Source organism: Rutidosis leptorrhynchoides, chromosome 3, assembly GCF_046630445.1.
Source record: "Rutidosis leptorrhynchoides isolate AG116_Rl617_1_P2 chromosome 3, CSIRO_AGI_Rlap_v1, whole genome shotgun sequence".
Lineage (NCBI taxonomy): Eukaryota > Viridiplantae > Streptophyta > Magnoliopsida > Asterales > Asteraceae > Rutidosis > Rutidosis leptorrhynchoides.
In genome coordinates, this window is record NC_092335.1 from 208,785,342 (window position 1) to 208,857,430 (window position 72,089).

The following is a 72,089-nucleotide window of genomic DNA, read 5'->3' on the forward strand; positions in this document are numbered from 1 at the left end:
ATTGTCCCTGAATATCCTCCGGATTCTCATTTGTGAGGTCGGGTTCAAAAAATGGATTATCGGAAATTTGAATTGGAGTACTTGGTTGACTTGATGACGATTCTAAAGAAAAATCAACGGCGACAATATTGGCTAGATGTCTTGATCGAGTTACAGGTGGTGAACGTATGAAAGGTGGTGAACGTTTTGCTCGGTGCATTCACTGAATATCCTATTAGTTATAAAAGATATAAATTATATAAGCTATCAAATTAATAGACTTTTCTACTTTTGCCCACGTTTCGAATAGCCAAAAGATGTAGCAGGGAGCGAGAACCCTTTAAATCGGAAGCTCACAACTCAGCCACTAACAAATCCAACTATTACTACGAAGCAGAAAATTTGGATGTCTATCAATTTAACCACTTAAAATAATTTTTCGTTGAAGTTTAAAGAAATTTTAGAGAAGAAATAGAAAATTCTATATACTAAAAATTAGAGCGTCGAGAAATAAGAAAGAAAAATAGCGCGTCGGAAAACGTCGAAAAATAAATGGTCGAAAAATAATAAAAAGAACGTAGCTCGTCGAAACTTAAAAGGAACTAAAATTTATAAACAGCGTTGCAAAATTCTAAAGCACCTAAATCTTAATCTAAAGAAAAAGCACTTAAGGGAATTTACGGCAAAGCCTAAAAATCTAGAGATAAAAATAACTACGACAAAACTATGTCTTAAAACTAATTACGAGCGAAAAATATAAAAACTATGAATTAAACGACTAAAAAGATATGAAAATATAAAAATAAGCTTAAAACTTATAAAAATACAATTTTTATAAAAATATTATTTTTATACTCTTTATATATAAAAGTATTAATTTTATATATTAATAAAACTTATTAAAACTAAAAAAAACAAACTAAATAATAAAACTAAACTAAATAATTAAATAATTATAACCTAATTAGGGTTTTAATATTAATAATAATTATTAATTAAAAACCCTAATCGTACAGACTAAGGTACCAGGCCAGTCAAATCACTCCATGCGATCGCATGGAGTGTATGTTATATATTCATGCGATCGCATGACCTGCGGATCCGGGCCAAATGCTGGGCTGCTACAGTACCAGGCCCGAATAGTTTTACTTTTACTTTTTTTTTTATATAAAATATTTAAATAACTTAAATAAAACTTAAAAATAAAAATAGAAATAAAAATACTTTATAATTTTATATATTTTGAACAACTCTTAAAAATATATATATTTTGTTTTTCTTTTTATATTTTTGTATTTTTAATATTTAAAACGTATTTTTTACAAAAGTAAATTAAAAATCTTTTATATATATATATATATATATATATAGCGTTTCGTCTCCTGCGTTTAAGCAGTCCCCGGCAGCGGCGCCAAAAATACTTGATGTTAAAGTGAAGGGGTACAAAATAGTAGTATTTTTACTGCGAAATACTATTAAATACGATACAATTTTACACAAGTTATTTATTTATTTATAGAGTGGAAATACCTAAACCTTGCTACAACACTTATAGGCAGTGTAGCTATTCGTACAGTAGTGTAGTTTTTAGTAAGTCCGGTTCGTCCATAGCGAACTAGCCAAGTTTAACGCTATATTTTTAGAACTATATTTGTAAATATATAAATATATATATAAGTAGAATTATTATTATAAAAGGGGGTTTTTTACCGTTTAATGACCAGTTTGTCGATTTTAAAACTTAAGTCGCAGTTAAATTCTAATGTAAAATATAAAAAATATAACTTAATTTTAAGCGTAAAGTAAATAACGATAATGAAATTGCGATAAATAAAAGTGCGATAAATAAAATGACGATAAATAAAATTGCGATAATTAAAAGTGCAATTATATATGAAATAAAGGAATTATGCTTATTTAAACTTCCGTAATCATGATGTTTAACGAGTTTATTTTAGTTTATTACCATGGGTTAATTGTCCTTTGTCCTGGATTATTCAATATGTCCGTCTAGTTTTTGTCCATAACAGTCCATCAGTCATAAATATAAAGTGCGAGTGTCCTCGTCAAATTATCCTTATACCCGAATTCAAATATTAGAACTAATTGGGGACTTAAACTATAATTACACCAATTTTCCTTGTATATAATTCACCCCTGTTTTAATAAGTCCATTGACTATTAATCCATTCCCGTGTCGGTTAAATGAACGATTATTAGTACTTATAAATATCCCGCCCATCGTGTCCGATTGAGTGTATGTGGTTATTTATAGGTACGTCCAATTGTAAATCTTTATATTAAATTAACAAACTATCATTTAATTAAACAAATATAAAGCCCATTAATAGTCCATATTCTAATTTTCACAAGTGTCGTTCTTTTGTCCAAACCCCAATTATGGTACAAAGCCCAATTACCCCGTCTTAATATTTTAGCCCAACATCATGATTAGTTCGGCTTAAATAAGCATAATAATAACTTAGCTACGAGACATTAATTTACAAAGGTTGAACATAACTTACAATGATTAATAATAGCGTAGCATTACACGGATAGAATTTCGACTTACACCCTTATAACATTCGCTAACATACCCTTATTAATGTTAAAATTAAAATTATAATTATAATTATAATATATATATATATATATATATATATATATATATATATATATATATATATATATATATATATATATATATATATATATATATATATACGTGAGATAGAGAGATAGAGAAAAGATGTGTTAATTTCAGCCAAAACACGCGAAATTTATAGATGTGGCCTGACAATTGGGGTCATGCGACCACATGATTTTTCTACTTCCTGGCCATGCGATCGCATGGCCTGGGATTCCAGCTCACATACTTTTGTTTGCTTTATTGCCGACGGTTTTATTAAATAATATAATATATAAATAATTTTAAGAATTAATTATATATTATATTATATTCATGTGCATAGTTGACTTGTAATTTTTAGTCCGTTGCGTCGAGCGTTGAGAGTTGACTCTGGTCCCGGTTCCGGATTTTTGAACATCCTTGCGTACTATTTAATATCTTTTACTTTGCGTTTTACGTCTTGTACTCTTGTAATTTTGAGACGTTTCTCATCAATAATTTGAACCACTTTGATTTTAGCTTTTTGGTCATTTGCGTCTTCAATTCGTCGAATCTGTCTTTTGTCTTCACCTTTTATTTTTTAAACGAATATCACTTGTAAATAGAACAACTGCAACTAAAAGCTTGTCTTTCTTGAGGGATAATGCTATGAAATATATGTCCGTTTTTAGCATTATCAGGATCCGATTCATCAGAAAATTGGTAATTTTCCCAATATTTTGCTTCCTTGGCGGAAACACCATTGACCATTTTTAACTTTGGTCCATTGGTTGAGGATCTTCTTTTATTTAATCGTTTTAATGTAGGTATTAATATTTCATCCTCCGAAACCTCTTCTTCTTCCGGTTCCTCTTCTTTCGGTTCCTCTTCTTTCGGTTCCTCCTCTTCCGGTTCCTCCTCTTCTGGTTCTTCCTCTTCCGGTTCTTCCTCAGGAATTTGTGAATCTTCCCAAAATATATTCGACTCTTCATTATTATTAGGTGAGTCGATGGAATTTGTACTAGAGGTAGACATCTATCACATAATATCAAACACGTTAAGAGATTAATATATCACATAATATTTACATGTTAATAATATATAGTTTCCAACAAAAAGTGTTAAGCAATCGTTTTTAAAGAAAACACGGTCGAAGTCCAGACTCACTAATGCATCCTAACAAACTCGGTAAGACACACTAATGCAATTTTCTGGTTCTTTAAGACCAACGCTCTGATACCAATTGAAATGTCCCATTCATATTGATTATAAACGTTCCATATTAATTTATTCCGTTGCGAAGTTTTGACCTCTATATGAGACGTTTTTCAAAGACTGCATTCGATTTCAAAACAAACCATAACCTTTATTTTATCGATAAAGGTTTAAAATGATAATAAAAAATATAGCGTTTTCACACGACCATTACATAATGGTTTACAATAATATTACACAACAATATATGTCTTCGAATGCAGTTTTCAAACAATATTATACAAATATGGACTCCAAATCTTGTCCTTAATTTAGTATGCAATAGAGGAAGCTCTTAACAATTACCTGAGAATAAACATGCTTAAAACGTCAACAAAAATATTGGTGAGTTATAGGTTTAACCTATATATTTATCAATCGTAATAATAGACCATAAGATTTCATATTTTCCATTTTCATAAACATCATCCCATACATAGAGATAAAAATCATTCATATGGTGAACACCTGGTAACCGACATTAACAAGATGCATATAAGAATATCCCCATCATTCCGGGACATCCATCGGACATGATACAAAAACTCAAAGTACTAAAGCATCCGGTACTTTGGATGAGGTTTGTTAGGCCCAATAGATCTATCTTTAGGATTCGCGTCAATTAGTAGACTGGTTTACTAATTCTTAGGCTACCAAGCAAAAGGGACATAATTGGCTTCGATCATTCAACCATATAATGTAGTTTCGATTACTTGTGTCTATTTCATAAAACATTTATAAGACTGCATGTATTCTCATCCCAAAAATATTAAATTTTTAAAAGTGGGTCTATAACTCACTTTTACAGATTTTTACTTCGTCGGGAAGTAAAACTTGGCCACTGGTCGATCCACGAACCTATAACAAATATGTACATATATATCAAAGTATGTTCAAAATATATTTACAACATTTTTATTACGTTTTAATGATTTGAGTTTGTTAAGTCACCAGTCCTCGTTAGTAACCTACAACTAGTTGTCCAAAGTTAGATGTATAGAAATAAAGCAATATATAATATCTCGAATCAATCCACGACCCAGTGTCTACAAGTCTCAGGCTAGATCATAACTCAAAGTATATATATTATTTTGGAATCAACCTCAACCCTGTATAGCTAACTCAAGCATTACTGCATATAGAGTGTCTATGGTTGTTCCGAAATATATTATATGGATGGGTCGATATGATATGTCAAAACATTCTATACGTTTCTATGGTATCCCAAGATTACATAATATATGTTAGAATACATGTGTAATACAATATAAGTTAGTTAAGTTATGATTTGTATAGATTTGTTACAAATTTCACGTAGCTACAACAAGCAAAATTATCCAATCTTGTTTTACCCATAACTTCTTCGTTTTAAATCCGTTTTGAGTGATTCAAGTTGCTATGGTTTCATAATGAACTGAAATTTATGAAACTAAACAGAAAACATATAAGTTTATAGTCGTAAATACAAGTTACAAGTCATTTTTGTAGAGGTAGTCATTTCAGTCGAAAGAATGACGTCTTGATGACCATTTTGAAAAACATACTTCTACTTTGAGTTTAACCATGATTTTTGGATATAGTTTCATGTTCATAAGAAAAATCATTTTCCCAGAATTATAGCTTTTAAATCAAAGTTTATCATAGTTTGTAATTATCCAAACCAAAACAGCCCACGGTTTCGCTACGACGGCGAATGTCCGGTTTTACGGTGTTCTTCGTGTTTCCAGGTTTTAAATCATTAAGTTAGCATATCATATAGATAAAGAACATGTGTTTAGTTGATTTTAAAAGTTAAGTTAGAAGGATTAACTTTGTTTGCAAACAAGTTTAGAATTAACTAAACTATGTTCTAGTGATTACAGGTTTAAATCTTCGAATAAGATAGTTATATATATATGAATCGAATGATGTTATGAACATCATTACTACCTCAAGTTTAGTAGGTAAACCCACTGGAAGTGACAATAAATGATCTAGCTTCAAAGGATCCTTGGATGGCTTGAAAGTTCTTGAAGTAGAATCATGACAAGAAAACAAGTTCAAGTAAGATTTCTACTCGAATTAAGATAGTTATAGTTATAGAAATTGAATCAAAGTTTGGATAAGAGTTTTACCTTGAATAATAAAGATAACCTACTGTAAATAAAAAAGGTTTCTTGATCTTAGATGATTATTTGGAATGGATTAGGAAGCTTGGAAGTAAACTAGTAAACTTGAAAGGATTTTCGAAGTGTTCTTGAAGTGTTCTTCCTAAGATGATTATAGCTTGAATCTTGAAGTAATTTTTGATGAAGATGATGATCAATTACTGGAAAAATTCGTTCATAAGTGTGTGTGTGTGTGTGTGTTGAGAGAGAATTAGAAAGAGAATTGGAAGTGAAATGGAGTGAATGATGAGTGGTGAGTGGTGAGTGAGGTTAAAAGGAGTTCTAGTTAGTTGACTAGTTCATGGTAGAAGTTAAAATTGATTAGTCATGCATGACATAATCAAGAGTCGAATCCCATGCTAGTTCCTATTAGTATAAACCCATAGTAAGTACGTCTAGAAGTTGTGTATAATACGGGTATGAATACAACTAGAATTCTTGATAAAAAAAGAGAATGGGAATGTAACTGTAACCATTTTCGTTAAGTATGAGTGTTTTGATATGTGTCTTGAAGTCTTCAAAAATGTATTAATATATCTTAATACACTACATGTATATACATTTTAACTGAGTCGTTATGTCATCGTTAGTCGTTACATGTAAGTGTTGTTTTGAAACTTTTAAGTTAACGATCGCATTTAATGTTGTTAACCCATTGTTTATTATATCTAATGAGATGTTAAATTATTACATTATCATGATATTATGATGTATGAATATATCTTAATATGATATATATATACATTAAAATGTCGTTACAACGATAATCGTTACCTATATGTCTCGTTTCGAATTCCTTAAGTTAGTAGTCTTATTTTTACATATGTAGTTCATTGTTAATACACTTAATGATATGTTTAATTATCATTTTATCATGTTAAACATAGTGTATCAATATCTTAATATGATTCATATGTATTTAGTAAGACATTGTTATAACGATAATCGTTATATATTTCATTTCGGGTTTCTTAACTTAGAAATCTCATTTTTATGTATATAACTCATTGTTAATACACATAGTGAGATATATATATATATATATATATATATATATATATATATATATATATATATATATATATATATATATATATATATATATATATATATATATCCATATATATATATATCATCATGTAGTTGTTACAAGTTTAAACGTTCGTGAATCGCCGGTCAACTTAGGTGATCAATTGACTACATAAACTCATTTCAATTAAATATCAATTACATTTAATATATATAAATATATATAAATATGGAAAAGTTCGGGTCACTACAAAAATCTGCCCATTGCATGCAGGCACTTCTAACACAGCAGAAGCACCAAACAAACTCAAGTACCTGTGAAAATATGCGAGTAAACTGTCAACAAAAAAATGTTGAGTGAATTATAGGTTTAAATAAACGAATAAGCTTTAGACCACAAGATTTAAAATGTTAGAAAACATAAAATATTATTCCATTATCAATGAGCCACCTGGTGTAGTGACCCGAACTTTTCCATGTTTATATATATTAATTGAGATTGATATTTACATGATTAAATGTTTCCAACATGTTAAGCAATCAAACTTGTTAAGACTTGATTAATTGAAATATGTTTCATATAGACAATTGACCACCCAAGTTGACCGGCGATTCACGAACGTTAAAACTTGTAAAAACGATATGACGATATATATATGGATATACATATGGTTAACATGAGATTATGATAAGTAAGTATCTCCATAAGTATATTAATAATGAGTTATATACATATAAACAAGACTACTAACTTAAGGATTTCGAAACGAGACATATAAGTAACGATTATCGTTGTAACGACATTTAAATGTATATATATCATATTAAGATATATTAATATATCATAATATCATGATAATATAATAATTTAACATCTCATTAGATATAATAAACAATGGGTTAACAACATTAATTGAGATCGTTAACTTAAAGGTTTCAAAACAACACTTACATGTAGCGACTAACGATGACTTAACGACTCAGTTAAAATGTATATACATGTAGTGTATTTAGATGTATTAAAATACTTTTGGAAGACTTCAAGACATATATCAAAACACTCATACTTAACGAAAATGGTTACAGTTACTTTTCCATTCTTTTCTTTCATCAAGAATTCTAGTCGTATTCTTACCCGTATTATACACAGCTTCAAAACGTACTTACTATGAGTATATACCAATAGGAACTAGCATGGGATTCCACTCTTGATTATTTCATGTATGACTAATCAATTTTAACTTCTACCATGAGCTAGTCAACTAACTAGAACTCCTTTTAACCCCACTCACCACTCATCAATTACCACTCATCATTCACTCCATTTCACTTCCAATTCTCTTTCTAATTCTCTCTCAACACACCCACACTATTATGAACGTATTTTTCCAGTAGTTAATCATCATCTTCATCAAAAATTACTTCAAGAATCAAGCTATAATCATCATAGGAAGAACACTTCAAGAACACTTCAAAAATCCCTTCAAGTTTACTAATTTACTTCCAAGCTTTCTAATCCATTCCAAGTAATCATCTAAGATCAAGAAACCTTTGTTATATACAGTAGGTTATCTTTCTTATTCAAGGTAATATTCATATTCAAACTTTGATTCAATTTCTATAACTATAAACTATCTTAATTCGAGTAAAAATCTTACTTGAACTTGTTTTTGTGTCATGATCCTACTTCAAGAACTTTCAAGCCATCCAAGATCCTTTGAAGCTAGATCATTTCTTGTCACTTCCAGTAGGTTTACCTACTAAACTTGAGGTACTAATGATCTTCATAACATCATTCGATTCATATATATAAAACTATCTTATTCGAAGGTTTAAACTCGTAATCACTAGAACATAGTTTAGTTAATTCTAAACTTGTTCGCAAATAAAAGTTAATCCTTCTAACTTGACTTTTAAAATTAACTAAACACATGTTCTATATCTATATGATATGCTAACTTAATGATTTAAAACCTGGAAACACGAAAAACACCGTAAAACCGGATTTACGCCGTCGTAGTAACACCGCGGGCTGTTTTGGGTTAGTTAATTAAAAACTATGATAAACTTTGATTTAAAAGTTGTTATTCTGAGAAAATGATTTTTATTATGAACATGAAACTATATCCAAAAATTATGGTTAAACTCAAAGTGGAAGTATGTTTTCTAAAATGGTCATCTAGACGTCGTTCTTTCGACTGAAATGACTACCTTTACAAAAACGACTTGTAACTTATTTTTCCGACTATAAACCTATACTTTTCTGTTTAGATTCATAAAATAGAGTTCAATATGAAACCATAGCAATTTGATTCACTCAAAACGGATTTAAAATGAAGAAGTTATGGGTAAAACAAGATTGGATAATTTTTCTCATTTTAGCTACGTGAAAATTGGAAACAAATCTATTCCAACCATAACTTAATCAACTTGTATTGTATATTATGTAATATTGAGATACCATAGACACGTATACAATGTTTCGACCTATCATGTCGACACATCTATATATTTTTCGGAACAACCATAGACACTCTATATGTGAATGTTGGAGTTAGCTATACAGGGTTGAGGTTGATTCCAAAATATATATAGTTTGAGTTGTGATCAATACTGAGATACGTATACACTGGGTCGTGGATTGATTCAAGATAATATTTATCGATTTATTTATGTACATCTAACTGTGGACAAATAGTTGTAGGTTACTAACGAGGACAGCTGACTTAATAAACTTAAAACATCAAAATATATTAAAAGTGTTGTAAATATATTTTAAACATACTTTGATATATATGTATATATTGTTATAGGTTCGTGAATCAACCAGTGGCCAAGTCTTACTTCCCGACGAAGTAAAAATCTGTGAAAGTGAGTTATAGTCCCACTTTTAAAATCTAATATTTTTGGGATGAGAATACATGCAGGTTTTATAAATGATTTACAAAATAGACACAAGTACGTGAAACTACATTCTATGGTTGAATTATCGAAATCGAATATGCCCTTTTTATTAAGTCTGGTAATCTAAGAATTAGGGAACAGACACCCTAATTGACGCGAATCCTAAAGATAGATCTATTGGGCCTAACAAACCCCATCCAAAGTACCGGATGCTTTAGTACTTCGAAATTTATATCATATCCGAAGGGTGTCCCGGAATGATAGGGATATTCTTATATATGCATCTTGTTAATGTTGGTTACCAGGTGTTCACCATATGAATGATTTTTATCTCTATGTATGGGATGTGTATTGAAATATGAAATCTTGTGGTCTATTGTTACGATTTGATATATATAGGTTAAACCTATAACTCACCAACATTTTTTGTTGACGTTTAAAGCATGTTTATTCTCAGGTGAATATTAAGAGCTTCCGCTGTTGCATACTAAAATAAGGACAAGATTTGGAGTCCATGTTTATACGATATTGTGTAAAAACTGCATTCAAGAAACTGATTTCGATGTAACATATTTGTATTGTAAACCATTATGTAATGGTCGTGTGTAAACAGGATATTTTAGATTATCATTATTTGATAATCTACGTAAAACTTTTTAAACCTTTATTTATGAAATAAAGGTTATGGTTTGTTTTAAAAATGAATGCAGTATTTGAAAAACGTCTCATATAGAGGTCAAAACCTCACAACGAAATCAATTAATATGGAACGTTTTTAATCAATAAGAACGGGACATTTCAGTTGGTATCAGAGCGTTGGTCTTAGAGAACTAGAATTTTGCATTAGTGTGTCTTATCTAGTTTGTTAGGATGCATTAGTGAGTCTGGACTTCGACCGTGTTTACTTGAAAAATGATTGCTTAACAAATTTTGTTGGAAACTATATATTTTTAACATGTGAATATTATGTGATATATTAATCTCTTAACGCGTTTGATATTATGTGATAGATGTCTACCTCTAGAACAAGTCCCATTGACTCACCTAATAATAATGAAGAGTCAAATGTAAATTGGAATGATTCGTGGACTGATTCACAAGTTCCCGAAGAGGAACCGGAAGAAGAGTCGGAACCAGAAGAAGAATCGGAACCGGAAGAAGAATCGGAACCGGATGAAGAAATAGAACCGGTGGGGGAAATAATAAAACGGTTAAGTAAAAGAAAATCCTCAACCAACCGACCAAGGTTAATTATGGTCAATGGTGTTTCCGCTAAGGAAGCAAAATATTGGGAGGATTACCAATTCTCCGATGAATCGGATTCCGACGAGAATTCCGATGATGTTATAGAAATTACCCCAACTGAATTTAAAAAGGCATAAGAAAATAATAAGGAAAAGGGCATAAAAATAGAGAAATCTAATTCCAACCCCGATGAACTTTATATGTATCGTCAACCCCCGAAGTCCTTAAGTTGTAACAATGACCCGGGAACCTCTAAACCACCAGGTTTTTCTAAACCAATGTGGAAAATAACGGCTCGTATTAGGGGAACATCATATATCCCTAGAAACTTGGGAAAACGAGCCAAAACCAAAGAAGAAGAAACAAGCGAGTCGGAATAAGATAGTTGTATTCGTGTGGTGTAATATATGTAATATAGTGTGCTTATGCTTTATGATATATGTAAAAATTGCTTGTATTAATAAGTATTTTTTTTTATGAATCTAACTCTTGTCTATTTTACAGTATAAAAACACAAAATGGATAGACAACCCAATATTTTAAGAGACCTACCCGGAGACATGATTGATGAAATCTTGTCTAGAGTTGGTCAGAATTCTTCGGCACAACTATTTAAGGCGAGATCAGTTTGTAAGACATTCGAAGAACGTTCCAAGAATACCTTGGTTTATAAAAGGCTTTCGTTCGAAAGATGGGGGATATCACATTGGGAAATCCATAAGTTACGATGTGTTTACTTTGACGCATATATTGCGGGGAACCCAAATGCTATTTTACGCAATGGGTTAAGAAATTATTTTGACTCAATATATCCGAATATTGGACTCCGTGATTTAGAAAAAGCGGCTAACATGCAACATAAAGAAGCATGTTATGCTTACGGATTAGTAATGTTCGCTTCTCACCAAAGTGAGAACAAGAACATCGGGCTACAACTATTAAACAAAACATTTCCACAAGTGACGGAGTCGGTAATTGGGGTAAGAAATTAGGTTTTTAGATTGTTACGGGACTGTTGGACATTACGTAACCCTCGTCCCTTTGACGACGTTACAACATGCTGTCTTATCAACGGCCATAACGGTTATGTTCCACAAGACCAAGGATGGGAAGTAGTCCTAGTAAAACCAGAATGCATGACTTGTTTCTGGACATATGAATTACGTGTCTTTATTGCCTTTGCTGAACAACTTGTGTACTAGCTAGAATTATCTTCACAACTATCTTGTATCAAAGTTATTGTCTGCTATATTTCATGCTTTATGTAAAATAAGTGGTATTGTAAGTTTGTAAAATATTGTATAAAAGCTTGATCGCGAAATATAATTATAATCAGTTTTTCATATAGAATTGTAGTAGTTGAATTGTATATTAGCTACTAAGTATGAACTTAACGGGTAGGTACTACCCGAATTTAAACTTATAAAACGCTAATATGAAGAAAAAGCTTTTATAAATGAGTTCATATTATGCTACGAAATACTATTAACTACTCTTAATATTCTGTATGATTAACTTGTTCCATTTGACTATTTTGAAGGAAATGGCACCGACTACTCGACACACCGTGAATATGAATGAAGAGGAATTCCGTACTTTTCTAGCTTCAAACATAGCCGCAGTACAGGCTACGCTACATACCAACAATAACCTTGGATCTAGCAGTACAGGAAATCGTGTAGGATGCACCTACAAAGAATTCACTGACTGCAAACCTTTGGAATTTGATGGAACCGAAGGACCGATCGGATTGAAACGGTGGACCGAGAAGGTCGAATCGGTGTTTGCCATAAGTAAGTGTACTGAAGAGGACAAAGTAAAGTACGCTACGCATACCTTCACAGGTTCTGCGTTAACATGGTGGAATACCTATCTAGAGCAAGTGGGACAAGACGATGCGTACGCACTACCGTGGTCAGCATTCAAGCACTTGATGAACGAGAAGTACCGTCCCAGAACCGAGGTCAATAAGCTCAAGACAGAACTTAGAGGGTTACGAACCCAAGGATTTGATATTACCACGTACGAAAGACGATTCACAGAATTGTGCCTATTGTGTCCGGGAGCATTCGAAGATGAGGAAGAGAAGATCGACGCGTTTGTGAAAGGATTACCGGAAAGAATCCAAGAAGATATAAGTTCACACGAGCCCGCCTCCATACAACAGGCATGTAGAATGGCTCACAAACTAGTGAACCAGATTGAAGAAAGAATTAAAGAACAGACTGCTGAAGAGGCCAATGTGAAACAAGTCAAAAGAAAGTGGGAGGAAACCGGTGATAAGAATCACCAATACAACAACAACAGCAATTACAACAATAATCGCAACAATTATCCCAACAATCGCAACATCAATCGCAACTACAACAAACGGCCCAACAACAACAACAACAACAATAACCACAGCAACTACAACAATCATCCCAACAACAATAATAACCGCAACAACAACAACAATCAGAAGCAGCTATGCCAAAGGTGTGAAAAGTATCACTCGGGGTTCTGCACCAAATTTTGCAACAAGTGTAAAAGAAATAGTCATAGCGCGGCGAAGTGTGAGGTCTACGGACCAGGGGTTAATAGAACGAAAGGAACAAATGGTGTCGGAACGAGTAATGGCGGAGCAAGTAGTGTCGGAGCAAGTTATGCCAATGTAGTTTGTTATAAATGTGGAAAACCGGGCCACATTATTAGAAATTGCCCGAACCAGGAGAACACGAATGGACAAGGCCGCGGAAGAGTTTTCAATATTAATGCGGCAGAGGCACAGGAAGACCCGGAGCTTGTTACGGGTACGTTTCTTATTGACAATAAATCTGCTTACGTTTTATTTGATTCGGGTGCGGATAGAAGCTATATGAGTAGAGATTTTTGTGCTAAATTAAGTTGTCCATTGACGCCTTTGGATAGTAAATTTTTACTCGAATTAGCAAATGGTAAATTAATTTCATCAGATAATATATGTCGGAATCGAGAAATTAAACTGGTTAGCGAAACATTTAGGATTGATTTGATACCAGTAGAGTTAGGGAGTTTTGATGTGATAATCGGTATGGACTGGTTGAAAGAAGTGAAAGCAGAGATCGTTTGTTACAAAAATGCAATTCGCATTATACGAGAAAAAGGAAAACCCTTAATGGTGTACGGAGAAAAGGGCAACACGAAGCTACATCTTATTAGTAATTTGAAGGCACAAAAACTAATAAGAAAAGGTTGCTATGCTGTTCTAGCACACGTCGAGAAAGTACAAACTGAAGAAAAGAGCATCAATGATGTTCCCGTCGCAAAAGAATTTCCCGATGTATTTCCGAAAGAATTACCGGGATTACCCCCACATCGATCCGTTGAATTTCAAATAGATCTTGTACCAGGAGCTGCACCAATAGCTCGTGCTCCTTACAGACTCGCACCCAGCGAGATGAAAGAATTGCAAAGCCAATTACAAGAACTTTTAGAGCATGGTTTCATTCGACCAAGCACATCACCGTGGGGAGCTCCTGTTTTGTTTGTCAAGAAGAAAGATGGTACATTCAGGTTATGTATCGACTACCGAGAGTTGAACAAACTTACCATCAAGAACCGCTACCCACTACCGAGAATCGACGACTTATTTGATCAACTACAAGGCTCGTCTGTTTATTCAAAGATTGACTTACGTTCCGGGTATCATCAAATGCGGGTAAAAGAAGATGATATTCCAAAGACTGCTTTCAGAACACGTTACGGTCATTACGAGTTTATGGTCATGCCATTTGGTTTAACTAATGCACCAGCTGTGTTCATGGACCTTATGAACCGAGTGTGTGGACCATACCTTGACAAGTTTGTCATTGTTTTCATTGATGACATACTTATTTACTCAAAGAATGACCAAGAACACGGTGAACATTTGAGAAAGGTGTTAGAAGTATTGAGGAAGGAAGAATTGTACGCTAAGTTTTCAAAGTGTGCATTTTGGTTGGAAGAAGTTCAATTCCTCGGTCACATAGTGAACAAAGAAGGTATTAAGGTGGATCCGGCAAAGATAGAAACTGTTGAAAAGTGGGAAACCCCGAAAACTCCGAAACACATACGCCAGTTTTTAGGACTAGCTGGTTACTACAGAAGGTACATCCAAGACTTTTCCAGAATAGCAAAACCCTTGACTGCATTAACGCATATAGGGAAGAAATTTGAATGGAATGATGAACAAGAGAAAGCGTTTCAGTTATTGAAGAAAAAGCTAACTACGGCACCTATATTGTCATTGCCTGAAGGGAATGATGATTTTGTGATTTATTGTGACGCATCAAAGCAAGGTCTCGGTTGTGTATTAATGCAACGAACGAAGGTGATTGCTTATGCGTCTAGACAATTGAAGATTCACGAACAAAATTATACGATGCATGATTTGGAATTAGGCGCGGTTGTTTTTGCATTAAAGACTTGGAGGCACTACTTATATGGGGTCAAAAGTATTATATATACTGACCACAAAAGTCTTCAACACATATTTAATCAGAAACAACTGAATATGAGGCAGCGTAGGTGGATTGAATTATTGAATGATTACGACTTTGAGATTCGTTACCACCCGGGGAAGGCAAATGTGGTAGCCGATGCCTTGAGCAGGAAGGACAGAGAACCCATTCGAGTAAAATCTATGAATATAATGATTCATAATAACCTTACTACTCAAATAAAGGAGGCGCAACAAGGAGTTTTAAAAGAAGGAAATTTAAAGGATGAAATACCCAAAGGATCAGAGCAGCATCTTAATATTAGGGAAGACGGAATCCGGTATAGGGCTGAAAGGATTTGGGTACCAAAATTTGGAGATATGAGAGAAATGGTACTTAGAGAAGCTCATAAAACCAGATACTCAATACATCCTGGAACGGGGAAGATGTACAAGGATCTCAAGAAACATTTTTGGTGGCCGGGTATGAAAGCCGATGTTGCTAAATACGTAGGAGAATGTTTGACGTGTTCTAAGGTCAAAGCTGAGCATCAGAAACCATCAGGTCTACTTCAACAACCCGAAATCCCAGAATGGAAATGGGAAAACATTACCATGGATTTCATCACTAAATTGCCAAGGCTTGCAAGTGGTTTTGATACTATTTGGGTAATAGTTGATCGTCTCACCAAATCAGCACACTTCCTGCCAATAAGAGAAGATGACAAGATGGAGAAGTTAGCACGACTGTATCTGAAGGAAGTCGTCTCCAGACATGGAATACCAATCTCTATTATCTCTGATAGGGATGGCAGATTTATTTCAAGATTCTGGCAGACTTTACAGCAAGCATTAGGAACTCGTCTAGACATGAGTACTGCCTATCATCCACAAACAGATGGGTAGAGCGAAAGGACGATACAAACGCTTGAAGACATGCTACGAGCATGTGTTATTGATTTCGGAAACAGTTGGGATCGACATCTACCATTAGCAGAATTTTCCTACAACAACAGCTACCATTCAAGCATTGAGATGGCGCCGTTTGAAGCACTTTATGGTAGAAAGTGCAGGTCTCCAATTTGTTGGAGTGAAGTGGGGGATAGACAGATTACGGGTCCGGAGATTATACAAGAAACTACCGAGAAGATCATCCAAATTCAACAACGGTTGAAAACCGCCCAAAGTCGACAAAAGAGCTACGCTGACATTAAAAGAAAAGATATAGAATTTGAAATTGGAGAGATGGTCATGCTTAAAGTTGCACCTTGGAAAGGCGTTGTTCGATTTGGTAAACGAGGGAAATTAAATCCAAGGTATATTGGACCATTCAAGATTATTGATCGTGTCGGACCAGTAGCTTACCGACTTGAGTTACCTCAACAACTCGTGGCTGTACATAACACTTTCCACGTCTCGAATTTGAAGAAATGTTTTGCTAAAGAAGATCTCACTATTCCGTTAGATGAAATCCAAATCAACGAAAAACTCCAATTCATCGAAGAACCCGTCGAAATAATGGATCGTGAGGTTAAAAGACTTAAGCAAAACAAGATACCAATTGTTAAGGTTCGATGGAATGCTCGTAGAGGACCCGAGTTCACCTGGGAGTGTGAAGATCAGATGAAGAAGAAATACCCGCATCTATTTCCAGAAGATTCGTCAACACCTTCAACAGCTTAAAATTTCGGGACGAAATTTAATTAATGGGTAGGTACTGTAGTGACCCGAACTTTTCCATGTTTATATATATTAATTGAGATTGATATTTACATGATTAAATGTTTCCAACATGTTAAGCAATCAAACTTGTTAAGACTTGATTAATTGAAATATGTTTCATATAGACAATTGACCACCCAAGTTGACCGGCGATTCACGAACGTTAAAACTTGTAAAAACGATATGACGATATATATATATATATACATATGGTTAACATGAGATTATGATAAGTAAGTATCTCCATAAGTATATTAATAATGAGTTATATACATATAAACAAGACTAATAACTTAAGGATTTCGAAACGAGACATATATGTAACGATTATCGTTGTAACGACATTTAAATGTATATATATCATATTAAGATATATTAATATATCATAATATCATGATAATATAATAATTTAACATCTCATTAGATATAATAAACAATGGGTTAACAACATTAATTGAGATCGTTAACTTAAAGGTTTCAAAACAACACTTACATGTAACGACTAACGATGACTTAACGACTCAGTTAAAATGTATATACATGTAGTGTATTTAGATGTATTAAAATACTTTTGGAAGACTTCAAGACATATATCAAAACACTCATACTTAACGAAAATGGTTACAGTTACTTTTCCATTCTTTTCTTTCATCAAGAATTCTAGTCGTATTCTTACCCGTATTATACACAGCTTCAAAACGTACTTACTATGAGTATATACCAATAGGAACTAGCATGGGATTCCACTCTTGATTATGTCATGTATGACTAATCAATTTTAACTTCTACCATGAGCTAGTCAACTAACTAGAACTCCTTTTAACCCCACTCACCACTCATCAATTACCACTCATCATTCACTCCATTTCACTTCCAATTCTCTTTCTAATTCTCTCTCAACACACCCACACTATTATGAACGTATTTTTCCAGTAGTTAATCATCATCTTCATCAATAATCACTTCAAGAATCAAGCTATAATCATCATAGGAAGAACACTTCAAGAACACTTCAAAAATCCCTTCAAGTTTACTAATTTACTTCCAAGCTTTCTAATCCATTCCAAGTAATCATCTAAGATCAAGAAACCTTTGTTATATACAGTAGGTTATCTTTCTTATTCAAGGTAATATTCATATTCAAACTTTGATTCAATTTCTATAACTATAAACTATCTTAATTCGAGTAAAAATCTTCCTTGAACTTGTTTTTGTGTCATGATCCTACTTCAAGAACTTTCAAGCCATCCAAGATCCTTTGAAGCTAGATCATTTCTTGTCACTTCCAGTAGGTTTACCTACTAAACTTGAGGTACTAATGATCTTCATAACATCATTCGATTCATATATATAAAACTATCTTATTCGAAGGTTTAAACTCGTAATCACTAGAACATAGTTTAGTTAATTCTAAACTTGTTCGCAAATAAAAGTTAATCCTTCTAACTTGACTTTTAAAATTAACTAAACACATGTTCTATATCTATATGATATGCTAACTTAATGATTTAAAACCTGGAAACACGAAAAACACCGTAAAACCGGATTTACGCCGTCGTAGTAACACCGCGGGCTGTTTTGGGTTAGTTAATTAAAAACTATGATAAACTTTGATTTAAAAGTTGTTATTCTGAGAAAATGATTTTTATTATGAACATGAAACTATATCCAAAAATTATGGTTAAACTCAAAGTGGAAGTATGTTTTCTAAAATGATCATCTAGACGTCGTTCTTTCGACTGAAATGACTACCTTTACAAAAACGACTTGTAACTTATTTTTCCGACTATAAACCTATACTTTTCTGTTTAGATTCATAAAATAGAGTTCAATATGAAACCATAGCAATTTGATTCACTCAAAACGGATTTAAAATGAAGAAGTTATGGGTAAAACAAGATTGGATAATTTTTCTCATTTTAGCTACGTGAAAATTGGTAACAAATCTATTCCAACCATAACTTAATCAACTTGTATTGTATATTATGTAATCTTGAGATACCATAGACACGTATACAATGTTTCGACCTATCATGTCGACACATCTATATATTTTTCGGAACAACCATAGACACTCTATATGTGAATGTTGGAGTTAGCTATACAGGGTTGAGGTTGATTCCAAAATATATATAGTTTGAGTTGTGATCAATACTGAGATACGTATACACTGGGTCGTGGATTGATTCAAGATAATATTTATCGATTTATTTCTGTACATCTAACTGTGGACAACTAGTTGTAGGTTACTAACGAGGACAGCTGACTTAATAAACTTAAAACATCAAAATATATTAAAAGTGTTGTAAATATATTTTAAACATACTTTGATATATATGTATATATTGTTATAGGTTCGTGAATCAACCAGTGGCCAAGTCTTACTTCCCGATGAAGTAAAAATCTGTGAAAGTGAGTTATAGTCCCACTTTTAAAATCTAATATTTTTGGGATGAGAATACATGCAGGTTTTATAAATGATTTACAAAATAGACACAAGTACGTGAAACTACATTCTATGGTTGAATTATCGAAATCGAATATGCCCCTTTTTATTAAGTCTGGTAATCTAAGAATTAGGGAACAGACACCCTAATTGACGCGAATCCTAAAGATAGATCTATTGGGCCTAACAAACCCCATCCAAAGTACCGGATGCTTTAGTACTTCGAAATTTATATCATATCCGAAGGGTGTCCCGGAATGATGGGGATATTCTTATATATGCATCTTGTTAATGTTGGTTACCAGGTGTTCACCATATGAATGATTTTTATCTCTATGTATGGGATGTGTATTGAAATATGAAATCTTGTGGTCTATTGTTACGATTTGATATATATAGGTTAAACCTATAACTCACCAACATTTTTTGTTGACGTTTAAAGCATGTTTATTCTCAGGTGAATATTAAGAGCTTCCGCTGTTGCATACTAAAATAAGGACAAGATTTGGAGTCCATGTTTATACGATATTGTGTAAAAACTGCATTCAAGAAACTGATTTTGATGTAACATATTTGTATTGTAAACCATTATGTAATGGTCGTGTGTAAACAGGATATTTTAGATTATCATTATTTGATAATCTACGTAAAACTTTTTAAACCTTTATTTATGAAATAAAGGTTATGGTCTGTTTTAAAAATGAATTCAGTATTTGAAAAACGTCTCATATAGAGGTCAAAACCTCGCAACGAAATCAATTAATATGGAACGTTTTTAATCAATAAGAACGGGACATTTCACCTGGTAACCACTTAACCCTTTATTTACCCTTGCCAAACACAATAATAATATACACTGAACATGTGAATCTTCAACTAAATACGAAGTAATAAACATTCCGATTATAAATTACTAGCGCAACTAGCTCGAAATGGGGTTGTCAAACCCGATAGATCTATCCGTAGGATTCGCGTTCACCAGTAGAAACCAGTGATTACAGTTACCAGAGTAGGGAATATTTTTGTTCAACTCATAATGAATAATTCAAATTTAACTGCCACTTGGGTCTAAACGTAAAATAAAATGCATGTAATCACATCCAAAAAATATACTTTGAAAAGTATGTAAAAACGGGACTATAACTCACCTTAATAGCAAACGAAGTACCACACAAATATGCGAACAATAAACGAAGTAAAGTGATCAGGAATGATCACAACACCGACCTATAAATAAAGCAGGTCGATATAAATAACTAACTTAGGTCAAGTCTTAGTATGATAGCTATTGTACATGTTGCAAGTAGACATAGAACAACACTCAACATGCATCGGTTTGATCGGAACAGCGTACGGACACACACTTTCTATTTTCAAAAAGTTTCTAATTTTAGCAGCTTTCCATTTTAGGAAAGTTTCTATTTTAGGAAAGTTTCTATTTTAGGAAAGTTTCCAAATTTGGAAAGTTTCCATATTTACAAAGTTGCTATTTTGGAAAGTTTATAAGTTAGGAAAGTTTCCTTAATTAGAAAGTCAACAAAAGTCAACTGAAAGTCAAAGTCAACCGAAAGTCAACTCAAAAATCAAACTTGGTCAAACATAGTTAACATTAATTTTAAAAGTATAAGTTATATTAATAATATAGGTTATAATGTTAATTAAAGTCATATATGTATAATTATGTCATAACATAAGTTTAATTAAATTAAATTGAATTATTAAAGTTAACATAAGTTTAAATAATATAATTAATATAAGATAAGTATTTAATTAATTAATTAAATATTAGTCATAATATAAGTATTATTAATTAATAATAGATTTTAAATCATATCATAAGTATTATTAATTAATAATTAATTATTAATCATATCATAAGTTTCTAATTATAATTATTAAATCATAAATATTTAATAATTGAATTATAATTAAATAAAAACTAAGCCTTATAATAATTAAATAATTAATTAATCCTCATTATAAGTCTTATTATAATAATCTCATAATATAAGTTTAATACTTACCATAAGTATTTTTCATTAATAATAAAAGTATTATTAATCATAAGTTTAATTAAATGTTTAATTAAATCATAAGTAATTAATAAATGATATAATAAATACATATATCATAAGTCTTAAATTAAATTAATTACTTTTTATATCATAAGTAATTTATTAATAATGAAATTCATTATTTATATCATAAGTCATAATTAATAACCATAAGTTTTAATTAAAAGTTCATCGGGTCATAACTTGAGCCCCGGGAATCAGTTTTTGGCGAATCTTATATATTTCTTTGCCTAACCAACCTACCTGACATAGTAGTGTGCTCAAGAATATCCCAAGAACAGCCACCAAGTCGTGACTTACAGCCATAAATCAACTTGTAGCTTTAATCCGTTCAAAAATATGTTTTAGTCATAACGGGTGATCCGTGGCTCGGATTTTGATGACCCGAACATGAAAGTTCATCCCATCATCAATCCTAACCCACTATTACACTCTAAAGACTCCAAAAGTGGTCACAAAGTCGGACCATACATAATTCAATTCGTTTTCACATTTTAATCTCAATAAAACACCATTTTAAGCATAACTAGAGCTCCGGGAATCGAAATGACATGAATCCGGAGTCAAAAATTGATGTCTTGATGAGAGGAACTCATCTAAACACTTTAATTTCACTTTAATATCAGTTATATTTACAGAAAACAACAATCAAACCGCTGTCCCAAAACAATCAAACCGAAAACATATATAATCGAGTATTTCTACGCATACAATCAATAATACATAACATATAAGCATCATACTATTATAATATCATGTAAAAACAGTAAAATATAAGAAAAATTAAAAAACTAGGGTTAAGGTTTATACCCTAATCAAGAAACAAGAGATATGGTTGCGTAGAGAAGAACGAGATGAACGCGTTTATGTAATTGATATGATGATCCAAGCAATTTTAATTGATGATGATGATGAAGTTGATGGTGTAGGGTGACGGCCAAAGAAGGAGGGAGAGGAGAGGTTGAGAGAAAAATTAGAATTTAGGTTTTTGTGAAAATATACAAATGAATAAAATGGATTAGAAAATGAAATCAAAAGGGGTATACCCCCTCCCCTTGCATTCAGCCGAATGGGGGGTAAGTGTGGGCCCCACTTAGCCCAATTTGATATTTAGAAGAAAATCTTGTGGCCTGAACGCCCGATCGAAACCCGAAACGCGAAAACACGACTACGCGATTAATTATTCGGAGAGATATTAATTACGCGATGAAAAATATATATATATAAACACTATATATAAATATATGACATTAAAATATCATATTTAAAATAATTAGGACTTAAAAATCCCAAAATCTCGGCCGTTGGTTTGAAAACCGAAAAGATTCGCCGGATAGAAATCTGCGACACGTAGAAACGTATAACTTAAAATATGAATACAAATATTCATTTAACACATAATAATTAATATATTATTACTAAAATAATAATATAGGTCATAGAAGTGACGTGGCATGAATAACAGTTAACGGTCATTAAATAATTAACGGTAAAAGATAACGGAAAAAGTAGGGTCGTTACAGTACCTTCCCGTTACGAAAATTTCGTCCCGAAATTTAAGCAAGTGCAGGGGTTGACTCAGCATCTGGGAATAAATGCGGGTACTTCTGCTTCATCTGATTTTCACGCTCCCAAGCGTCTGGCATTCCATCTAACCCGAACAATAGGAATTCTGCTTTGCTTGAGAGTCTTAATCTCTCGGTCCATAATTTCAACAGGTTCCTCAATAAAATGAAGTTGATTATCAACATGCAACTCCTCAAGAGGAATAGTCTCATCGGCTTCGGCCAAACACTTCTTTAAATTCGATACATGAAAAACGTCATGAACAGGACTGAGTTCTTATGGTAATTTCAAACGATAAGCTACGGGTCCAACTCTCTCAATAATCATAAATGGTCTAACGAAACGAGGACTCAACTTTCCCCTTTTACCAAAACGTATCACGCCCTTCCAAGGTGATACCTTCAACATAACACGGTCACCGACCTGAAATTCAATATCGTTGCTTCTCTTATTGGCGTAGCTCTTTTGCCTACTTTTGGCGGTTCTCAATCTTTCCTTAATCTGTACGATCTTCTCGGTAGTCTCATGAATAATTTCTGGACCTGTGAGTTGAGCATCCCCAACCTCATTCCAACAAACAGGAGACCTATACTTTCTACCATACAGAGCTTCAAACAGTGCATCTTTAATACTTGTATGATAGCTGTTATTATAAGAAAATTCAGCTAGTGGCAAATATCTATCCCACCCATTACCAAAATCAATGACGCACGCTCGTAACATGTCTTCTAACGTTTGAATGGTCCTTTCACTCTGACCATTCTTCCGAGGGTGATAAGCGGTGCTCATATCTAACTTAGTTCCCAAAGCTTCCTGTAAAGATCGCCAAAACCTCGATATAAATCGGCTGTCTCAATCTAAAATGATTGATACAGGAACACCATGTCTTGAAACAATTTCCTTCAAATATAAACGGGTAAGCTTGTCCATCGAATCAGTTTCTATAATTGGCAAGAAATGAGCTGACTTTGTGAGTTGGTCAACAACAACCTAAATAGTATCTGTTGTGCTTCAAGAATCTGCCCAGTGAGGTTAGTTCGAATTGTCATATTTCAGGCTCTAAATCTACGAGGTTCAACTCTCTCTTTACGACTCAAAGCATCAGCCACAATATTGGCCCTTCATGGATGATATAAAAGTTCACAATCGTAATCATTCAACGTCTTAACCCACCTACGTTGCCTCATATTCATCTGTTTCTGATCAAGGATATGTTGAAGACTTTTGTGATCAGTGTACACTGTACTTTTGATCCCATAAAGATAATGTCTCCAAATCTTAAGCGCAAACACAACAGCTCCCAACTCTAAATCATGGGTTGTATAATTCTGCTCGCGAATCTTTAACTGACGTGACGCGTAAGCAATGACTTTCTTTCGCTGCAACAAAACACAGCCAAGCCCTGACGTGAAGCATCACAATAAACAACAAATTGTCATTCCCCTCAGGCAGTGACAATATCAGAGCGGTAGTCAACTTCTTCTTCAAAGTTTGAAAAGCAGTCTCTTGTTCATCCTTGTGATGCCCCGTACAAAACCATCGTGTACGAATCATCAACAACAGGATCATTACAAGGTCAAATACTATATGCTGTTTCAAAAAGAGTTCGCATTCATGATAAAAGGTGACGTTTTAACCAACGTCAAATGTTTAACATCCGAAAGTATGCTTCTACGAATAGCAAACAAAAAATAATAGTACGTGACCCATAGGTCGTTACAAATACATTGTTTCAAAAATAACATTGTTTGAATGCAAATTAAACGTTTCATGCGGTGACATCTCTAATTAGCGCAGCGGGAGTCTACAAAGCATGACAACTACAGAGGAAGCAAGGAAACCTTAAGCACCTGAGAAAAACATGCTTAAAAATGTCAACACAAAGGTTGGTGAGCTATAGTTTAAGTATAACAGTAATGTAAGATAGGCCACGAGATTTCAATGTTTCAAAATAGTATGAAAAGTATATGTATAACCGTGGGCACTTGGTAACTAACTTAACGTAAATAACACCCCCTATAGTACACTTGGCGAGTGCGTAAGTTTACGAAGTATTAAACACCCATTAAATGATAGCACTACTAGCCCGAGTGAGGATGTCAAACCCTATGGATCCATATCTAAGATTAGCGTTCACCGGTTCAAAGACCAATGACTAAACGTTACCGAGCTAAGGGGAAAGTTTATGTCATTGTACAACCTACACATATATAAAGTTTAAGTACTCGTGCCTAGTATGTAAAATGTAAAATACACAAGTATTGTCAGTCCCAAAATAGTTAAAGTAAAAAAGGGATGCTATAACTCACAGTGGAAAGTAGTAAAAGTCGCTACGCAGGAATAGTAAGCAAGTAGTTTGGTCCGGAAGGTCCTCAACCTAAGTCAAAAGTTACTAAGTCAGTAAATCGTTCCCGAAGGTTTAAAAGTATGTAAATCTAGTATTAAGTACCATCATCATTTCATCATTAAACAAAAAGTGTAAAGTAAATTTTAAGTCAAGACTAGGGTTTGAAACAAGGGCTGACTTCGTTCAGTCGCCACCACCTCTATACAAACTGAAATGGGGTGAGACCAGTGGCTATGGCTCCGTATATGAGTCCCCTAGAGGCTTTTACAGAACCAAACTCGTCTTTGTTTGACCGTGGTGACGGTTTAAGTGCGAGTAGGTCAGAAATTTCAGCACAACGTTAATAGGGTGTAGTGACTTTCGGGAGGCCATAGATCCTAAACCGTAACTTAGATTAAAGGTCTAAATAGAAAATCATCTACTCGAACCGAACTAACTGAAAATAAACTTTCCGGTAGCCCAGGTAGTCTGATCAGTTCCAGAAACAGTAAGTAAAGTTGTTCCGGTGGGTTCTTGGTGCTTGATGCTCATCACGGTTCTCATCCTTGATGCGTATAGCTTCAAGTGTACAACTCGTTTGCATCATCTTAACCAAGGTTTGACCATCATAACACTAGTGTAAGTCTAAGATATGTAGCACAACTCACTTAAGAGTTGTATGTAGTTTGATGAACCAAAGTTACATCAAGATCATAGATCCGACACATACATGAGTTCTACTAGTAATATTAAGCTACAAACTTGAAAGTAAAATAATTAAACAAGTTCTTAAGTTGTAGAACTTAGATCTTAGCTAGATCTTAAAGATCCTAGACTAGAAATTCTAGATCTAGTGTTCTTAAGTTAGATCCAAAGTTACAAAACTTGGATCTACACTTTAATGAAACCATAAGTTATGAAACTTAGATTTTCAACTTGTAACATGTATGTAAGCTTATAAGCTTTTATTTACAACAAAATTAGAAAACCATAAGTTATATAAACTTAGATCCAACATAAGTATATGAAGTTATAACTAGAAAGTTATACTTCCATATTCTTGAACTTACAAAGTTAACTTTTAGTTTCAAGAAATATGAGATCAAGATTAACTAGTATTACTTGACCAAATTAATAACATCACAACTTTAAAGTAGTTACAAAAGAAAGAATTAAACTAAAGTACAAGTAAAATGTTCATGTTTGTTTCATACTTAGGAAGATTCAAATCAAAGTTTGGATCTTAGGATTTTAAGTCTACAAAACATGAACACAAGTATGATAATGAAACTTATGAACTTTAAATCTTTAAAACATTTAAGTGTAGAACCATAAACTAGAAAGTTTAGATTCTTGTTCTTGGTTCTTCATCAAAGAAAAGATGGAAGTAACCAAGATTACATGAAGATACAAGTTAGAGAACTTGATCTTTAACAACAACAAACAACTACAAATAAGTAAACAACAAACAAGAACAAGTAAATTAATGATGATGGTGGCGGTTTTGTTAAAGGAAAAAGAAGAGAAATTAAAGCTTTGTTACTTACAAGTTAGAGAGAAAAATGAGATAAAAGTGTAAGTATTTTGTGTGTGTGTGAAAAGTGAAGTGAAAGGCTAGTAAATAAGTAACAAAATTTTGAAAATGGAACTCCCCCACACACAATATGGTGGACAGTTTTTGGAGCTCAAAGAGGAAGGAATTAAATGTACTTTCATATGTGGGAGAATGGTGTAAGCTAGAAGTAGTAATAAAGCTAAATGGTGCGGGAAAGATGTGTAAGTATACATGTAACAAGTCTTTCTAACTAAGCTAATTAATCTAGTTGTATCTTAATGAAATACTTGCATAAAAGTGGGTAGGCTTCCAAGTCCATATCAAATAATAAAAGCCCAAGTCCAAGTAAGTAACCAATTAAATAAATAAGGCCCAATTATTTACTACTATCATTAGTTAATTAAAAATGATTAATAATAATTAATCATGAATGTAAATAATATTCGAAAATATTATTCGTGAGAAGTACGTGTGTCACAAAGATAAATCGAGCCATGAAAAGTTAAATACGGTAACAAGTAACACGTATAAGAACACGTTTATTAAAACGCAAGTATTAATAATAAATATTAATAAATAAACGTTGGAAAATCCAGGGTCGTTACAATCCTTCCACTCATACTTCTTCCCCTTGTGCGTTAAAGCAGTCAGAGGTTTCGCTATACGAGAGAAATCTTGAATGAACCTTCTATAATAACCTGCCAACCCTAGAAACTGATGAATCTGAGTAGAAGTTTTTGGAATTTCCCACTTCTCAATCGTCTAAATCTTAGCCGGATCAACTTGGATTCCATTCTTACCAACAACGTGTCCAAGGAATTGAACTTCTTTCAGCTAGAATGTATATTTCGAAAACTTGGCATACAGCTCTTCTTTTCTTAACAAATCGAGCACTAACTTCAAATATCCTTCGTGCTCTTGATCACTCTTGGAATAGATAAGAATGTCGTTGATGAAATCAATAACGAATCTGTCTAGATAGGGTCTACACACACGGTTCATGAGGTCCATAACGGGTGCGGAAATGTGGTTTTCAGAATATCAGATTTTTTAACCCACAGTTGATGACAACCGGAACGAAGATCGATCTCAGAATAAATAGACGAACCTTGAATCTGATCGAACAGATCATTAATTCTCAAAAAAGGGTAACGATTCTTAATACTTGTTTAACTCGCGATAATCTATACACAATCAGAATGAACCATCTTTCTTCTTAACAAACAAAACAGGAGCTCCCAAAGGAGACGAACTGGGACGAATGAAATATAGTTGCAACTAACAAAGAAAATATTATATAGAGTGCCCACATTAGTGATATAGATGTTTATGGCAATTCCTTCAAAGGGGATAACGAGGATCATAGATTTCAAAGTAAATTTTCATTATATCTCCGAAAGGAAAACGTACGAAAGGTGTGATCTTTCAACGAGAGTGAACTTCCTCGCACAATGAGCGAGTCAATCTAGGATTCATTCTTATTCTTAAATTTATGTGCGGATGAAAAGAAACGTGAATCATGGGTTATAAATAATAGTCGACTCCAGGTGAGATGAATCTCCAAAAATGATTTCGTGCACCTCAAAGTATTAAATCACAGGATTGATATTTACGAGGGTGTTGCGGTTAGCCGTGAATATTGATGTAGAAACTTCTCAAACGGTCTATTGTAATATCTATCCATGATACCAACTATAACAACAGTTGGAGTAGAAACACACCCAGTGCCTTTCCTACAATAGGGTGACCACCGTGTGTACCTTAGAAAGACTGATTTATCGGTCTGCGTTTCGACCATGTCCAACCATAAGAGAAAATTTTTTATGAGTGCAAAGACTTCCCAACAGTTTTATAAAACCGCCATCCAAAGTGGCGTAAGAGTTTTTATCAATGAACTTAATGATAAGTTTCATCCTTAAATGGAGGATGAGAAGAACTGTGATCCAAACACACTGTAGAGTAATGCGAAAATTTTAATATAATCAATCAAAGAAGTTTTGAAAAAGCTTTAAACATTTGATGTGACAACATAAACGGAATGAAGTTCTTAGTAATTTAGAACTATGTACAACGTGTACCATTTTATATAAAACAATTTGACCTAGTTAAACAGCTCAATAAAAGAGTGGTTTTAAAATAATTTTTGAAGGTATAATTTAGTATGTACTAATCAAAATAAGTTAAGGTAAATTTATTTATTTGATTTTATAAGTACATATGTGATTTTATAAATTTCATAAGTGATAGAAAATTGTATTACTTTCATTCGTCCATAAATCTCGTGAGGACCGCACAAATAACTAATGTGTAAAATTTCCAATAAACATAGTATTCGTATTTTAGAGGTTACAAATTGAAGTAAGATCGTAGAAGATCGAGTGGAGGACTTGGATCGTCATGCGACATTGACCAACAAATGTTACGAGGTCATGAAAACCAATGAATTAAATGTCGTTTTGGCTATTATCAAGACATAAGTCCTTGGGCCAAAACTGTTCACGTGCGAAGCTGTCGCTAACAAGCGAGGTATGAAGGATGAGAATGAGATAGGTAGTTTGGTTAAAACGAGCTTCTTGTATATTAATAAATAAGATAATGAGTATTTTCCTTACCTATGTAATACTTCAGAATTTCCGAATGAGCGGTGTAAAAATTTTCTTTGACTCGCTTTCTATTCCTCATGTCACGATATTGGAACTTCTTTATGAATTACCGTAATATAATCACGTTGGCCTGACGTCATTATATTACACTAATTCATAGTTCCATTCCAATAGCACTATATGAGGTCAGGACACACGATCAACCTCGATTTTCCACACAACTTCTCTAAAATGATTTCTTAACAATGTGCTAAGGATAGCATAAGAGACAAAACATCAACAGTAATGAATAAGAGTAACGATGACATAGAAATGTCTTTGAAGTACCAAGAATATTTAAAAGTCAAGAATGACGTTTTCGGTTCGCAACCCAAAGCACAAGGCACAACGGCACGTAATATAACAAGAATGTTATACACCTAAACATAATAGCTGACATTGAAATGCTGAGCCTTTAGAAGTCAAGAATGACATCTCGCGTAATATAACTCAAACGTTATATACATAACCATAATAGATGACATAGAAATGCCGAGAATTTCAGAAGTCGAGAATGACATCCCTCGGTTTCACTAACTGAGGTGTTCTCATAAAAGATAAAGTCTCATAAGAGTTGGAGAATACATTTAATTCAGAATTACATTTAATTCAGAATGGGAGTTCCTCCCGGATTCAGAACATAAGAAGGGGATGTACGTATATGAAAACAATATACATACCAATACGATGCAAATAACCACATATAATAATACGCTATAGGTCGGGCTGTAGACTAGACTCACTAATGCACCCTATTGACTCGGGGTAACGACATCAATGCAGCCTAATTCCCTACAACCAAAGCTCTGATACCAACTGTGATGGCCCCTCAATACACTTAATGGCTCCGTCACTTGGTTCCACAGCTTGATCGAACTTAAATGAATTTAATAAACGATATTGCATTCTTTTATTTAAAAGTTCTCAAAAAGGAAATTTAACAAAATATGTAGTTTAACAAACCCAACATATTAAATATCCAAAGTTGACATAACACATTGTCAACAAAACACTCACAAGTTTAATTATTCAAAAGAGAATGCAAGGTTAATGTTTTATAATTGTTTAACAAAATCTGCCCAATGCATGCAGACACTTCTAACACAGCGGACGCTCCAAACAAACTCAAGTACCTGTGAAAACATGCGAATAAACTGTCAACAAAAAAATGTTGAGCAAATTATAGGTTTAAATAAACGAATAAGCTTTAGACCACAAGATTTAAAATGTTAGAAAACATAAAACATTATTCCATTATTAATGAGCCACCTGGTAACCACTTAACCCTTTATTTACCCTTGCCAAACAAAATAATAATATACACTGAACATGTGTATCTTCAACTAAATACGAAGTACTAAACATTCCGATTATAAATTGCTAGCGCGACTAGCTCGAAATGGGGTTGTCAAACCCGATAGATCTATCCGTAGGATTCACGTTCACCAGTAGAAATCAGTGATTACAGTTACCAGACTAGGGAATATTTTTGTTCAACTCATAATGAATAATTCAAATTTAATTGCCACTTGTGACTAAACGTAAAATAAAATGCATATAATCACATCCCAAAAATATACTTTGAAAAGTATGTAAAAACGGGACTATAACTCACCTTAATAGCAAACGAAGTAACCACACAAATATGCAAACAGCAAACGAAGTAAAGTGATCAGGAATGATCACAACGCCGACCTATAAATAAAGCAGGTCGATATAAATAACTAACTTAGGTCAAGTCTTAGTATGATAGCTATTGTACATGTTGCAAGTTGACATAGAACAACACTCAACATGCATCGGTTTGATCAGAACAGTATACAGACACACACTTTCTATTTTTAGCAGGTTTCCATTTTTGGAAAGTTTCTATTTTAGGAAAGTTTCTATTTTAGGAAAGTTTCTATTTTAGGAAAGTTTCTATTTTAGGAAGGTTTCTATTTTTGGAAAGTTTCTAAATTTAGAAAGTTTCCATATTTAGAAAGTTGCTATTTTTGGAAAGTTTATAAGTTAGGAAAGTTTCCTTAATTAGAAAGTCAACAAAAGTCAACTGAAAGTCAAAGTCAATCGAAAGTCAACTCAAAAGTCAAACTTGGTCAAACATAGTCAACATTAATTTTAAAAGTATAAGTTATATTAATAATATAGGTTATAATGTTAATTAAAGTCATATATGTATAATTATGTCATAACATAAGTTTAATTAAATTAAATTGAATTATTAAAGTTAACAAAAGTTTAAATAATATAATTAATATAACATAAGTATTTAATTAATTAATTAAATATTGGTCATAATATAAGTATTATTAATTAATAATAGATTTTAAATCATATCATAAGTATTATTAATTAATAATTAATTATTAATCATATCATAAGTTTCTAATTATAATTATTAAATCATAAGTATTTAATAATTGAATTATAATTAATTAATAACTAAGCCTTATAATAATTAAATAATTAATTAATCCTTATTATAAGTCTTATTATAATAATCTCATAATATAAGTTTAATAATTACTATAAGTATTTTTCATTAATAATAAAAGTATTATTAATCATAAGTTTAATTAAATCATAAGTAATTAATAAATGATATAATAAATATATATATCATAAGTCTTAAATTAAATAAATTACTTTTTATATCATAAGTAATTTATTAATAATGAAATTCATTATTTATATCATAAGTCATAATTAATAACCATAAGTTTTAATTATTTATTTACAAATGGGATATACCTAAACCTTGCTACAACACTATAGGCAGTGTACCTAATCATAGAGTAGTATAGTTTTTAGTAAGTCCGGTTCGTTCCATAGGGAGACGACTTATTTTACACTATATTTTTAAACAATTATATTTGTACAAAATATATTATATATAGTAATAATATATAAAAGGGGGTTTACCGTTTAATGACCGGTTTGTCGATTTTATATTTTGAGCGAAGCGTAAAGTAAATGATGATATTTAACCAACGAAAAAAATAAATAACAATAATTAAATTTACAAAATAAATAAAAGTACGAGAAAATATAAAATAAAATATATTATGCTTATTCAAATTTCCGTACTCATGATGTTTGACGTTTTGATTTTAATTTATTACCCTGGGTTAATTGTCCTTTGTCCTGGATTATTCGATAAGTCCATCTGGTTTTGCCATAATAGTCCATCGGTCATAATTATAAAGTGCGAGGGTCTTCGCCAAATTAACCTTATACCCGAAGTCAAATATTCCAACTAATTGGGGATTCGAACTGTAACAAGGTCTTAATACTTTGTTTAATGAATACATCAGGTTATCGACTGTGTGTAATCCAAGGTTTTAATACTTTGTTAACAATTACACCAATTATCCTTGAATGTAATCCACCCTTGTTTTAATGAGTCCAGTAACTATTAATCCATCCCCGTGTCCGGTCAAATGAACAATAATTCGTACTTATAAATATCCCACCCATCGTGTCCGATTAAGCGTATGTGGTTATATATAGATACGTCAAATCATAACCTTTATATTAAATTAACGAGGTATCGTTAATTTAATATAAAGGTTATGATTTGACGTATCTATATATAACCACATACGCTTAATTGTTAATTTAATATAAAGCCCATTAATAGCCCATAGTCTAATTTCCACAAGTGTCGATCTTTTGTCCAAACCCCAATTATGGTCCAAAACCCAATAACCCCGTCTTTTAATATTTAGCCCAACATCATGATTACTTCGACTTAAATAAGCATAATAATAACTTAGTTACGAGACATTAATTTAAAAAGGAGAACATAGCATACATTGATTATTTATTGCGTAGTGTTACACGGAGAGAACTTCGACTTCAAAACCCGTAAAATAACCTTTACATTACCCAAACTAATCTAATATAAAACTAAACTAATATTTATATTATATATATATACAATATATATTATGAGACAGAGAGATATTGATTATCTTGGTGTATGATACTCGGCAGAATGCATGGCCTTTTATAGGCATTTTCTGAAATGACTGCTCCGAGATCGCGAAGCATTTGTGCCTTCCAGCTCCGAGATCGCGAAGTGACGCACTCCAGCTCACCAAATTTTGGCCATTTGCTTGTCGACGTTATTTAATATAATATATAATATATAAATAATTTATATAATTATTTAAATATTATATTATATTCTTGTGCATAGTAGACTTGTAATTTTTGGTCCGTTGCGTCGGGCGTTGATAGTTGGTTCATGTCTCGGTTCCGGATTTTCGAACGCCTTTTCGTATAATTTAATATCTTGTACTTTGCGTTTCACAACTTGTACTCTTGTCATTTTTAGACGTTTCTTATCAATAAATTGAACCATTTGAATTGTATCTTGTACATTTGAGCTTTTTGGACGTTTGCGTCTTCAAATCTTCGTTTTCGCCTTTTGTCTTCGCACTTATTTATTTAAACGAATATTACTTGAAAATAGAACAATTGCAACTGAAAACTTTACATATTGGAAGGATATTGCTACTAAATATATGTTCATTTGGAGCACTATCAAATATCCCCACACTTGAACGTTGCTTATCCGCAAGCAATACAAAACTTGAAATTAAATCACACGAATCACTTCTTTATTCTTCACACTTTATACATCAGTGATTTAAAATATCCCCACACTTGAACGTTGCTTGTCCTCAAGCAATACAAAACTTGAAATTAAATCACACGAATCACTTCTTTATTCTTCACACTTTATACATCATTGATTTTGATACGGCGGTATAAACAATGATAGTAACGATGTGGTTTACAGTCCCACATGACTATGAAAATTTAGATCCTATAAGGAAATTGGATCTTTATGAAAACATTTGATCTTTTGAAAATTTCATTCTTGCATTTGACCTAGATAAGTTTTCCGGAATAACCCTTCACCGGTGTTGCAAAATATTTTTGTGGGTTTTGTGGGTTTCAGATTTGAAAATTTTAGCTCAAAACTTATGGTTTTGTGTCACCCAATTGCTATCCTTGTATTGGGAAAGCAACACGTCCAGTATACTTGCTCCGTATATTACCTTTCGGCAAACTACTGTTCGGTTGTAAAGGAAAGCATTGAACAAGAAACTGTTAAGGCAATGTCTAATGACATGCATTTGTTCATGGTCTAAAACGTGTCGGATGCTAGTACTATCCTTTGTAGGAGCAATAGTAAAGATCATCCTATAATTTTTTCGGTCTGGCACAAGGTCCTGTCTCTGACCATGCTATGCAACCACCGTTCTTACGGTTGACACCCGATTTGGTTCAGGTGACCTAATAAATTTCAGGTGAATTCCTAGGATTTTATGTTCAATGGTAATGAACGCATTGAAAATAGGTTTTCAGAAAACAAATCGGTTTGTAATTTTGATCAAAATATTTTCTCGTTCAAGCTCGAGTTTAGATATCATTGAATTCCATGAGTTTGTAATTCTCAATCTTTAAGGTCAATCTCAAGGATTGAGTAATATCAGGCTTAAAAGCTGATTTTTAATCTTTAAGGAGATTATCCTTTCTGGGGGTCTGATTCATTAGTCTTATTAAGCTAATTTGCACGGCGCCCTCCCATTTTACGAGATAAATCCTTCTCATGGTTAGGATAAGTCTGACCACTTGGCGACCCTGTTTGATGCTGAGGTCCGTAGATTTCCTGCTGATTTTAGAGATGACTTTTCTAGATTCTTCGTCAACCTACAGCTGGTCTGGACGACAACTTCTTGACCTAAATCAAGAAGCGTGTGTCTTTTTCGGAAGACTTTACTTCCTTTTAATGATGGAATTGATTCATCATGTAGATCCATCTATTCTTTCAAAAGTATTACAATAAATCGGGTAAAACAGTTAATTTATTTCAAAAGAGAAGCACCTGCAATAAACTTTACAGAAACATGTGATAGATTGTTTTTAATTGAATAACTTGGTACATTCTCCCCACACTTGGCTTTTTTTCATGCGTCTTTTTATATCTTAATAAATAAATTCAAGCATTTTAGTTGTTTCTCAATTTATGTCATTTTCGAGGTAACAATAATTTCGGTATTAACACCTAGTTTTCATCGTTCATAAATATGTATAAACATGATTTTGAATTCATTTAGTTGAAAATTTTTCAAATTTTCATAAAATTTAGAAAATAAGCCAAGTATAAACCTGAGAGAATTTATAACCCTTCCCCACACTTGAGATCATGCAATGCCCTCATTTGCATGAAATCAGACTATAATTATAAATTCATGAGGGTGATTAGTGTAGAAAATGAAAGGACCCGTTCATATACATTATAAATGATTCACAATAGTTGACTACATTGCGAGGTATTTGACCTCTATATGATACATTTTACAAACATTGCATTCATTTTTAAAAGACAATCTTTCTTTACATCGAAAATTGACAGGCATGCATACCATTTCATAATATCCACTATCCAACTATAAAATGATTTAATAATAATCTTTGATGAACTCAATGACTCGAATGCAACGTTCTTCGAAATATGCTATGAAAGACTCCAAGTAATATCTTTAAAATGAGCAAATGCACAGCGGAAGATTTCTTTAACACCTGAGAATAAACATGCTTTAAAGTGTCAACCAAAAGGTTGGTGAGTTCATTAGTTTATCATAATCATTTATTCCCATCATTTTAATAGACCACAAGAATTTCATTTCCAGTTCTCATAAATATACGTCCCATGCATAGAGACAAAAATAATCATTCATATGGTGAACACCTGGTAACCGACATTAACTAGATACATATAAGAATATCCCCTATCATCCCGGGATCCTCCTTCGGACATGATATAAATTTCGAAGTACTAAAGCATCCGGTACTTTGGATGGGGTTTGTTAGGCCCAATAGATCTATCTTTAGGATTCGCGTCAATTAGGGTGTCTGTTCCCTAATTCTTAGATTACCAGACTTAATAAAAAGGGGCATATTCGACTTCGATAATTCAACCATATAATGTAGTTTCGATTACTTGTGTCTATTTCGTAAAACATTTATAAAAATTGCACATGTATTCTCAGCCCAAAAATATAAAGGGTAAAAAGGCAAATGAAACTCACCATACTGTATTTCGTAGTAAAAATACATATAACGTCATTGAACAAGTGCAAGGTTGGCCTCGGATTCATGATACTTTTTATTCAGTCTTACCAATTTCACAACATATCGACACATTAGCCTCTACCGACGAAATCATCGATCCATCAATGGATAAAGAAGAAGTAAGGGTGACAAATTGGTACTCTTGGGAATACGATAACGTTGATAATTTTACCCCCGAGGCCAAACCGAACTTCACCATTCCACAACCTTCCAACCCAATATTCTCAATAGACGAGTCATCCACCGGAAATGAACTATGAGCTGTAATAGATAATGACACCTCGAATTTCACCCAATTGGGTAATAGAGGTGAAAACTTTGATCCTGAGAATAAAAAGAAGGAAATATTAGGAATTGTCCACCCTATAGAAATAAGTATGTCGGTGTATATCGATCCATTTGACCAAGAACTAGAAAAGAGACATATCCATTTACTAAAAGCTACACTTAAAAAAGAATTAAGTAGTGACGATCTGGTGAGTCTAAACTTTAAACCCATTGATATATTATACACCACCCGAAATGTAAATAACTGGCTCACTACTCTAATTCGTGGAACTCATTCTACCGACTTCACATGTCGTCAGCTAAGTGCGAGGAAGTCTAACCCCACTTAACGTTAAATTAGAGGTTCGGGTTAGTGCATAACTCGTTAATAAAAATGCACGATTATGGTAAAAGACGCATTTTCAAATATTAGCAAACAGTTCAGAAAAGCAACCATTTTTGAAGAAAAACATGTGTGATAAAACAAGAAGGAATGAATGATGAGGTGCGCCATCTATCATTCGACGAGCTTTGTAATTACAAACTGGGTATTTTTAATTACTTTTCTACACTAATCACCCTCATGAATTTATAATTATAGTCTGATTTCATGTGAATGAGGGCATTGCATGATCTCAAGTGTGGGGAAGGGTTATAAATTCTCTCGGGTTTATACTTGGTTTATTTGCCAAATTTTATGAAAATTTGAAAAATTTTCATCTAAATGAATTTAAAATCATGTTTATACATATTTATGAACGACGAAAATTAGGTGTTAATACCGAAATTATCGTTACCTCGGAAAGGACATAAATTGAGAAACAACTAAAACGCTTGAATTTATTTATTAGGATATAAAAAGAAGCATGAAAAAAGCCAAGTGTGGGGAGAATGTACCAAGTTATTCAATTAAAAACTATCTATCACATGTTTCTGTAAAGTTTATTGCAGGTGCTTTTGTTTTGGACTAAATTAACTGTTTTACCCGATTTACTGTAATGAAAGATGGATCTACACGATGAATCAATTCCATCATTAAAAGGAAGTAAAGTCTTCCGAAAAAGACACGCGCTTCTTGACTTAGGTCAAGAAGTTGTCGTCCAGACCAGCTGTAGGTTGACGAAAAATCTTGAAAAGTCATCACTAAAATCAGCAGGAAATCCACGGACCTCAGCATCAAACAGGGTCACCAAGTGGTCAGACTTATCCTAACCATGAGAGGATCTGTCTTGTAAAATGGGGAGGGTGCCGTGCAAATTAGCTTGATAAGACTAATGAATCAGATCCCCAGAAAGGATAATCTCCTTAAAGATTAAAAATCAGCTTTTAAGACTGATATTACTCAATCCTTGAGATTGACCTTAAAGATTGAGAATTACAAACTCATGGAATTCGATGATATCTAAACTCGAGCTTGAACGAGAAAATATTTTGATCAAAATTTCAAACCGATTCGTTTTCTAAAAACCCATTTTCAATGCGTTCATTACCATTGAACGTAAAATTCTAGGAATTCACCTGGAATTCATTAGGTCACCTGAACCAAATCGGGTGTCAACCGTAAGAACGGTGGTTGTATAGCATGGTCGAAGACAGGACCTTGTGTAGTGACCCGAACTTTTCCATGTTTATATATATTAATTGAGATTGATATTTACATGATTAAATGTTTCCAACATGTTAAGCAATCAAACTTGTTAAGACTTGATTAATTGAAATATGTTTCATATAGACAATTGACCACCCAAGTTGACCGGCGATTCACGAACGTTAAAACTTGTAAAAACAACATGACGATATATATATGGATATACATATGGTTAACATGAGATTATGATAAGTAAGTATCTCCATAAGTATATTAACAATGAGTTATATACATATAAACAAGACTACTAACTTAAGGATTTCGAAACGAGACATATATGTAACGATTATCGTTGTAACGACATTTAAATGTATATATATCATATTAAGATATATTAATATATCATAATATCATGATAATATAATAATTTAACATCTCATTAGATATAATAAACAATGGGTTAACAACTTTAATTGAGATCGTTAACTTAAAGGTTTCAAAACAACACTTACATGTAACGACTAACGATGACTTAACGACTCAGTTAAAATGTATATACATGTAGTGTATTTAGATGTATTAAAATACTTTTGGAAGACTTCAAGACATATATCAAAACATTCATACTTAACGAAAATGGTTACAGTTACTTTCCCATTCTTTTCTTTCATCAAGAATTCTAGTCGTATTTTTACCCGTATTATACACAGCTTCAAAACGTACTTACTATGGGTATATACCAATAGGAACTAGCATGGGATTCCACTCTTGATTATGTCATGTATGACTAATCAATTTTAACTTCTACCATGAGCTAGTCAACTAACTAGAACTCCTTTTAACCCCACTCACCACTCACCAATTACCACTCATCATTCACTCCATTTCACTTCCAATTCTCTTTCTAATTCTCTCTCAACACACCCACACTATTATGAACGTATTTTTCCAGTAGTTAATAATCATCTTCATCAAAAATCACTTCAAGAATCAAGCTATAATCATCATAGGAAGAACACTTCAAGAACACTTCAAAAATCCCTTCAAGTTTACTAATTTACTTCCAAGCTTTCTAATCCATTCCAAGTAATCATCTAAGATCAAGAAACCTTTGTTATATACAGTAGGTTATCTTTCTTATTCAAGGTAATATTCATATTCAAAGTTTGATTCAATTTCTATAACTATAAACTATCTTAATTCGAGTAAAAATCTTACTTGAACTTGTTTTTGTGTCATGATCCTACTTCAAGAACTTTCAAGCCATCCAAGATCCTTTGAAGCTAGATCATTTCTTATCACTTCCAGTAGGTTTACCTACTAAACTTGAGGTAGTAATGATGTTCATAACATCATTTGATTCATATATATAAAACTATCTTATTCGAAGGTTTAAACTCGTAATCACTAGAATATAGTTTAGTTAATTCTAAACTTGTTCGCAAATAAAAGTTAATCCTTCTAACTTGACTTTTAAAATTAACTAAACACATGTTCTATATCTATATGATATGCTAACTTAATGATTTAAAACCTGGAAACACAAAAAACACCGTAAAACCGGATTTACGCCGTCGTAGCAACACCGCGGGGCTGTTTTGGGTTAGTTAATTAAAAACTATGATAAACTTTGATTTAAAAGTTGTTATTCTGAGAAAATTATTTTTATTATGAACATGAAACTATATCCAAAAATTATGGTTAAACTCAAAGTGGAAGTATGTTTTCTAAAATGGTCATCTAGACGTCGTTCTTTCGACTGAAATGACTACCTTTACAAAAACGACTTGTAACTTATTTTTCGACTATAAACCTATACTTTTTCTGTTTAGATTCATAAAATAGAGTTCAATATGAAACCATAGCAATTTGATTCACTCAAAACGGATTTAAAATGAAGAAGTTATGGGTAAAACAAGATTGGATAATTTTTCTCATTTTAGCTACGTGAAAATTGGTAACAAATCTATTCCAACCATAACTTAATCAACTTGTATTGTATATTATGTAATCTTGAGATACCATAGACACGTATACAATGTTTCGACCTATCATGTCGACACATCTATATATATTTCGGAACAACCATAGACACTCTATATGTGAATGTTGGAGTTAGCTATACAGGGTTGAGGTTGATTCCAAAATATATATAGTTTGAGTTGTGATCAATACTGAGATACGTATACACTGGGTCGTGGATTGATTCAAGATAATATTTATCGATTTATTTCTGTACATCTAACTGTGGACAACTAGTTGTAGGTTACTAACGAGGACAGCTGACTTAATAAACTTAAAACATCAAAATATATTAAAAGTGTTATAAATGTATTTTGAACATACTTTGATATATATGTATATATTGTTATAGGTTCGTGAATCAACCAGTGGCCAAGTCTTACTTCCCGACGAAGTAAAAATCTGTGAAAGTGAGTTATAGTCCCACTTTTAAAATCTAATATTTTTGGGATGAGAATACATGCAGGTTTTATAAATGATTTACAAAATAGACACAAGTACGTGAAACTACATTCTATGGTTGAATTATCGAAATCGAATATACCCCTTTTTATTAAGTCTGGTAATCTAAGAATTTGGGAACAGACACCCTAATTGACGCGAATCCTAAAGATAGATCTATTGGGCCTAACAAACCCCATCCAAAGTACCGGATGCTTTAGTACTTCAAAATTTATATCATATCCGAAGGGTGTCCCGGAATGATGGGGATATTCTTAAATATGCATCTTGTTAATGTCGGTTACCAGGTGTTCACCATATGAATGATTTTTATCTCTATGTATGGGATGTGTATTGAAATATGAAATCTTGTGGTCTATTATTATGATTTGATATATATAGGTTAAACATATAACTCACCAACATTTTTGTTGACGTTTTAAGCATGTTTATTCTCAGGTGATTATTAAGAGCTTCCGCTGTCGCATACTTAAATAAGGACGAGATTTGGAGTCCATGTTTGTATGATATTGTGTAAAAACTGCATTCAAGAAACTTATTTTGTTGTAACATATTTGTATTGTAAACCATTATGTAATGGTCGTGTGTAAACAGGATATTTTAGATTATCATTATTTGATAATCTACGTAAAGCTTTTTAAACCTTTATTGATGAAATAAAGGTTATGGTTTGTTTTAAAATGAATGCAGTCTTTGAAAAACGTCTCATATAGAGGTCAAAACCTCGCAACGAAATCAATTAATATGGAACGTTTTTAATCAATAAGAACGGGACATTTCAGTTGGTATCCGAGCGTTGGTCTTAGAGAACCAGAATTTTGCCTTAGTGTGTCTTATCGAGTTTGTTAGGATGCATTAGTGAGTCTGGACTTCGACCGCGTTTACTTGAAAAATGATTGCTTAACAAATTTTGTTGGAAACTATATATTTTTAATATGTGAATACTATGTGATATATTAATCTCTTAACGCGTTTGATATTATGTGATAGATGTCTACCTCTAGAACAAGTCCCATTAACTCACCTAATAATAATGAAGAGTCAAATGTAAATTGGAATGATTCGTGGACTGATTCACAAGTTCCCGAAGAGGAACCGGAAGAAGAGTCGGAACCAGAAGAAGAATCGGAACCGGAAGAAGAATTGGAACCGGATGAAGAAATATAACCGGTGGGGGAAATAATAAAACAGTTAAGTAAAAGAAAATCCTCAACCAACCGACCAAGGTTAATTATGGTCAATGGTGTTTCCGCTAAGGAAGCAAAATATTGGGAGGATTACCAATTCTCCGATGAATCGGATTCTGACGAGAATTCCGATGATGTTATAGAAATTACCCCAAATGAATTTAAAAAGGCAAAAGAAAATAATAAGGGAAAGGGCATAAAAATAGAGAAATCTAATTCCAACCCCGATGAACTTTATATGTATCGTCAACCCCCGAAGTCCTTAAGTTGTAACCATGACCCGGGAACCTCTAAACCACCAGGTTTTTCTAAACCAATGTGGAAAATTACGGCTCGTATTAGGGGAACATCATATATCCCTAGAAACTTGACAAAACGAACCAAAACCGAAGAAGAAGAAACAAGCGAGTCGGAATAAGATAGTTGTATTCGTGTGGTGTAATATATGTAATATAGTGTGCTTATGCTTTATGATATATGTAAAAATTGCTTGTATTAATAAGTATTTTTTTTTATGAATCTAACTCTTGTCTATTGTACAGTATAAAAACACAAAATGGATAGACAACCCAATATTTTAAGAGACCTACCCGGAGACATGATTGATGAAATCTTGTCTAGAGTCGGTCAGAATTCTTCGGCACAACTATTTAAGGCGAGATCAGTTTGTAAGACATTCGAAGAACGTTCCAAGAATGCCTTGGTTTATAAAAGGCTTTCGTTCGAAAGATGGGGGATATCACATTGGGAAATCCATAAGTTACGATGTGTTTACTTTGACGCATATATTGCGGGGAACCCAAATGCTATTTTACGCAATGGGTTAAGAAATTATTTTGACTCAATATATCCGAATATTGGACTTCGTGATTTAGAAAAAGCGGCTAACATGCAACATAAAGAAGCATGTTTTGCTTACGGATTAGTAATGTTCGCTTCTCACCAAAGTGAGAACAAGAACATCGGCCTACAACTATTAAACAAAACGTTCCCACAAGTGACGGAATCGGTAATTGGGGTAAGAAATGAGGTTTTTAGATTGTTATGGGACTGTTGGACATTACGTAACCCTCGTCCCTTTGACGACGTTACAACACGCTGTCTTATCAACGGCCATAACAGTTATGTTCCACAAGACCAAGGATGGGAAGTAGTCCTAGTAAAACCAGAATGCATGACTTGTTTCTGGACGTATGAATTACGTGTCTTTATTGCCTTTGCTGAACGACTTGTGTATTAGCTAGAATTATCTTCACAACTATCTTGTATCAAAGTTATTGTGTGCTATATTTCATGCTTTATGTAAAATAAGCGGTATTGTAAGTTTGTAAAATATTGTATAAAAGTTTGAACGCGAAATATTATTATAATCAGTTTTTCATATAGAATTGTAGTAGTTGAATTGTATAATAGCTACTAAGTATGAACTTAACGGGTAGGTGCTACCCGAATTTAAATTTATAAAACGCTAATATGAAGAAAAAGCTTTTATAAATGAGTTCATATTATGCTACGAAATACTATTATCTACTCTTAATATTCTGTATGATTAACTTGTTCCATTTGACTATTTTGAAGGAAATGGCACCGACTACTCGACACACTGTAAATATGAATGAAGAGGAATTCCGTACTTTTCTAGCTTCAAACATAGCCGCAGTACAGGCTGCGCTACATACCAACAATAACCTTGGATCTAGCAGTACAGGAAATCGTGTAGGATGCACCTACAAAGAATTCACTGCCTGCAAACCTTTAGAATTTGATGGAACCGAAGGACCGATCGGATTGAAACGGTGGACCGAGAAGGTCGAATCGGTGTTTGCCATAAGTAAGTGTACTGAAGAGGACAAAGTAAAGTACGCTACGCATACCTTCACAGGTTCTGCGTTAACATGGTGGAATACCTATCTAGAGCAAGTGGGACAAGACGATGCGTACGCACTACCGTGGTCAGCATTCAAGCACTTGATGAACGAGAAGTACCGTCCCAGAACCGAGGTCAATAAGCTCAAGACAGAACTTAGAGGGTTACGAACCCAAGGATTTGATATTACCACGTACGAAAGACGATTCACAGAATTGTGCCTATTGTGTCCGGGAGCATTCGAAGATGAGGAAGAGAAGATCGACGCGTTTGTGAAAGGATTACCGGAAAGAATCCAAGAAGATATAAGTTCACACGAGCCCGCCTCCATACAACAGGCATGTAGAATGGCTCATAAACTAGTGAACCAGATTGAAGAAAGAATTAAAGAACAGACTGCTGAAGAGACCAATGTGAAGCAAGTCAAAAGAAAGTGGGAGGAAAACGGTCACCAATACAACAACAACAGCAATTACAACAATAATCGCAACAATTATCCTAGCAATCACAACATCAATCGCAACTACAACAAACGGCCCAACAACAACAACAACAACAACAACAACAACAGCAACTACAACAATCATCCCAACAATAATAATAACCGCAACAACAACAACAATCAGAAGCAGCTATGCCAAAGGTGTGAAAAGTATCACTCGGGGTTCTGCACCAAATTTTGCAACAAGTGTAAAAGAAATGGTCATAGCGCGGCGAAGTGTGAGGTCTACGGACCAGGGGTTAATAGAACGAAAGGAACAAATGGTGTCGGAATGAGTAATGGCGGAGCAAGTAGTGTCGGAGCAAGTTATGCCAATGTAGTTTGTTATAAATGTGGAAAACCGGGCCACATTATTAGAAATTGCCCGAACCAGGAGAACACGAATGGACAAGGCCGCGGAAGAGTTTTCAATATTAATGCGGCAGAGGCACAGGAAGACCCGGAGCTTGTTACGGGTACGTTTCTTATTGACAATAAATCTGCTTACGTTTTATTTGATTCGGGTGCGGATAGAAGCTATATGAGTAGAGATTTTTGTGATAAATTAAGTTGTCCATTGACGCCTTTGGATAGTAAATTTTTACTCGAATTAGCAAATGGTAAATTAATTTCAGCAGATAATATATGTCGGAATCGAGAAATTAAACTGGTTAGCGAAGCATTTAAGAGTGATTTGATACCAGTAGAGTTAGGGAGTTTTGATGTGATAATCGGTATGGACTGGTTGAAAGAAGTGAAAGCAGAGATCGTTTGTTACAAAAATGCAATTCGCATTATACGAGAAAAAGGAAAACCCTTAATGGTGTACGGAGAAAAGGGCAACACGAAGCTACATCTTATTAGTAATTTGAAGGCACAAAAACTAATAAGAAAAGGTTGCTATGCTGTTCTAGCACACGTCGAGAAAGTACAAACTGAAGAAAAGAGCATCAATGATGTTCCCATTGCAAAAGAATTTCCCGATGTATTTCCGAAAGAATTACCGGGATTACCCCCACATCGATCCGTTGAATTTCAAATAGATCTTGTACCAGGAGCTGCACCAATAGCTCGTGCTCCTTACAGACTCGCACCCAGCGAGATGAAAGAACTGCAAAGCCAATTACAAGAACTTTTAGAGCGTGGTTTCATTCGACCAAGCACATCACCGTGGGGAGCTCCTGTTTTGTTTGTCAAGAAGAAAGATGGTACATTCAGGTTGTGTATCGACTACCGAGAGTTGAACAAACTTACCATCAAGAACCGCTACCCACTACCGAGAATCGACGACTTATTTGATCAACTACAAGGCTCGTCTGTTTATTCAAAGATTGACTTACGTTCCGGGTATCATCAAATGCGGGTGAAAGAAGATGATATTCCAAAGACTACTTTCAGAACACGTTACGGTCATTACGAGTTTATGGTCATGCCGTTTGGTTTAACTAATGCACCAGCTGTGTTCATGGACCTTATGAACCGAGTGTGTGGACCATACCTTGACAAGTTTGTCATTGTTTTCATTGATGACATACTTATTTACTCAAAGAATGACCAAGAACACGGTGAGCATTTGAGAAAGGTGTTAGAAGTATTGAGGAAGGAAGAATTGTACGCTAAGTTTTCAAAGTGTGCATTTTGGTTGGAAGAAGTTCAATTCCTCGGTCACATAGTGAACAAAGAAGGTATTAAGGTGGATCCGGCAAAGATAGAAACTGTTGAAAAGTGGGAAACCCCGAAAACTCCGAAACACATACGCCAGTTTTTGGGACTAGCTAGTTACTACAGAAGGTTCATCCAAGACTTTTCCAGAATAGCAAAATCCTTGACTGCATTAACGCATAAAGGGAAGAAATTTGAATGGAATGATGAACAAGAGAAAGCGTTTCAGTTATTGAAGAAAAAGCTAACTACGGCACCTATATTGTCATTGCCTGAAGGGAATGATGATTTTGTGATTTATTGTGATGCATCAAAGCAAGGTCTCGGTTGTGTATTAATGCAACGAACGAAGGTGATTGCTTATGCATCTAGACAATTGAAGATTCACGAACAAAATTATACGACGCATGATTTGGAATTAGGCGCGGTTGTTTTTGCATTAAAGACTTGGAGGCACTACTTATATGGGGTCAAAAGTATTATATATACCGACCACAAAAGTCTTCAACACATATTTAATCAGAAACAACTGAATATGAGGCAGCGTAGGTGGATTGAATTATTGAATGATTACGACTTTGAGATTCGTTACCACCCGGGGAAGGCAAATGTGGTAGCCGATGCCTTGAGCAGGAAGGACAGAGAACCCATTCGAGTAAAATCTATGAATATAATGATTCATAATAACCTTACTACTCAAATAAAGGAGGCGCAACAAGGAGTTTTAAAAGAGGGAAATTTAAAGGATGAAATACCCAAAGGATCGGAGAAGCATCTTAATATTCGGGAAGACGGAACCCGGTATAGGGCTGAAAGGATTTGGGTACCAAAATTTGGAGATATGAGAGAAATGGCACTTAGAGAAGCTCATAAAACCAGATACTCAATACATCCTGGAACGGGGAAGATGTACAAGGATCTCAAGAAACATTTTTGGTGGCCGGGTATGAAAGCCGATGTTGCTAAATACGTAGGAGAATGTTTGACGTGTTCTAAGGTCAAAGCTGAGCATCAGAAACCATCAGGTCTACTTCAACAACCCGAAATCCCAGAATGGAAATGGGAAAACATTACCATGGATTTCATCACTAAATTGCCAAGGACTGCAAGTGGTTTTGATACTATTTGGGTAATAGTTGATCGTCTCACCAAATCAGCACACTTCCTGCCAATAAGAGAAGATGACAAGATGGAGAAGTTAGCACGACTGTATTTGAAGGAAGTCGTCTCCAGACATGGAATACCAATCTCTATTATCTCTGATAGGGATGGCAGATTTATTTCAAGATTCTGGCAGACATTACAGCAAGCATTAGGAACTAGTCTAGACATGAGTACTGCCTATCATCCACAAACTGATGGGCAGAGCGAAAGGACGATACAAACGCTTGAAGACATGCTACGAGCATGTGTTATTGATTTCGGAAACAGTTGGGATAGACATCTACCGTTAGCAGAATTTTCCTACAACAACAGCTACCATTCAAGCATTGAGATGGCGCCATTTGAAGCACTTTATGGTAGAAAGTGCAGGTCTCCGATTTGTTGGAGTGAAGTGGGGGATAGACAGATTACGGGTCCGGAGATTATACAAGAAACTACCGAGAAGATCATCCAAATTCAACAACGGTTGAAAACCGCCCAAAGTTGACAAAAGAGCTACGCTGACATTAAAAGAAAAGATATAGAATTTGAAATTGGAGAGATGGTCATGCTTAAAGTTGCACCTTGGAAAGGCGTTGTTCGATTTGGTAAACGAGGGAAATTAAATCCAAGGTATATTGGACCATTCAAGATTATTGATCGTGTCGGACCAGTAGCTTACCGACTTGAGTTACCTCAACAACTCGCGGCTGTGCATAACACTTTCCACGTCTCGAATTTGAAGAAATGTTTTGCTAAAGAAGATCTCACTATTCCGTTAGATGAAATCCAAATCAACGAAAAACTCCAATTCATCGAAGAACCCGTCGAAATAATGGATCGTGAGGTTAAAAGACTTAAGCAAAACAAGATACCAATTGTTAAGGTTCGATGGAATGCTCGTAGAGGACCCGAGTTCACCTGGGAGCGTGAAGATCAGATGAAGAAGAAATACCCGCATCTATTTCCAGAAGATTCGTCAACACCTTCAACAGCTTAAAATTTCGGGACGAAATTTATTTAACGGGTAGGTACTGTAGTGACCCGAACTTTTCCATGTTTATATATATTAATTGAGATTGATATTTACATGATTAAATGTTTCCAACATGTTAAGCAATCAAACTTGTTAAGACTTGATTAATTGAAATATGTTTCATATAGACAATTGACCACCCAAGTTGACCGGCGATTCACGAACGTTAAAACTTGTAAAAATGACATGACGATATATATATGGATATACATATGGTTAACATGAGATTATGATAAGTAAGTATCTCCATAAGTATATTAACAATGAGTTATATACATATAAACAAGACTACTAACTTAAGGATTTCGAAACGAGACATATATGTAACGATTATCGTTGTAACGACATTTAAATGTATATATATCATATTAAGATATATTAATATATCATAATATCATGATAATATAATAATTTAACATCTCATTAGATATAATAAACAATGGGTTAACAACATTAATTGAGATCGTTAACTTAAAGGTTTCAAAATAACACTTACATGTAACGACTAACGATGACTTAACGACTCAGTTAAAATGTATATACATGTAGTGTATTTAGATGTATTAAAATACTTTTGGAAGACTTCAAGACATATATCAAAACATTCATACTTAACGAAAATGGTTACAGTTACTTTCCCATTCTTTTCTTTCATCAAGAATTCTAGTCGTATTTTTACCCGTATTATACACAGCTTCAAAACGTACTTACTATGGGTATATACCAATAGGAACTAGCATGGGATTCCACTCTTGATTATGTCATGTATGACTAATCAATTTTAACTTCTACCATGAGCTAGTCAACTAACTAGAACTCCTTTTAACCCCACTCACCACTCACCAATTACCACTCAACATTCACTCCATTTCACTTCCAATTCTCTTTCTAATTCTCTCTCAACACACCCACACTATTATGAACGTATTTTTCCAGTAGTTAATCATCATCTTCATCAAAAATCACTTCAAGAATCAAGCTATAATCATCATAGGAAGAACACTTCAAGAACACTTCAAAAATCCCTTCAAGTTTACTAATTTACTTCCAAGCTTTCTAATCCATTCCAAGTAATCATCTAAGATCAAGAAACCTTTGTTATATACAGTAGGTTATCTTTCTTATTCAATGTAATATTCATATTCAAACTTTGATTCAATTTCTATAACTATAAACTATCTTAATTCGAGTAAAAATCTTACTTGAACTTGTTTTTGTGTCATGATCCTACTTCAAGAACTTTCAAGCCATCCAAGATCCTTTGAAGCTAGATCATTTCTTATCACTTCCAGTAGGTTTACCTACTAAACTTGAGGTAGTAATGATGTTCATAACATCATTTGATTCATATATATAAAACTATCTTATTCGAAGGTTTAAACTCGTAATCACTAGAACATAGTTTACTTAATTCTAAACTTGTTCGCAAACAAAAGTTAATCCTTCTAACTTGACTTTTAAAATTAACTAAATACATGTTCTATATCTATATGATATGCTAACTTAATGATTTAAAACCTGGAAACACGAAAAACACCGTAAAACCGGATTTACGCCGTCGTAGCAACACCGCGGGCTGTTTTGGGTTAGTTAATTAAAAACTATGATAAACTTTGATTTAAAAGTTGTTATTCTGAGAAAATGATTTTTATTATGAACATGAAACTATATCCAAAAATTATGGTTAAACTCAAAGTGGAAGTATGTTTTCTAAAATGGTCATCTAGACGTCGTTCTTTCGACTGAAATGACTACCTTTACAAAAACGACTTGTAACTTATTTTTCCGACTATAAACCTATACTTTTTCTGTTTAGATTCATAAAATAGAGTTCAATATGAAACCATAGCAATTTGATTCACTCAAAACGGATTTAAAATGAAGAAGTTATGGGTAAAACAAGATTGGATAATTTTTCTCATTTTAGCTACGTGAAAATTGGTAACAAATCTATTCCAACCATAACTTAATCAACTTGTATTGTATATTATGTAATCTTGAGATACCATAGACACGTATACAATGTTTCAACCTATCATGTCGACACATCTATATATATTTCGGAACAACCATAGACACTCTATATGTGAATGTTGGAGTTAGCTATACAGGGTTGAGGTTGATTCCAAAATATATATAGTTTGAGTTGTGATCAATACTGAGATACGTATACACTGGGTCGTGGATTGATTCAAGATAATATTTATCGATTTATTTCTGTACATCTAACTGTGGACAACTAGTTGTAGGTTACTAACGAGGACAGCTGACTTAATAAACTTAAAACATCAAAATATATTAAAAGTGTTATAAATGTATTTTGAACATACTTTGATATATATGTATATATTGTTATAGGTTCGTGAATCAACCAGTGGCCAAGTCTTACTTCCCGACGAAGTAAAAATCTGTGAAAGTGAGTTATAGTCCCACTTTTAAAATCTAATATTTTTGGGATGAGAATACATGCAGGTTTTATAAATGATTTACAAAATAGACACAAGTACGTGAAACTACATTCTATGGTTGAATTATCAAAATCGAATATACCCCTTTTTATTAAGTCTGGTAATCTAAGAATTTGGGAACAGACACCCTAATTGACGCGAATCCTAAAGATAGATCTATTGGGCCTAACAAACCCCATCCAAAGTACCGGATGCTTTAGTACTTCGAAATTTATATCATATCCGAAGGGTGTCCCGGAATGATGGGGATATTCTTAAATATGCATCTTGTTAATGTCGGTTACCAGGTGTTCACCATATGAATGATTTTTATCTCTATGTATGGGATGTGTATTGAAATATGAAATCTTGTGGTCTATTATTATGATTTGATATATATAGGTTAAACCTATAACTTACCAACATTTTTGTTGACGTTTTAAGCATGTTTATTCTCAGGTGATTATTAAGAGCTTCCGCTGTCGCATACTTAAATAAGGACGAGATTTGGAGTCCATGTTTGTATGATATTGTGTAAAAACTGCATTCAAGAAACTTATTTTGTTGTAACATATTTGTATTGTAAACCATTATGTAATGGTCGTGTGTAAACAGGATATTTTAGATTATCATTATTTGATAATCTACGTAAAGCTTTTTAAACCTTTATTGATGAAATAAAGGTTATGGTTTGTTTTAAAATGAATGCAGTCTTTGAAAAACGTCTCATATAGAGGTCAAAACCTCGCAACGAAATCAATTAATATGGAACGTTTTTAATCAATAAGAACGGGACATTTCACCTTGTGCCAGACCAAAAAATTATAAGGGTGAGCTTTACTATTGCTCCTACAAAGGATAGTAATTGCGTCCGACACGTTATAGACCATAATTAAAAGCATGTCAGGGGACATTGCCTTAACAGTTTCATGTTCATCGCTTTCCTTTACAACCGGACGGTAGTTTGCCGAAAGGTAATATACGGGACAAGTAAACTGGACGTGTTGCTTTCCTAATATAAGGTTAGCAAGTGGGTGACACAAAACCATAAGTTTTGAGCTAAAATTTTCAAATCTGAAACCCACAAAACTCACAAAAATATTTTGCAACACCGGTGAAGGGTTATTTCGGAAAACTTATCTAGGGTAAAAGCTAGATTGAATTTTCAAAAGATCAAATATTTTCATAAAGATCCAATTTCCTTAAGGATCTACATTTTCATAGTCATGTGGGACTGTAAACTGCCTTTCAAATGTGCACTTTGCTTTGGAAACCGAAAGTAAATCGGCTATTTGATTGCAAGTGTCGTTGACCTAAACCCGAGGCAACTGTGGATGACACACCCACCTTTAACCATGGTTCTATCGTTACTATCATTATTTATACCGCCATATCAAAATCACTGATGTACAAAGTGTGAAGAATAAAAAAGTGATTCGTGTGATGTATTATATTATTTTAAGTTATGTATTACTTGAGGACAAGCAACGCTCAATACTCCTCAGATGATATGAGATTTTCTTGCACAATACTCCTCAGATCAACAGGTATGTAGTCTGATAGAGTTTCAGCTTGCCGGTTTACAAACTCTCTCATTTGTTCATTTTGAGCATTGAGTTCTTCAAGTTTGATTTTCATATCGTCTAATAAATTTTCAGACACGTAATTTTCCTCGTCTACTGGTTGTTGAGTTTGGAAATATTCTTGGGAATAATCCCAATTTGAATTGTATTCTTCATAATCATTCCATTCAGGTTCCGTGGGTGCGTAATTTTCCATAGGAACGTAATAATAACATTCCCATGTTGAGTGATAATCTCCACAGATTTCACAACCAGTTATTGTTTCGTAATTCGTGATCCAAGATTGACCGAATGAATTGTCATCAACACCCGTTTGAGAGTATTGATTTAATTGATTTTGGATATCAAAAAGAGTTTCCATAGCCTTGTTTTCAAAATTTTCCATTTTATTGTGATGGCCAAATTTTAGCTACAATGTGGTGCATTTACTAATTATCCTATTAGTTATAAAAATAGAAAAAATTATATAAGTTGTCCAATTAATAGACTTTTCTGCTTTTGCCCACGTTTCGAATAGCCAAAAGATGCAGCAGGGAGCCAGAACCCTTTAAATCGGAAGCTCACAACTCAGCCACTAACAAATCCAACTATTACTATGAAGCAGAAAATTTGGATGTCTATCAATTTAACTGCTTAAAATAATTTTTCTTTCCGTTTGAGATATTAGATAAGAAATAGAGAAAATTTCTAAGTCCTAAAAACTAAAGCGTCGAGAAATAAGAAAGAAAAAGAATGCGACTCGAAAAACGTCGAAAAATAAAAATAAGAAAGTAGCGAGTCGTGACTTAAAAGACACTAAAATTTTAAAATCGTCGCAAAATTCTAAAGCACCTAAATCTTAGTCTAAAGAAATAGCACTTAAGGGATTTAACGGCAAAGCCTAAAAATCTAAAAATAAAAATAAGCTACGGCAAAATACTAGAACTTAAAACAAGCTACGAACAATAAAGATACAAATATTACACTAAAAAAATACAAAATATAAAAATAAACTTAAAGTTGTAAAAAGTACAATTTTTATAAAAATATTATTTTTATATTATTTATTTTATAAAACTATTAATTTTCTAATTTAAATAAAACTAATTAAAATTAATTATTAAAAATTAATTAAAATTTAAACTAAATAATAAATTAATTAACCCTAAATACTAATTAATTAATAATAATAATTAAAACTCCGTAATAAATGCAAATTTAGGGTTTTCTGCAGGCGTGTCAGGGTGGCTCCGCGAGTCGTGGAGTTTGAAAAAAACGTTTTTTTTTGTTTTTTTTTTAAATTTTATATTTTTTTTCTAAAAATATATAAAAATATATTTATACAAAAATAAATTAAAAATATAGCATTTCGCCGAGTCCCCAGCAGCGGCGCTAAAAACTTGATGTCGTAGCGTGGGGGTATGAAATAGTTTATATTTTTACTAGGAAAAGCGATACAAATTACTCAAGTTTTAATTATTTATTTACAAATGGGATATACCTAAACCTTGCTACAACACTATAGGCAGTGTACCTAATCGTAGAGTAGTGTAGTTTTTAGTAAGTCCGGTTCGTTCCACAGGGAGCTGGCTTATTTCTCACTATATTTTAAACAATTATATTCGTACAAAATATATTATATTAATAAAATATAAAAGGGAGTTTTACCGTTTAATGACCGGTTTGTCGATTTTATATTTTAAGCGAAGCGTAAAGTAAATGACGATATTTAACTAACAATATAAAATAAATAACAATAATTAAAATGACAATAAATAAAAGTACGAGGAAATATGAAATAAAATATATTATGCTTATTTAAACTTCCGTAACCATGATGGTTGACGTGTTGATTTTAGTTTTATGCCCATGGGTTAATTGTCCTTTGTCCTGGATTATTTAATATGTCTGTCTGGTTTTTGTCCATAACCGTCCATCGGTCATAAATTTAAAGTGCGAGTGTCCTCGTCAATTTATTCTTATACCCGAAGTCAAATATTCCAACTAATTGGGGACTTAAACTGTAACAAGGTTTTAATACTTTGTTTAATAATTACACCAGGATATCGACTGCGTGTAACCCAAGGTTTTAATACTTTGTTATCAATTATGCCAAGTGTCCTTGTACATAATTTCACCCCTGTTTTAATAATTCCATAGACTATTAATCCATTCCGGTGTCCGGTTAAATGAACGATTATTCGTACATATAAATACCCCGCTCATCGTGTTCGATCGAGTGTATATGTTTATTTATAGGTACATCCAATTGTAAATCTTTATATTAAAATTAACAAACTATCATTTAGTTAAACAAATATAAAGCCCATTAATAGCCCATAGTCTAATTTCCACAAGTGTCGTTCTTTTGTCCAAACCCCAATTATGGTACAAAGCCCAATTACCCAATTTTAATATTTTTAGCCCAACATCATGACTACTTCGTCTTAAATAAGCATAATAATAACTTAAGTACGAGACATTAATTTAAAAAGGAGAACATAGCTTACATTGATTATTTATCGCGTAGTGTTACACGGACAGAGCTCCAACTTTAAAACCCGTAAAATAACCTTTACATAACCCGAACTAATCTAATATAACACTAATCTATATTATATATATACATATATATATATATATATATATATATATATATATATATATATATATATATATATATATATATATATATATATATATATATATATATATATATATATATATATATATATATATATATATATATATATATATATATATTATATTTATTTATATTATACTAGGGAGTGTTATTATTATTATGTTATTTTTACTCGCAGAATTCGTGACCTTTTATAGGCATTTTGGAATTTGGCAGCTCTGCGAGTCGTGGAGTTTTTGGCCTTCAAACTCCGCGAGTCGTGGAGTTTGAAAATCCAGCTCACAAACTTTTGGCTCCTAGCTTGTCGACATAATAAATATATAAATATAAAATATAAATAATTAATATAATTATTTATATATTATATTATATTCTTGTGCATAACTGACTTGTAATTTTTGGTCCGTTGCGTCGGGCGTTGATAGTTGACTAATGTCCCGGTTCCGGATTTTCGAACGTCCTTGCGTACAATTTAATATTTTGTACTTTGCGTTCCGAAACTTGTACTTTTGTCATTTTTAGACGTTTTTAATCAATAAATTGAACCACTTGGATTGTATCTTGTACATTTGAGCTTTTTGGTCATTTGCGTCTTCAAATCATCATTTTCGCCTTTTGTCTTCGCACTTATTTAATATAAACGATTACAACTTAAAATAGGACAATTACAACAAAATAATTTACATATTGGGAGGATATTGCTACTAAATATATGTTCATTTGGAGCACTATCAATTCACGAACCTAAATTAATTATATATATTTATGTGTTGGTCAATATTTGTCTAACAAATTAGGTCTAGTCATAGTGTACCACAATCCTAATGCTCGAGACTAATATGCAAAAGTCAACAAAAGTAAATTTGACTCAAAATAATTTCCAAAAATCTATACATGATTAATATATAGTTTAAATATCGTTGTTTTATATTTTTAAATATTTTTAAACGATTTATTAGAGTAAATAATATAATTTATTTATTAATAAATAAAATTTTATATTAAATTTATATAATAAAATATACTTTTATATATATTAAGTAATAAAATTTATAGGGTTCATTTAATATCATAAAGATAATATGATAGGTATTATTAAAGTAAGTTATTACACGTAGTAAAATATGTTTGTATCACATATTTATTTTATAATATAATATCTATAATGATAATGATAGTAAGTAAAAGTTGTATTATTTTGTAATAATAATTATTATTATAAAAATATCAATATTTATAATTACTAAGATGACGTTATGATAAAACGATAATTCTAATTATGATAACTTTAATATTTACGATAATTTTTAATATTATCTTTAAAATAATAATTCTATTTAAAATAATAATAATAACGATATTTTATAGTAACAATGACATTTCTATTAAAATGATAATTTTTGTTAAAATGATAGTTTTAATACTAACGATACTTTTAATAATAATAGTAATGATAAAAATAATAAGAACGATAATTTTATCTAAATCAATATCTTATAATATTTTAATTTCATCATGATACTCTTACCCATTATTTCCTAATCGTTTCGTTTAATAGCTTTTAATCGTCTTTTATATCGTGTTCATAATAATGATAATAATAGTAATCAAAATAATTAGGTGTTACAAATATTTGTTTTAATTACACTAATATTAATAATGATAGTTACTATAACATTATTAATGATAATACTAATAATTATCTTAATGATAATATAGTAATAATAATAATAACAATAACAATAAGCATTTTTAAATAGTGATATATATATTAATAATGATAATAATAATAATAATACTAATAATAATAATAATAATAATAATAATAATAATAATAATAATAATAATAATAATAATAATAATAATAATAATAATAATAATTGGATAATAATAATAATACTAATTATAACTTTAACGATAATAACGATAGTAATAATAATAAAAAAATAACAATTTTTAATGATAAATCCCTTTTATTGATAAAGATAATAATAATGATAATAATAAGATAAAACTAGAATGACGATAAAAACGACGATAATAATAATCATTTTTAATAAAAATATCGAAAATTCAATTGATTATAACTTCTAATCCGTTCATCGAAACCATTCGATATCTAAAGGAAAAGTTCTTAATTTTTCGCTAGCTTTCCAAGGACATGCATATCTTATACCTTATCTCAACCGCAAGTGTAACTAATTCAACATTCAACCTAACCTGTCTAATGGCAATATCAAAAGTACAAGCATGCATAATCCTAAATACTCGAGCACTAGTCAGGGATACACTATTAGTATGTAAAAGTTAAATTATGAGTACTCACATATCAATATTGAGATTCAATATTGCAGGAAAGGTACGTAGACGCAACGGAAATGATAAACACTATATTGACCTCACGAGCATACCCATGAACCATACTCAATCACCTCCATAGCTATAACCCATAATTTCCTTAATCCTATGCCACTCGAAAAACAATTTCGAAATCACTCGGACAGCACTACGTCGTAATATTTTATGTATACTAATAATATCTTGAAATAATACGGAGTAAATATATATATGTAAATCGATTGAGAGAGTTTAGAGAAAAATATTTTCAAGTTTCTATGAAATAATGAAACCTATTGAATTCTATTTATAATAAATTTTTGAATTATTAAAGTGAATTATTAAAGTATGAATTATTAAAGTGAATTATTAAAGTATGAATTATTAAAGTGAATTATTAAAGTATGAATTATTAAAGTTAAAGTAAAGTAAAAATAAAGTAAAGGTAAAGTTTAAGTATAGTAAAAGTATAAAACTATGTACGTATAATACGCGTATAAATATATAATATTAATTTAAATCGTTATATATATTTAATAAAATAAAATATAAATATCGTTATCTTTATCATACTAGTTAAGTAATGAGTTGTCAAAAGTGGTTCTAGATATTTATAAAAGTTATATACGTTTTAATAGTAAAGTTCTTTTTAAACTGAAAACATTTTTGTACGTTTGAAACTAAATAGATCAATCGAGTCTTTATGAGATTCAATCTTCCACTATCCTTTGTCTAGTTCTCAATGATTGACAATTTGTTCTTATTTATAAATCACTTTACCATTTTCCGAATATTGTTAAAATGGAAAGATTTCTCAAATCAACGTGAGCCTTTCAACAGAGACTTGTAATCATGATTCAATATATCTGATAATTCAATCATTTGATCTTATCTTCTAATTTCATTTATAAACATTTTGAAACAGATACAATCATATAAAGTATTTAATCTAATATTTTGTTTACGTTTCAAGTTATAATATATATACACATATACATATATAATCATATTCGTTTAATGGTTCGTGAATCGATGGAACTTGGTCGAGGTTTAATGAATGTATGAACATAGTTTAAAATTCTTGAAATTTAACTTAACAAATATTGCTTATCGTGTCGGAAACATATAAAGATTAAAGTTTAAATCTGGTTGGAAATTTTCGGGTTGTCACAGTACCTACCCGTTAAAGAAATTTTGTCCCAAAATTTGAGTGGAAAGGTCGTGAATGATAATAAGTATGTTTTCATGATGCATACGGGCTGAAAATTAGAGTTTTATCATCAGCGAATAATTTGGATAAACAATCCATTTATATGAAGAGTACGAATGAAGCTAACATAGAAGAGTGAAATGAGTAAGTGTAGATTCATCTTATCATTTGACGTAGATATGATTGATTCCCAGATTTCAAGGGATTTAAAGAAAATCTTCTTAATAAGATTTGACTCTCCGGTAATCAAGGGAATTAGGATACGCTTTAAATGCGATCGTCCATTTTAATTGTTCTGTCAGAGATTTTCTTATAAATTCACCTCCTTCATTTCCTTACAACTCACACCTTCTGTTGATGCATTTTATGCAAGTCCCTAGACATCTACCCACGTCCATTGCAGGTACAACAGTTTATAGGCCACCATGATTGCTCGTTATTATCCTATCCGTGTTTGTATGTGGTTACAGGAACTGCAGGAACGAGATTTAGATGTTTGACTATGTTAGACGTAGTCAGACGTACGAGTGAAGCCTCACTAGTTGACAGGCTCATACGCACGGTTGATGCTGAGCTAAGTCACAATTACAACCTAAATGAGAAGACACGAGTGAGTGATCACCCGTACGGCTGATGAAGCTAACTCGTACGTGTGATGAATGAATCGTATGGGTGAGTCAACATCAGGGGTATATAAAGTCTTATGTTCTTCATTTTAGGTTAAGCCTCTCATTTGTTACACACACTCAGATCTAGTGAGCTCCTCCGATTTTCTCTCAGTCCAAATCACCCAGGTGGTGAATAATAGCTCTAGGTGTTGATCTAATCACACTTGATTTAGTTGTGGTTTGACTAAATTAATCAAAAAAAAAAACTTAACCTATTCACTAGAGGGTTTGATTCACTTATTCCGCCATTGTGTGAGTTAAATCTGTAAATTTCTAAGTTCCTAGTCATGTTTCATCACCTTCTATTCTTTCCCCCTCAACTCATATTTTAAAGTATTCATCAATAGGCTCCATCCAGTTCTGATTCTCGATATACTTCTAACTTTTGTATCGGTCATTCTTCTTTTTCATCTACCGCCGGAAGAATCTATTTACTTCTACTATACTCTTGGGTTTATAGTGTTTCTAGTTCTCTCGTGTCTTTATATTGCTATATGCATCGATATATATGGTTTATAATTTCTGGTTTATCGTTGGGCTTTATATGTTCCCTTATATTTCAAAGTCTCTGCTTCTGTCTTCTATAATCATTATCATTCACAGTTAATGCTCTCTTTTATTTGCTGCAATTTATACCCCAATTTCTATTTCGGAGTTTTGTCCTTTTGTTTCTTCTTCTTGCGATTAAGCACCGCTTGTAATGGTCCAGAATTCACAGATATGAATTTCGGAATGAACATTGTTAATGTTCTAGGAAGGAAATTATGATGGCACGATCTTGACTTGTCAAATTACTAGAATACCTTGGAAAAGGCCGAATCATCAAGAAATATTTTCTTGATATTTTAGAGGTTAAATAGAATACAAGAGTCGTATAACATGGCACATGATGATATTATGATCTGTGAATCATCACGTTCCATTTAGAAACTCAGCATGACTTACTATAATATAATCACGTTGATCAAGTGTCATTATATTATACTAATTCATGCTTCAGTTCCCAACACTTCTTCAAAATATTCCTATTTTAAACTTGAATGTTTCAGAATTTAAAAACTAAAATAGTTTCTTTTATGATGTAATACAGATAGTGCGAAGAGGTAAATGATTTCAAATAAGAAAAATTAAGAAAATATCTTCAGAAATATGGAGGATATTTATAATGAAAGATATGATGATATTTTAGAATTTCTAATATCAGAGGATGATGAAGAATATTGTCCGCAGGGGTTTAGAGTCAGGAGTAAGGTATTCGTTAATGACTTCAGCAGGTACTGAATCATTTGGATCCTTTGAAGTCAGGTTCAGTCTTTGTAATTTGTCCAAAGCCTCCTTTCTACTTTGCTCAATCCGTTTTCCAGTTCCAAAACTTCTCTTTTTTTGCGCTTTGCCAGCACACTTCATCATTATCATCCAGCTTTTACCGTTTAAAGTCGTTTTTAGTTTTTGCTGCTTCATCAGCATTTTTTCCATTTTCGGAGAACCAATTCTTAGTTCGGAGTGTTTTTCAGAAACTTCACATTCAAATTAAGTCCAGAAGATAGACGTTATATATACACATATAACTGTTGGCGTAGACATGCTGCGAGATTTCAAAATACTGATTGCTAATTCCCAATGATTCGTATGGCAATTCTCATTACAAGATGCGAATGAGTAAATGATGGGGTTTCAATAAATAATTATAATGACTTTTTGGAAAGGCTAAAGTCAAAGGCTAATGAAGTTGTTGGTACATCTGCTAATAATGTGGTGGAATGTAAAAGGTTCCCTGGTAACGATGGTGTATATCTCAAGGTTATAATAAGGTTAGTCTGACTGAAAAGTTGAAGTTGACTTGCTGGAGCTGTGACAAAACTGGCTACTTTGAATAGGAGTCGCAAAGTTATTTTTGCTAATAAATGCCAAAGAATCTGAAGCAGATACGTTGTTTAAACTTTTACTTTGGTTTCAAGAGTTTTTCGGGTACATAACTGTGGGTAACATGTGGTTGCATCATCATCTCGATTGCTCATCATTCAAAGTGTCTTCAGAAATTTTCGAAGGGTTTGAACACAGATTGTAATCGTTAACATACATTTGATGTTCTAACATAGTTTTGAAGTCAAAATATAGCTTGTGAAAGATGTAAGGATCTAAGAGTGATGATTTTGGTCATATCTCGAGTTGAATTTTGAGATTTCAAAATCAGAATATGTAATTAAATTTTGAATGAGTATGGTTGTTTTGATTTCTATAAAAGAATGTATATTGTTGTAAAAGTAGGGAGTATAATGGATGATTTGCTGAATCAGATTCGAAGAATGTAATATATTATTTGTGAATTTATATATCTCTCGGGTATTACCTACCCGTTAAAAAAAAATTTCACAATTAATATTTTGTACAAAAGAATTTTATTACAGTCTTTATGAAAATATATATATGTATATTTTCTTCAGATGTAACATAGATTTAATGATTTAATGTTAAATTAAACTCATTTGATTTACGGTTGAAACTAGAATTTAATAATCCCTAAAGGCTTTAAAAAGTACATAACTTTTATGCAGTATTTCTTTAATGACATTGAAATTATGAATCAATACTTCGTTATTTATTGATGTATGATGTTCGGTTCGTGGAATTCTTGTGAATTTCGCAAAGTACGAATAATGTTATCTGAAAAGTTTCGGGTACATCGATGATGAAAGTGTAAAATCAAATATATACTTGATTTATTATGAATTGGAATTTGTTGAATTGCGACAGAGATTGTAGTTAACGCTGGTTAAGTTGCGACCGAAGGACGTACATTATTGCATATTTGTAATATGAATTAACCGAGTAGTTAAGATTCACACACAATAGTTTAGCACGGAAAGATTTATTTCAAAATATATATATATATATATATATATATAATATACATATAATTTCTTCAGAGGGAATGAGTTAATTCTTCATAACTCGTTGATACAATATACACGTTATTGATTCGTAATGATGTCCACGGTGATTCTTGAACTGGCGGAGTTTGTGATGTTATCGGTGTTGTTGATTCGGATGTTGACTGTACTGACGATGCTGGTAACTCTGATGGTACTGCTGATGCTGTTGGTAAAGCAAGTTTAGCTTGTTAATCACACACCATTTTTGTCAGGGTTTCTACTCTTCCTTCTATCATTTTTGGTTCGCTTACCTGATTTATGGTTAGGGCTAGATTAGATAATCTCTAAGACTTTAGAGATTACATAATCACCGCGGAATGTTTCTCCAATGAAGTTATGAATTAATACTTCGTCAGTTATTGTTGTTGGTACTCCTTGGTATCTATGGTGCGTATGACGTTGATGCTCGTGGGACAGATTGTGAAGTTGAGGTTTACAACGCGGTTGTGGTTGGAGGTGGTAATGGTACTGTTGGCGTTGATGATGGTGGTACTGGTTATGCTGCTGATGCTGCTGCTGGTGTTTGTAATCTCTGCACCATATACTCCAAAGCCACTACCCGAGCGCGAAGCTCGTTGACTTCTTCTATTACACCAGGGTGATTATCGGTTTGGACGAGCGGATAAATAAAATCTAAAATTTGATGTAATATATAATCGTGACGAGATACTCTGGAAATGAGCGAGAACAGGGTGTTTCGGATAGGTTCGCCGGTAAGTGCTTCAGGTTCTTCGTCAAGAGGGCAATGTGGTGGATGGAAGGGATCACCTTCTTCTTGTCTCCAATGATTGAGGAGGCTACGAACCCATCCCCAATTCATCCAGAATAGGTGATGACTGATTGGTTGATCTATTCCGGTCACACTGCTTTCGGAGCTTGAATGGGATTCCATTTCGAAATCTGAGTGACTTGAACTGATGACGAATTCCATTTCGTACGATTGGATAAAGGATTTTTTTTCCGATATGAAATGATTTTTGCTAACGTATGGTATTATATATATATATATATATATATATATATATATATATATATATATATATATATATATATATATATATATAGATCAAAAGATTCCGTAGATTACGGAGGACTTTGCGGGATATGTCAGGCAAAGGTTAAAGTAACAGATACGATAAGATATGATTTAGCAGATATGCTAAGATATGAATTTTTGTCTATACACTATTCATGCAATCAATGCAGCAAGACGTGTCTTAGACTAAAAATGATAAGCAGGTAATTTCCTGAGGATGATAAGTAGTTAATTTTCGACACAAAATGATAAGCAAAACTTTTGACATGCAGACACGGTCGAAGTCCAGACTCACTAATGCATCCTATCGACTTATCAGTTAGACACACTAATGCAGACCTGGTTCGCTAAGACCACCGCTCTGATACCAACTGAAAGGACCCGTTCATATACATTATAAACGATTCACAATAGTTGATTACATTGTGAGGTATTTGACCTCTATATGATACATTTTATAAACATTACATTCGTTTTTAAAAGACAATCTTTCTTTACATCGAAAATTGACAGGCATGCATACCATTTCATAATATCCACTATCCAACTATAAAATGATTTAATAATAATCTTTGATGAACTCAATGACACGAATGCAACGTTCTTTGAAATATGCTATGAAAGACTCCAAGTAATATCTTTAAAATGAGCAAATGCACAGCGGAAGATTTCTTTAACACCTGAGAATAAACATGCTTTAAAGTGTCAACCAAAAGGTTGGTGAGTTCATTAGTTTATCATAATCATTTACTTCCATCATTTTAATAGACCACAAGAATTTCATTTCCAGTTCTCATAAATATACGTCCCATGCATAGAGACAAAAATAATCATTCATATGGTGAACACCTGGTAACCGACATTAACTAGATACATAAAAGAATATCCCCTATCATTCCGGGATCCTCCTTCGGACATGATATAAATTTCGAAGTACTAAAGCATCCGGTACTTTGGATGGGGTTTGTTAGGCCCAATAGATATATCTTTAGGATTTGCGTCAATTAGGGTGTCTGTTCCCTAATTCTTAGATTACCAGACTTAATAAAAAGGGGCATATTCGACTTCGATAATTCAATCATATAATGTAGTTTCGATTACTTGTGTCTATTTCGTAAAACATTTATAAAAATTGCGCATGTATTCTCAGCCCAAAAATATAAAGGGTAAAAAGGCAAATGAAACTCACCATACTGTATTTCGTAGTAAAAATACATATAACGTCATTGAACAAGTGCAAGGTTGGCCTCGGATTCACGAACCTAAATTAATTATATATATTTATGTGTTGGTCAATATTTGTCTAACAAATTAGGTCAAGTCATAGTGTACCACAATCCTAATGCTCGAGACTAATATGCAAAAGTCAACAAAAGTAAATTTGACTCAACATAATTTCCAAAAATCTATACATGATTAATATATAGTTTAAATATCGTTGTTTTATATTTTTAAATATTTTTAAAAGATTTATTAGAGTAAATAATATAATTTATTTATTAATAAATAAAATTTTATATTAAATTTATATAATAAAATATACTTTTATATATATTAAGTAATAAAATTTATAGGGTTCATTTAATATCATAAAGATAATATGATAGGTATTATTAAAGTAAGTTATTACACGTAGTAAAATATGTTTGTATCACATATTTATTTTATAATATAATATCCATAATGATAGTAAGTAAAAGTTGTATTATTTTGTAATAATAATTATTATTATAAAAATATCAATATTTATAATTACTAAGATGACGTTATGATAAAACGATAATTCTAATTATGATAACTTTAATATTTATGATAATTTTTAATATTATCTTTAAAATAATAATTCTATTTAAAATAATAATAATAATGATATTTTATAGTAACAATGACATTTCTATTAAAATGATAATTTTTATTAAAATGATAGTTTTAATACTAACGATACTTTTAATAATAATAGTAATGATAAAAATAATAAGAACGATAATTTTATCTAAATCAATATCTTATAATATTTTAATTTCATCATGATACTCTTACCCATTATTTCCTAATCGTTTCGTTTAATAGCTTTTAATCGTCTTTTATATCGTGTTCATAATAATGATAATAATAGTAATCAAAATAATTAGGTGTTACAAATATTTGTTTTAATTACACTAATATTAATAATGATAGTTACTATAACATTATTAACGATAATACTAATAATTATCTTAATGATAATATAGTAATAGTAATAATAATAATAACAATAACAATAACCATTTTTAAATAGTGATATATATATTAATAATGATAATAATAATAATACTAATAATAATAATAATAATAATAATAATAATAATAATAATAATAATAATAATAATAATAATAATAATAATAATAATAATAATTGGATAATAATAATAATACTAATTATAACTTTAACGATAATAACGATAGTAATAATAATAAAAAAATAACAAATTTTAATGATAAATCCCTTTTATTGATAAAGATAATAATAATGATAATAATAAGATAAAACTAGAACGACGATAAAAACGACGATAATAATAATCATTTTTAATAAAAATATCGAAAATTCAATTGATTATAACTTCTAATCCGTTCATCGAAACCATTCGATATCTAAAGGAAAAGTTCTTAATTTTTCGCTAGCTTTCCAAGGACATGCATATCTTATACCTTATCTCAACCGCAAGTGTAACTAATTCAACATTCAACCTAACCTGTCTAATGGCAATATCAAAAGTACAAGCATGCATAATCCTAAATACTCGAGCACTAGTCAGGGATACACTATTAGTATGTAAAAGTTAAATTATGAGTACTCACGTATCAATATTGAGATTCAATATTGCAGGAAAGGTACGTAGATGCAACGGAAATGATAAACACTATATTGACCTCACGAGCATACCCATGAACCATACTCAATCACCTCCATAGCTATAACCCATAATTTCCTTAATCCTATCCCACTCGAAAAACAATTTCGAAATCACTCGGACAGCACTCCGTCGTAATATTTTATGTATACTAATAATATCTTGAAATAATACGGAGTAAATATATATATGTAAATCGATTGAGAGAGTTTAGAGAAAAATATTTTCAAGTTTCTATGAAATAATGAAACCTATTGAATTCTATTTATAATAGATTTTTGAATTATTAAAGTGAATTATTAAAGTATGAATTATTAAAGTGAATTATTAAAGGATGAATTATTAAAGTGAATTATTAAAGTATGAATTATTAAAGTGAATTACTAAAGTATGAATTATTAAAGTATGAATTATTAAAGTGAATTATTAAAGTTAAAGTAAAGTAAAAATAAAGTAAAGGTAAAGTTTAAGTATAGTAAAAGTATAAAACTATGTACGTATAATACGCGTATAAATATATAATATTAATTTAAATAGTTATATATATTTAATAAAATAAAATATAAATATCGTTATCTTTATCATACTAGTTAAGTAATGAGTTGTCAAAAGTGGTTCTAGATATTTATAAAAGTTATATACGTTTTAATAGTAAAGTTCTTTTTAAACTGAAAACGTTTTTGTACGTTTGAAACTAAATAGATCAATCGAGTCTTTATGAGATTCAATATTCCACTATCCTTTGTCAAGTTCTCAATGATTGATAATTTGTTCTTATTTATAAATCACTTTACCATTTTCCGAATATTGTTAAAATGGAAAGATTTCTCAAATCAACGTGGGCCTTTCAACAGAGACTTGTAATCATAATTCAATATATCTGATAATTCAATCATTTGATCTTATCTTCTAATTCCATTGATAAACATTTTGAAACAGACACAATCGTATAAAGTATTTAATCTAATATTTTGTTTACGTTTTAAGTTATAATATATATACACATATACATATATAATCATATTCATTTAATGGTTTGTGAATCGATGGAACTTGGTCGAGGTTTAATGAATGTATGAACATAGTTTAAAATTCTTGAAATTTAACTTAACAAGTATTGCTTATCGTGTCGGAAACATATAAAGATTAAAGTTTAAATTTGGTTGGAAATTTCCGGGTTGTCACAGTACCTACCCGTTAAAGAAATTTCGTCCCGAAATTTGAGTGGAAAGGTCATGAATGATAATAAGTATGTTTTCATGATGCATACGGGCTGAAAATTAGAGTTTTATCATCAGCGAATAATTTGAATAAACAATCCATTTATATGAAGAGTACGAATGAAGCTAACATAGAAGAGTGAAATGAGTAAGTGTAGATTCATCTTATCATTTGACGTAGATATGATTGATTCCCAGATTTCAAGGGATTTAAAGAAAATGTTCTTAATAAGATTTGACTCTCCGGTAATCAAGGGAATTAGGATCCGCTTTAAATGCGATCGTCCATTTTAATTGTTCTGTTGGAGATTTTCTTATAAATTCACCTCCTTCGTTTTCTTACAACTCACACCTTCTGTTGATGCATTTTATGCAAGTCCCTAGACATATACCCACGTTCATTGCAGGTACAACAGTTTATAGGCCACTATGATTGCTCGTTATTATCCTATCTGTGTTTGTATGTGGTTACAGGAACTGCAGGAACGAGATTTAGATGTTTGACTATGTTAGACTTAGTCAGACGTACGAGTGAAGCCTCACTAGTACGGCTGACAGGCTCATACGCACGGTTGATGCTGAGCTAAGTCACAATTACAACCTAAATGAGAAGACACGAGTGAGTGATCACCCGTACGGCTGATGAAGCCAACTCGTACGTGTGATGAATGAATCGTATGGGTGAGTCAACATCAGAGGTATATAAAGTCTTATGTTCTTCATTTTAGGTTAAGCCTCTCATTTGTTACACACACTCAGATCTAGTGAGCTCCTCCGATTTTCTCTCAGTCCAAATCACCCAGGTGGTGAATAATAGCTCTAGGTGTTGATCTAATCACACTTGATTTAGTTGTGGTTTGACTAAATTAATCAAAAAAAAACTTAACCTATTCACTAGAGGGTTTGATTCACTTATTCCGCCATTGTGTGAGTTAAATCTGTAAATTTCTAAGTTCCTAGTCATGTTTCATCACCTTCTATTCTTTCCCCCTCAACTCATATTTTAAAGTATTCATCAATAGGCTCCATCCAGTTCTGATTCTCGATATACTTCTAACTTTTATATCGGTCATTCTTCTTTTTCATCTACCGTCGGAAGAATCTATTTACTTCTACTATACTCTTGGGTTTATAGTGTTTCTAGTTCTCAAGTGTCTTTATATTGCTATATGCATCGATATATATGGTTTATAATTTATGGTTTATCGTTGGGCTTTATATGTTCCCTTATATTTCAAAGTCTCTGCTTCTGTCTTCTATAATCATTATCATTCACAGTTAATGCTCTCTTTTATTTGCTGCAATTTATACCCCAATTTCTATTTCGGAGTTTTGTCCTTTTGTTTCTTCTTCTTGCGATTAAGCACCGCTTGTAATGGTCCAGAATTCACAGATATGAATTTCGGAATGAACATTATTAATGTTCTAAGAAGGAAATTATGATGGCACGATCTTGACTTGTCAAATTACTAGAATACCTTGGAAAAGTCCGAATCATCAAGAAATATTTTCTTGATATTTTAGAGGTTAAATAGAATACAAGAGTCGTATAACATGGCACATGATGATATTATGATCTGTGAATCATCACGTTCCATTTAAAAACTCAGCATGACTTACTGTAATATAATCACGTTGATCAAGTGTCATTATATTATACTAATTCATGCTTCAGTTCCCAACACTACTTCAAAATATTCCTATTTTAAACTTGAATGTTTCATAATTTAGAAACTAAAATAGTTTCTTTTATGATGTAATACAGATAGTGCGAAGAGGTAAATGATTTCAAATAAGAAAAATTAAGAAAATATCTTCAGAAATATGGAGGATATTTATAATGAAAGATATGATGATATTTTAGAATTTCTAATATCAGAGGATGATGAAGAATATTGTCCGCAGGGGTTTAGAGTCAGGAGCAAGGTATTCGTTAATGACTTCAGCAGGTGATTTCGAAGTATCATCGGGATAATTGGTGATTTCGAAGCTCTCGAATTCATCAAAATTCGATGATATGAGATTTTCTTGCACAATATTCCTCAGATCAATAGGTGTGTAATCTGATAGAGTTTCAGCTTGCCTATTTACAAACTCTCTCATTTGTTCATTTTGAGCATCAAGTTCTTCGAGTTTGATTTTCATATAATCTAAAGAATTTTCAGAAACATAATTTTCCTCGTCCTCTAGTTGTTGAGTTTGGATATATTCTTGGAAATAATCCCAATTTGGCTTATATTCTTCATAATCATTCCATTCAGGTTCTGTGGGTGCATAATTTTCCATAGGAATGTAATAATAACATTCCCATGTTGAATGATAATCTCCACAGATTTCACAACCAGTTATTGTTTCGTTATTCATGATCCAAGATTGACCGAACGAATTGTCATCAACACCCGTTTGAGGGTATTGATTTAACTGATTTCGGATGTCATAAAGAGTTTCCAAGATATTTTCGAGGTTTTTCATACTACACTTATTACCAAATTTTAGCTACAATGTGGTGCATTTATTAATTATCCTATTAGTTATAAAATAAAAAATTATATAAGTTATCAAATTAATAGACTTTTCTGATTTTGCCCATGTTTCGAATAGCCAATAGATGTAGCAGGTAGCCAGGACCCTTTAAATCGGAAGCCCACAACTCGCCACTAACAAATCCAACTATTACTACGAACCAAAAAATTTTGGATGTCTATCAATTTAACCGCTTAAAATAATTTTTTTTCGTTTGAAATTTTAGAGAAGAAATAGAAAATCTATGTCCTAAAAACTAGCGTGTCGAGAAATAAGAAAGAAAAAGATTACGCGTCGAAAAACATCGAAAAATAAAAATAAGAAAGTAGCTCGTCGTATCTTAAAAGTCTAAAAATTAAATCTAAAAAGTTGCGCCTAAAGGTATTAAAGCTTAAAGGAATTCTATATCCAAAACGGCAATAACTTAATTAGGCACTAAAATCTAAAAACTGCGTCGCAAAATTCTAAAGCGCCTAAATCTTAATCTAAAGAAAAAACACTTAAGGGATTTTACGGCAAAGCCTAAAAATCTAGAAATATAAAATAACTACGGCAAAAACTAAGTTTAAAACTAATTACGAATGATAATTATAAACTACGTACTAAATAATAAAAAGATACAAATAATATAACTTAAAGTTATAAAAATACAATTTTTTTTATAAAAATATTATTTTTATATTATTTATATAAAAGTATTAATATAAATATGTAAATAATAATAATTAAAACTTAAAATAAAAATTATATTAAAAATATGTAATAATTAAACCCTAATAATAATAATAATAATAATAATAATAATAATAATATAATAATAATTATAATAATAAACCCTAATCCCGTAATAAATGCTTGTGGTTTGACCTGTCAGAGAGCCCTACGCGATCTCGTAGAATTTTTCTTTGTAGCTCCGCGATGTCGGAGTATGCAGGTTCAATTTAAACTCATTTTTTTTAATTTTATATTGTTTTTCTAAATATATATATAAATATATTTATACAAAAATGAATTAAAAATATAGCGTTTCGCTGACTCCCCGGCAGCGGCGCCAAAAATTTGATGTCATGCGAGGTTGATAATGCTAAAAACGAACATATAATTCATAGCACTATTCCTCAAGAAAGACAAGCTTTTAGTTGCAATTGTTATATTTACAAGTGATATTCGTTTAAATAATAAAAGGTGAAGACAAAAGACAGATTCGACGAATTGAAGACGCAAACGACCAAAAAGCTCAAAAGTACAAAAGACAATCAAAAAGGTTCCAATTATTGATAAGAAACGTCTCGAAATTACAAGAGTACAAGATTCAAAACACAAAGTACAAGATATTAAATTGTACGCAAGGACGTTCGAAAATCCGGAACCGGGACATGAGTCAACTCTCAACGCTCGACGCAACGGACTAAAAATTACAAATCAACTATGCACATAAATATAATATAATATTTAAATAATTCTTATAATTATTTAATATATTATATATATTTATAAATCCTTCGGCAAGAAAGACTCCAAAGTATCTGAGCTGTAATTTCAAACTCCGCGACTCGCGGAGTTTGAAGGCAAAATATGCCGCGAGTCGCGGAGCCCCAAAAGTCAAAAATCCCTATAAAAGCAAACGAATTCTGATCGCAAATATCATATCTTTTTTCTTCTTCTCCTCATACGTAAAATATATATATATATATATTTATAATTTATATTTTAATTTTAATTTTAATTCTAATAATAAGGGTATGTTAGCGAATGTTGTAAGGGTGTAAGTCGAAATTCTGTCCGTGTAACGCTACGCTATTTTTAATCATTGTA